We start from the raw sequence: 71343 nt of genomic DNA on the forward strand, positions 1-71343 counted from the left end.
CCAGTGGGAAAACTTGACATCACATAACAGAGGGCAGAAATGTGTAACTCAGGTTTGTGTTGGGACAGATCTGGCTGGAGGGATCTGGCCTGCCACACTGTCTCAGAGGTCCACTGGGGTGAAACAAGCTGAGAGGTGGGCTGGGAGAGGCGTTGACCGTCCATGCAAGTGACAGCTCTTACCTGTCAGCGATGTGTGCTTGGTACAGTGAGGATCTGAGATCTTTGTTCTAGGAGGATTCTGTAAAAGCGGTACCACCCTCTACTTATACACCGGGCTGTACCGCACTGTGGCTTTGTCGCCAATTGTGAAGTCAGGAAACGGACATCCTCCAATGTTGTTTCTCTTCTCCAAGATGGTTTGGCTCTCCTGAATCCAGCACATCTCCATATGGAATTTAGGATAAGCTTGTCCATTCCCCACCTAATTAAATGGCTTAAGTTCAAGAAGATTCAGTCAATTACCATGAACATCTAGGGTTGAGGGAAGAGTGTTTATTACTTATCCAACAAATGTTTATTAATGTCCTTTTGCCAGGTATTGTGTGAGCAAACAAAACAAATAGTCTTTGTACTCAAATAGTTAATCATCAAGCCAGATCAATAAATATTAATCAGTCTTCATGTTAAAGAATACATAGATAGTCCCTGACTTACTGTGACTTTATAATGTTGAAAAAATGTACCCATACAACTGTTCTGTTTTTATTAAATAAATTTCATGAGATATTTAACATGTTTTTATAAAATAGACTTTGGGTTAGGAGATTTTGTCCAACTGTGGGTTAATGTGAGTGTTCTGAATTTGTGTAAACTAGGCAGGCTAACCCGTGATGTTCAGCATTAGGTGTATTCAAAATGCATTTGACTTAGGATATTTTATCTTAATTGCATTTATTGGGAAATAATCCCACTGAAGTCAAGGAGCATCTGTAACATTAAAATCTGAGGAAAATGCCATAATCTGATCTGGAAGGGCAGAGACAGTTTCTCTGAGGATATCACATTTAAGAAAGTGCAGGTGTTAGCTAGACGAAGAGGCAAAGAGGGTGGGAGAGGAAGCCCTCGAGGCAGAGGGAACAGCATGGGTGAGGAACCCGTGACACAGGAAGACCTGCAACATGTTCCAGGATCTAAAAAAAAATGTCCTGTGGCTGCAGCCTGAGCCTGGTGGTCAAAATGAGAACAGAGAGGGGCACAAAAGTTCAGGCACGTGAAATGATTTACATTTTTATCCTAAAGCACAGAGAAGCCACTGGAGGATGTTCAGCGTGGGGAGGAGAGCCGGGAAGTGACACCATCGGATTTATGTTTTAAACATTTCATTCTGCATGTCAATCAGTTGTAAGATGTGGGTCTTAATTGGATATGGGTTTTGAAAAACAAATGCCATTTTTTGACATTTATGAAACTAGTAGGAATGTGAATATTGTGTGAAAAATTGATGATATCAAGGAATCATCTAATCATCTTTTTTTTTTTTTTTTTTAGTTTGGTAATGGTATTGCAGTTGGCTTTTTATGGAAGACCTTATCTTAGAGATGCACACTGTGAAATTGATGTCTGAAATGATGTCCAGAATTTCCTTCAGAATTACAATGGGCCAGGGGAAAGGCTGAGGTGTGGTGAGGGTAGGATTGACTAAGGGCTGCTGGAGGTCAGGGTGCTGTCATGATGGCTGATGGTGATTGGGGCGGGGTGGTGGGATTTTGTGGTGCTCTTCTCTGTTTTTGTGTTAGTAGAAACTTTTCATTGGAGAACTGGTTGAGGGGGAGCAATGGCTGAGGGAGATCAGGTGGGAGGCAGTTGTAGTGGCCCAGGTAAGAATTACGGTGGCTTGGTCCAGGCTGTGGGTGGAAATGGAGAGAGTGAGCTTGAGAGATCTTTAGGAAGCAAAGCAGAGAGGTGACTTGGATGGATCGGATACAGGGATGCGGGAGAAGGTGGACCAAGAGCTTCTGGCCTCAAATGGAGATGCTATTCTGAGCACAGGATCTTGGATTTAAGCAGGTCCCTGGGCTCCTGATTTCTCATTGCCACCTCTCTTTCCCCTTCATTCCTCAACTACTGAAGCTCTTTGCTTATGTAACAGCTTTTATCCCAGACTTCATGCACTCTGTACGCTCAGCAATTAATTAAGCTTTGGTGTGCCTGCATTAATTACAGTCCTCTCCCGGGTTCAGAGGGGCTGTCCTGAGCCACACACGTTCTCCCGTATCTACTTCCTTCCTGGGGCTGGTTCTCTTTGCCGCGGGGGGGCGGGGAGCCCGTCTGCCTTCCCGTAGGCACACCGCTGCAGGTGTCTGTCTGTGGCATATGCCAGCACACTTTAATTTCATGTTAGGAGCCTAGGTCTAGAGAAGTTAATGACTTGTAAATTGCTCTCCAACGTAGAGCTAGAAATAGAATCCAGGAAGGATCCCTGAGCACTTCCTTGCACAGAGACAGCCATGGAGCTACCAGCCTCAAAGTTCTCCCTCCTGCGCCCGGACAGCCACCCAATGTGCAAGGCCGTTCCCAGCAAGGGCACTGGCTCCAGGTGAAATCAAGGGCGGGCTGAGACAGTGTCTTCTGCACAGGCCGCTGGATGACCCTTGTTGCCTTTTCTTCCTGCCCCCTCCAGGTGATTTCTGATGTGACGGCTGAGACATGAGATCTTCAGCCTCCAGGCTCTCCAGTTTTTCGTCGAGAGATTCACTATGGAATCGGTGAGTGCTCTCCAGCCCGTCCCACCCAGGAAACCCAGACTGGGACACGCAGAGGGAGTCCTTTTGGGGGTTGAAATGCAGAACTGAAACACTGGGACCTGACAGGAGATCTCTGGTGGGTAGGGCTGTGGGCTTCTCAGTGTTTTCGGTCATGTCAGTGTTGCCTCCTTTATTTGGAAGGAAAGGTGGGGCAGGGCAGAAAGGGTCAGGAAGGGCAACAGTCTCGCCAAGCTCTGGGTGCCATCCCTTCCTGGGAAACATTGTTTCATTCATTTGCAGCCATCCTGCCACCTTAGAATTGCTACATTCATTTCCCAGATAAAGAATGGGCTCCGTCGCTGTATATGTATATAGTATGTATATAGACGAGCATACTTATGGCTTTCTGTGGTGTCTGGTTCCCCACTCTGGTACCACTACAACTTAAAGAAGACTAGAGGGTGAAGTGAATTAATCTTTACATCCATGATTCTTCTGAAATTAGAAGCTCATTTTCAAATTTAAGTGGATTTTTGGACAGAGTTATGATCATTGGTGTGACCAGCAAAATGTCATCTGTCAGCCAAGTGCTGGCTTCATGTACTGTAGATTTAACATGACCTGCTTCTTTTTTCCCTGGTACCCCCTCCCCACCCTTCCCTCCTCACTGAAAGATTTTTTCCATAGAATCCCAAATTATACATAAGGATTTTTCCCAATCCTTATTTTGTACAACCTAATGATAAGTGGCTAAATGATTAAAATATGCTGTTGGGATGTAAAAATAGCACAAGTTTAAAATAACTTTTGTCTAATTTTCATGCATGCCCACAAAGACTCATTATATACTTTAATTGTCTTGAAATAATTCTAAATCTCATAATCTATGAATAACTCGGAAAAGCCTCAGTTCTTCCAGCTTTCTGCTGCTATTTCCATCATGAAGTGCTTTACAAACCACAAGAAAAGGTAAAATATCTGAAATTCCCCCTGCCAGCCAAAATGTAAGAGAATTTTTATGGACCCATCACGTGTAAAGTTAAATTTAAAATATAAAGTTTCCTAGATGAAAACCCACACAAGGTGTCAGTGCTTTTTAAATTTAGATTTTTATCAAGGATTGATTCTGATGATTTAAAAGTTCTTGCCTCCTGATGTTTAGTCATTAAGAAATAATAGGGGCTCTCATTAAAGAGGAGACATCAGTGTGTTGGTTTTTTAAGAGTTTCTTTGGGGGAGGGGAGTGTGGCTGATAGCAGGGTGCTCCGTGGTAGGTGCTTGCCCAGCATGCATGAGGCCTCAGGATGAACCATTCTACCACTGAGTTATATCCTCAGCCCAAAAGGCTTCCTTTCTGAGCAGATAGTACCGAGAGTTCCAATATATTCTCTGCCCCACTCCACACACACAGCCACCCCTGTTATCGCCAACTCCCATCAGACTGGTACATTTGATAGAATTAATAAACCAGAAGGATTCACTCTTGGTTTTGTGCATGAATGTGTTTGGAAAAAAATTATATCTGCTTTTATTATAGTACAAAAATTGAAAAGGAAAAAAGAGAGCATGCAAAACAGCACGTGATGATCCGCACCGAGATAACAGGAGCCGAGATTGCCGAAGAAATGGAGAAGGAAAGGCGCCTGTTTCAGCTCCAAATGTGTGAGGTAGGAACGGACTTTTCCATCTCTGGCCTGGAGCTTGGTAACTAGCATCCTGCCAGTCAGCAGGCTGTTGGGGCGTTAAAGGAGGGTACTCTTTCCTAAGGATTCTAATCTCCGTTTTTCTCCAAGCCTTTTGGGATCCATCATTGCCCTGTTGTCTCATATTTTGAGCCTTGGTCCTATGGGTCTCTTTAAGCTAAAACAGGATTCTTTGGTGAGAATCTTAATGTTGCTTGTGAGTGAGTGATTGGGGGGATAAATTTTGGTGAGAGGTAACACTGATGACATTAAAAATTTAGAGCATGCTTTTCTTAACCATGAATTCATTTGGAATGAAGGAAAGACTGAAATGAAGGAGTCATTGAGGAAGTCTGAGTTTATGAAAAACATGCAGTCAAGAGCATGCTGCCTAAACTTAGAGCAGTGATTCTCCAACTGAGTCCCCACCAGACATTAGCTCCGCTTGACCTCAGCCTGTTCTAACCTGTTCTAATGCTGGCTGCTTCGGGGTAATAGAGATGCTTTTGCAGTTTTTGGAAAATATTTAAAATGGAAAAATTTCTCATTTCAAGTTTTTCTCTCCTGAATTTTCTTTTGTGTTTTCTTCCTTGTAAACATTTGACTCCTTAAATTTGTTTGATCATGAAATCTTTTCTATGATAAAACAAAGTGAGCAAGAAACAATGTCAATAGAAAAATCTTGGCTGGTAATGAAAATCAGAACCAGTGCTGTTTAGTTAACTACATGAGTTAATAACAGATTATTATTATTTTTATTTTTTTCATTTTTAAGTTACAAGAATTCTTTTTGATTCGTGTCTTTGGATTATAAGTTTTGGTATCTTATGGCATGTTTCTTTTCTCTCTCTTTTTTTTTAAGCAGGTGTCAGGGGTAATATTAGGGATTGAACACAGGGCCTCGCACATCCTGGGCAAGTACTCTAGCACTGAACAAGACTCCAGCTTTTTAAAATTTTTATTATTTATTTTGAGACAGGATCTCACTAAGTTTCCCAGTCTGGCCTTGAACTTGTGATCCTCCTGCCTCAACTTCCCAGGTAGCTAGGATTACAGGTGTGCGCCACTGTACCCAGTGTCACTTTTCTTGAAGGGACTCCTGTTTTCTGCACAGAGCTGTCTTTCAGGAGCACGTGAACTATAAGTCTGAAATGCTCAGCTGTTCTAGAATGTTTTGCTGTGTTTTATTTCTGCTTGTCTAGTAAACTAATTGTGAAAATTTATAAAATGCTAATGCTCTAATCTGTTTTACACTCTCTGTGACTGTGCCAAATTCGCATTCCCCAAATCAAGCTCACCTTGTCTGAAGCCACTGAGGCTCTTTGACTTGTGTAGCCCAGTGTGGTGGTGTGCCACCTGAACCCATGATTTAAGAACCCTGCCTGAAATTAGCAACATAAAGTTCTGTTTTGTCTCCACAGTATCTCATTAAAGTCAACGAAATCAAGACCAGAAAGGGTGTAGATCTGCTGCAAAACCTTATAAAGTATTATCACGCACAGTGCAAGTAATTAGATCATTGCAGTCATAGCCTTAGCCCATAGCCTAGGGAAGGCCCCTTTGCTTCATTGGTTTTCTTGGCTTTTTTTCCTTTCATTTAGGGATGTATATAACCATATAATGATATTCCACAGCTCAGTGGACAAGAAATGGTGTTGTGTTCTATCTTTAGAGTTTTATATAAATTAATAGCTCAAAATGGAACAACTGACTGGTCACTTGACATGCTGTCTTCCATTGACATGCTGACCTTGCAGGTCAGCCTTTGCAGCCTGTGTCAGAGACACACGAGTCCTGTCCCAATGGGGGCTTTTCGATGGCCCCTTTTCCTCCCGTACTTGCCATTTTACTGTCAGTGGGTCATTTACACCATGTATTCCCACCTGGATTTGTTTTGGGTGTTTTCTCATCATCTAAATAAGTGAAATTGAGTGCTTTGGGCATGAAGAATACTTTTCATTTGAACATGGATTTCTATGAAATGGTGTTATGTTCTGAGAGACATCCACTGTTGTATGCTGGCTCTACTTTTGTTTGTCTGCATTGTAGGGCTGCCTTTTTATTCTTCTCATGATTCTCTGGCAGCACATCTATTTACTTCCTCTTTACTTGTTGGGTTAACTTGCATGAGTTTTCAGGAAGAGTGTTATATGAAAATGTGCCAGTTACTATTAAAGTCTGGTATTAATTGGTAAAAATTATAGATAGGGCAAGGACCTTTCCAAAGTGGTCCAGATGGCTCTGATATAAATTTATGAGTAAAATAATGTCAAGGTCATTTGGACTAGGTTACAATGCCTACTCTCCAAAACATTAAATACATAATTCGCTTTGATCTCTTATTCCTTTTAATAGTAGCATTATCTAGACAGATATTTATATACAATTGAAACATTTAGGGAGGTCAGCATTAATCTTATGATAACAGCATAAGGCTCAAGTCATGTAGTAGATTAGATCAAGTTCTGACCCTGGGGCCGGGGACACGTGATCAGGTTCTTCACCAAACCTCAGTGTCCTCATCTGTTAAGTTGGGGTAAGGTTAAGTTTGTAGTACCACTCAGGGTTCTTTTGACGATGTGCAATATATTTGTTTTTGGGATGTCTCTCTTTTGGAAAAGTTTTTTAATGATCACATTGTTATTTACATAAATTTAACTTGATAACTTTTTTTCTCTTTTCAAAAAATTCTACCCTCATATAAATGTGTATCAAAAATAAAAAGCATATATTTAAGTGGAAATAGCTTCCACATTTATAGGATAGTGTTTGACTTGACCGAATAAGGCTCGTACTAAAGACTAGGAACTTCCTTTTGACTTAGTAGTGGAGTAGGACAATTATGAAACTTGGAAGGATATTGTGGTGATCCCTGATTTTAGTTTTGGGTGGAATTTTTCATCTCTCATCAATTTTGATTTTATTAAGAAACATTGCTTTGAAACTTTTGCCAAAATAAGCGAATCTCTCGATCTTCTGAATTGCAACCTTTTGGTAGCAAATCTGATTTAACCTGATTTTAGAAATCTTTTTGATCTCAGATTTTCTAAGCCTGAATGAGAGTTTGAGCTTCACAAACATGAGTTTTCCAAATATAAGAGGCTTTGTAAAATACACGCATTATAGCCTTGTTAGCAAAGATGAGAAGAGCAACCCTAACTTGTATTAGCTAACGTGTCCTCCCTTTACTCTTTTATTCTTTGCTTCTCCCTGCTCAGAAATATTAATTAATCTCCTAACAAAGGCCAGCTACTTTGCTGGGTTCTGGGGAAGAAATTAAATAAGGGTTCTCTTCTTGGGACTTAATTGTCTGGTACAGGAATTAGGTCATGCACATCAGAAATAGCAGTGATTCCAAACAGTAAATGGTGACATAGACATAAAAGAAGACAAAAAGGAGACATTTTTGGCCAGGAAGGCTGAGAAGGTGGGTCACTGTACCCTGGAGGAGGTAGTGGTACTCACTATTGGACTAGGATGGCTGACTTTTTCTGGTGAGAAAGTCTCCCCCTAGGACAGAGAAGTATGAGCAGAAGAAGAACTCTGCACGTGAAGAACCTTGTGTGCAGTTCTAAGACCTCATGGTAGAACTGGGTTATACTGAAATTCAACTATAAGTTATCCCATGATTGGACCTAGAGTTCCATCATAGCAGGATGCCGGGGTGGGGGTTCTCTTTCAAGGAGCATTTTATTTTTTTCCTACTTTAGCCAGTCCCTCAGAACTCCTAATAGCCATGTTGTGAATCTATAAAGCATTCTCTACTCAGATTTTTATTTTAAAACTTTCTTCTTCTGAGCATTTATTCCAGTTCCCAAATCATTCTCAATACAGCATCAGCTGGTACTCAAGAGTGAATTTGCAAGACGATACCTCATGTGTCATGACACCGTAATGTGGATGCAGCTACAACAATGAAGAAATAAAGGGAGCAGGAAAGAGCTCTTGACTTTTTCTTACCCATTTCAGCTCACCCACTCTAATTACTCCTTACTTCCAACACGAGCATGGTTGGTAATGTGCTGCTCTCAAAACAAACACATCCTCTTGCTCATCTATTCCCTTTACCACCTGTGTTATCACTACAATCTGCACAGTCAAGAGCTTTTACAAACATTGCTCTATTATCCTTCATCTTACAAACAGTAATAAAACCTGACATTTGCCAAGAGCTTATTTTGTAGGCCAGGGTGTATAGCCTTTCCAGAATTCTTTACATGCATTTTCTCATTTCCTATTCAGAGCAGTCAGAAAATATAGCTCAAAAAGGATAAAGAACTTGCTGGAAGTCTTGTTCATTCATTTAATAGATATCCAAAAATTGTGTCAAAATAGACATAGCAAGCACAGAAAACCAAAGAAAGAACTGGACTCCCAAATTTATAACTTTGGCTTATGAAAGGATGTTATCAAGAAAATGAGAAGACAGCTTAGAGAATTGGAGAAGATATTTGCAAACCACTATCTGATAAGGATCCAGTATACAGAATGTAGAAAGAATTCAAGAAGACAACTCAATTTTTTAAATGTGCAAAAATTATGAATAGCCATTTTTCTAAAAGAGATACACAGATACCTGGAGCAAGCCGGCTGCCCACTGCTGGGCTCCAGTGGTCCTGCCCATCACAAGCACTCAAAGGCATCTGGAGAGCAAGAGTCTGCTCTGAAGGAAGCCCTTGAGCCCATCCATGGGACAAGGGTAGGAGACACTCCCCACCAGGCCTGGAGGACCTGCTGCTCCCAGGGGGCAGAGCGAGGCCAAGGCAGCAGAAGGCTTGGAATTCTGCTTTGCCCATTTCTCTCACCAGACGCTATCCCTGCACACTCTGGTTCAGAACTCAGTGCCCCAGCTAGGAGGTGAGCAGGAGGCCCATAATAGGCTGGGGGCTGCCTCCTCAGGCAGTGTGTGACCTGCCTCTGCCTCTAGTCTTTGATGGGGCCTATGACTGGAGTGTGTGTGTCGTGGGCAGGAGGATGTGTTGGCCCAAAGATGGGTCAACACCTGGGAAACCATAAGGACTCGGCACTCTTCTAGAGAGCCCCAGCAGACATTTGGGGGTGCCAAAAGAATGTGACTTGTGATCTTACCATGGACACGTTATGGGGCTTGTTTGATCTTAGAATCTTGTGCCTGGAAAAATAGCCCAATGTGGTTCAGGAAACAGAGAAAGGGTGCCAGATCATCTTAAGGCAAAGACCAGGGCCAAAGGCCCCAGGAGTGGGAGGAGACCAAGGAGGCAGCTTTCCTGAAGGACACCAGTGCTAACTGTTTGACCCATTTTCCCCTGTGCCATCCATGTTTTCCCACCAGCCTCTGTGGCCAGAGTTGCTGCTCCAGCTATCAGTATCGACTTCTTCCAGAGAAATAAAGTTAATTTCTTTTTTATGTTTAAAAAGAGAGAGAGAAAAACAGCCCAAAAGTACATGAAAAGATGCTTGACATCGTTGGTCATTAGGGAAATGCAGATCAAAATCACAGTGAGGGGCTGGGGCTATAGATCAGTGGCAGAGCACTTGCCTAGCATGTGTGAGGCACTGGGTTTGATCCTCTGCACCATAAATAAAAAATGAATAAATAAATAAGGAGGTTCATTCACAACTAACATAAATAATATATTTTAAAAACCACAGTGAGACACCACACCCACTAAAGCCCTGTAATTAAAGTAATAAACAAAAATATCAAGATATATATATATATATTCATCAGCTGATGAATGGTTCAACAAATTTGGTGTCACCACACAAGGGAGTTGTATTCAGCCGTACAAAAGAATGAAGTACCAATGCATGCTACAACAGAGATGGATCTTTGAAACGTGCTTAAGACACACAAGACCACATATTGTATGATTCTGTGTAAAATGTCTAGAAAAGGTAGATCCATAGAGACAAACAGCAGATTTCATGGTTTCAAGGGCAGAGGAGAAGGGAGGAAGTTGTGGACACTGCTGTACGCAGGACATTGGAGGGTGATGGAAGTCCTGGAATTTGTGGCGATGGTTACATAACATTGCACATATACTAAAAACTACTGAATAGGGCACTTTAAAACTGAAATTTATTATATGAATTTTATCTCGAGGGGAAAAATGAAATAAAAAAAAACTATAAAACAAATCACCCTCACAAAACTTATAGCTAGAAAGTAATGGAACCAAATATTGAACCCAGGTCTCCAGCTTCAGAGTACATGCTCCTAGACAGCATGCCAGAAAACCTTGATTTGGTAAGCCTGGGATTGGGCCTAGACATCCACGTTTTTAAGGCTTGATTTCCAGGAGTGGGTTCAGGAGTGCTACTTGGATCTGAATTGTTGAATTAGTGCTGTATGTTCAAGCTCATTGGTGCCAAAGATGTGCAGAGTATGTCTGGAAGGAAGTCACCCTGTTACCTGGAAGGCAGGGAATTAGTTCTTGACTCAGAGCCTGAGGCTGGGAGACCAGGCTTTCAGAAGGTGTGAGGGTTAGTCGCTTCATTGTTTAATTTGTTTGGTAGGTTGGAAAATAGGTGTTCTCAGCCTTTAGTCAAACAGCATCTCTTTCTAGGCCAACTCAAACAGAATCTGACCAGGAGGATCAGGGAGACACTCTTGTTTTGCTTGGTTTTCCTTCCCCATTGCTGTTTGGACACAATTAAGTAGGCTAAAAATGAAGGACATAGGGACTCTGGATGCTAAGGCTCTGATGTTTTCTGGAGATTGTTCTACCAGTGGACAGATATCCCTATTAGATGAACATGGCTTTGCACTTTGGGCTGTGGGTGTGTTATAGCCTGTCAGTGTAAATATGAGGTCCCTCTGCTCATCAGCTGGCAACTTAAATTTTCTTAGCATCCTGTATCATTAAAGTGTGGTGACATGTATCTCAAGCTGCTTGATTAAGTTGTGAAGCCAGTCTTGCCTTCTCTAAGGTCAGAAAACTAATGAGGCTCATTTTGGCCTGGGACTGTCACGTGTTGATCTACATGCCTGTGCCTGTTATGATAAGCACATTATCTCCAGGGCTCTCCAGAACTCTCCCAGGCCAAGTGATCATCTCCTTTTCCTATATAAGGACTAGTGATGATTACCTATTGTGTTGAGTTGCAGTGAAATTTTGTTTTTTTTAAATTACTGACTTATTATAAAAGACACAAGTGACCAGGGTACATGAGAGGCACGTAGGGTGAGATCCAAAAGGGTCCTCAGTTTCTGTCCCCATGGAATTGGGTATGCTGCTCTCCTACACTAACCCAGAAGTTCTCTGAATACATCTATTTAGGGAATTTTTTGGAAGCCCCAATAAGTGACATGCTTGATTAAATTATCGGCCACTGGTACTAAACTCAATCTCCAGCCCCACTCCCCTCCCCATAGGTGGGAGGAGAAGGAGGATTGAAGGTTCCTCTGCTCTAATCACATGGTTGGTTCTATAATAAAACTTTTAAAAAGAGATATTCCCTGCATGGTGCAAAATAGTGACAGACAGAGAAAATCTCAGTTCATGCCAGCTGCTGTTGTGATTGTTGTCATCATTCTCAATTTTCTGAAGATCTCATCATATTTCAGTAAATAAGGAAAGAGAACATGACTGAGACAAGTGCCAGACAGGTGATTTCCTTCCATTTGGAGGATTTGCACGTCAAATTCCATGATAGGTAATCAGAGCTCACACTTGTGCTTCACTTCGCAGTTGATAGAACACTTTTCATCTGTAGTAAGTAGCTTGTCTAGTGCTCCTCAAAGTTAATGTGCACTTGCGGAGGTAAGCATGCCGCTCTTCATGTAGAGCCACTACCCTGCCCCAGGACTCACATCTAGCAAGGTTTAGAGCTAGGACATCATGCTTCTGATTTCCCAAGCCCATGCATTTCCTTGGAACTGCAGCCAACTGCAGTGGAGAGGAAGAGGGGAAGAGAGAAGCTGCTGCCCTCTGAAATTTGACAGGTAGTGGCTCTGTGTATTCTCAAGGAGAGAGAATCAAGCATGCAAAGAAAGGAATCACCAGAGGGACAGTGCTGTTGGCAGCATGTTGGCATTTGCTCTTTATGGCTTTACTCATGACTCTCTTGGTCATTTTGTTCTCTCTGCAACCCATCCTTCATTTTTGCTCCTGTTTCCAAAACTAGAAATTGGCGCTAAGATGACTTTTTCCAAGGAACTTGCTTCAACATGTCCTCCTAGACTAAACATCAATTATTTAATCTTTTTTGCTTCAGTAATATGCCATGTTTTAGGGGAAAGTTTTTAGAAAATGAAGCTGAAGGAGAAAAAACACACATTTTTCTCACTCAAAAGATGACTGAACTTAGGTATCCCTGGTATGCACATCAGTGGGATCACACTGTAGATATAGCACTTTCTTTGCATTAGGCTCAGATCTGTTTGCTTGTTCATAGAGCAGCACCATCCAGTGGAGCTTCCTGCAGTGATGGACATGTTCGTATTCCTCGCCATCAGCCATGGGTTGAGAAGGAACAAGCAACTGGAAATAGTGTGGCATGGCTGCAGGCCAACAATTTCTGTTGTTAATTTTGTTTTTTATTTTATTGCTTTTTGGTTTTTTTGGTGGTGCTTTTCTTTTGTTTTGCAATAGGGATGAAACTCAGGGGTGCTTTATCCAACTGAGCTGCATTCCCAGTCCTTTAGGGTTTTGTTTTGAGACAAAATCTCACTAAGTTGCCGAGACAGGCCTCGGAGTCACAGTTCTCCTGCCTCAACCTCTCAAGTCTCTGGAATCACAGATGTGTGCCCCTGCACCTGGCTTGGAGCCTAAAGTTTTTAAGGGAAAATATTAGAAGTTAAAATCAGAAAAGTATTCAAGGGACATAACATAGAAGTTCTTTAATTCTGTATGAATAAGTGTCACTTGCATCCCTGTAGAATTTGGTGAAAACCTGAAAATGAGGACTTGAATATGTTTTCCAGTTAAATAGTTGACCAAAAAGGTATCATTCCCTCTGTCCCTTTTGCTGGAAGACTTTATAAAATAGTGTTTCTCTTAATTTGGTAAAATTTTCCACCAAAAGATTTCAGCCTTAAAAAATGCTGGCACTTGTAGAACTTGAGAAACCACTGTGAAGGCCAGTTCTGATAGGTCGTCTTATTGGCAATGAAAGTAGAGAAGAAGTGTAAAATGTACCCTAAAATATTTTGCTGTTGCTTCATTTGTAGGCACTTGTGGAGTATCTGCATTGTGTAGGGCTGGCTGTGATATGGAGATAAGATAGTCTGTAGGGAGACAGAAAAACAGATACAGTCCACGGAGAAATAATGGACAGCAGGGGCATGATCAGAGAAGCTTCCAGTAGAGCAGTGGAATTCGTAAATACCAGTGTCCTGCAGCTTATTGTACTAAGCTGATGTTCCACACTGGGCCCCTGAGGGGAGTGTGCTCTGCCTGCAGTAGGAAGTCTCCCTCTGGTAGTTGACAGGCAAGGGTGCCGAATCAGGGGGGCCTGAGTCTCAGTCGTCTGTCTCTTTGTGAACAACCTGAGCAAGTCCTGTGCTCTCTCTCCTCCATGTACGCTTCTTAACAACAGGGATGAGATTGAAGTGCTTCATTCATTCTGCTGGTGTTAGCTCTTGTTAGGATTCAGGCCTTTCTACCTATGTGCTGACATTCTGTTTTCCAGGTCCATTATACTGTTGCTTTGAAGTCCTCTGTTTTAAGCATGTGTTGGAATACAGATCCCTCTGGGGGACTGAAAGAACTCTGACCTCCCTCCTGCCTGTCCCTCTAGTCCAGTCACATCTCTGTTCGTGGTGGCCACTTTGACTTCATGGATGCCAGTAGTGAAGATGTTTTTCTTTCTTGTATTTAAATGTGGCTCAACCAGGAGGAATTGTTCTACATGTAGATGGGTGGACACATTATGAAATCATCACGTGAGGACTGCAACAGTAATTTGCAGTGACTATGATATCAAATGTGAAATACTAGCCATAATTTGTTGGTGGTGTGCATCTTTACAAAATACTGAAATTTGTTTTATACTTGTTTTGTGAAGGTAAATAAAAGGGTCTGAGTTTTCAGATTTTTCAAGTAATTATAGTTCTTTTTTTTTACATTGCTGATAAACTGCCAATGTTTTGTATTATAGTTTCTTCCAAGATGGCTTGAAAACAGCTGATAAATTGAAACAGTACATTGAAAAACTGGCTGCTGATTTATATAATGTAAGTTCTCCCTGCAATACATGCATTTCAACTGGTGGCAAACATCAGTAAATTTGAAATCTGTTCGAGAATGGTATCAAAAGCATAAGTGATCCTTCTGTTTAGCTCAGAGCAATTACCACTGGTCAGATACTCCTCCTATGCATCTTTGGGATGCATAGGAGGAGCAGGAAGGGGAGTATATAACCTTTGGTTCTAGATGGTTCTCCGTTCAGGACTACGTAGCTTCAAATTTCAATGCTGGTTCGTCAGGAACAATTTTTGGCCATGGAAGGGATATAAATTACATAACTGAATAAGCAGAGTCATGGATTTATTTTCCTTTTTTTTCCTTCAAAATATCAGTGTTTCACTTTTTTAAACCAAAAGGAAAACTTTTCTGGGGAAAAAAGCTAAATATAAACATATAAATGGCAAATTCATTACAAGCTCTTTGTAAGCAGTATTAAAAGAATGTATTTTCCGAATCTGAGGAAATATCTTCAGATAAGATTTTGGCATTGTAAATAACGCCTTAAATAGGTTGACCATCCCTCATCCAGACATCCAGAATCCAAAATCTGAAACTTTTGGGGTATTGACTGACATGACCCTGTGACAGGTCACAGTCAAAATGTAGGTGTGCTAAAAATACTGTAGAAAATTACCTTCAGCCTATGTTTATAAGGTATATGTGAAATAAAAGTGAATTTCATGTTTAGATTTGTGTCCCATCTTCAAGGTATCTCATTATATTGTGCATATATTCCAAAATTCTAAAAACAAACAAAAAAACACTCTGGTCTTATATAAGGAATTTTCTACCTATGTTTTTAATATAACTTTGAAAGCACATAGTATTTATTTTGTAATTTTCTTTTAATAGTTTATGTGGTTCAGATTACAGTTAAATTCCAAGTGAGTTTTTAAAAAGCAGGAGTCTCTTGTCCTCACATGGTATGGCGTGAACCTTCGTTGTGCACTGGCCCATGGGATTCCTGGCTGTCCGTGTGCTTCTCTTCCGGCCCATCTAATCCCAACGTGGTATTCCTACCTCCACGCTTTGAAAAGCTAGAAGCAATGATCTCAGTATTATATCAGTTTACTTTCCTGCTTCAGGGTTTTGCCTCGCCTGGGTGTATTATTTAATAAGACAGCATGGTTCATTGTTCATGAATTCCAGAACTCACTGGTACTGCCTTAGGATGAGAAGACCATGCCTCTCATATCAAAAATAAGACTTTAGGAAGGACTAAAAAGAAAATCTACTGTGTCATTGAATTGTTTGATGAGTGCTATATTTGGATAAAATAAAACTCTGCTCATAAAAGTATAGATGATAAGTAACAGAAGGTGATTTTTTTCTTTCATAGATATAACAGACCCAGGATGAAGAAAAGAAACAGCTCACTGCACTTCGAGATTTAATAAAATCCTCTCTTCAGCTTGATCAGAAAGAAGTAGGTGGTTTATATGTTCCCAGCAGGGCTAACTGTGTAAATGAGGCTGCTTATGCTACCGATACCCTTTCTGTTTCTTGCTCTGCAAAACAGGCACATTTATGGCTTCCTTCCAGGGTGGTTGTGGGGACAAAGAGATGTGAGGGACCAGTGTGCACCTACAGTGATCCCCAGTGTAGAAACTCTAATTTTCTTTCCATTATTAAAAAAGATACCCTGATCTATAATTCTGTGACTCTATAGAGTTCTAATTCTGCCCTTGAAGGAAAGGCAGTACACCCCATGTTGCTAAACCTTATATCCAGCCAAAGGGGCATGTCTCATTTTGCCAGGGAAATAAGGAAATATTGTGAGGCAGAATCCTACAGAAGCTTTGCTCCATAAATAGAAAAATTTGGGTAAAATGTTCCTTGGATATTGAAACAAAGTATACAGTGCATGGTAAATGTTAGATGACTGCAGTAACCTTAATTATAAAGGTCATTTGTTCAACCATTCAGTTAATACCTACTGTGGGCCAAGCACTGTTTGAGGTATTAAGCTGCAGTCCCTTCCATCAAGGAACTCATTATCTAAATCAGTATCAGTGCTATTCAGGATTTATTGGGAGATAGGTTGCAGCCATAGAGAAACTCAGAGGTAGGAGACTCCAAACAGTTTGAGGCAGGGTAGGTGGAAGAATAAGCAGTGGGTTTCTGAGATAAAAACTCAGTTCTGATTATGAAGGACCTTGAATGTTGGATTTCATAATAAGGGAAAATTGAAAAATAAGTACCATTTGTTACATGGAAGAAAGTCAAATGTGCCTGTTTATGTTATGAGATTATTATGGATTGAATTTAAGTATTCAAATGCAATATTAATAGTCATTTTTTTAAATTGTCAATTTCTCATGCTATCTCACAACAGTAGCATTCTCACACTTTCTAATTCCTAAAATTTCTGAAAGGAATTTCTGAGTCCAGAACAAAGATGAAGCAACCATCCTTAAAATGTGGGAAGCCCTGCGCCAGCCGCACGGGGCCTATGCAGCAACCCTGGAGGTTTTCTTCACTGAGTGAATGTAACTTGCTGTTCTTCTGCTTTTCCAATGCAGTTTTTATATGCTTTGGGGTTTTCTCAGGTGAAAATACCTGCTCACCTGTGGAGAAGGCATGGTGGCCAGGAAGATCTGTGTGTTCTGAGGCAATATCTATACTCAGCAGTCTCAGGCGCTTCCTGGCACCTGTGATCTGAGGCCTTCCTGAGAATCAGATTGAAAATCATTCCCACCACACACTTTCTTAGAGAAGATGTCTCCTCCCTGAGTGATTTCTCAGTATAAAATCTGTTGAAGGACTCAAGTGGAAGGAGGCCTTGGGTAGATTGTATCTTTGAGAAAAGTGAGAATTCTTACTGGTATGCACTTAACCACTTGCTATCTTTGTTTTGTCAACAGGATTACCTCTTCCTATATATGGATACTTTGTTGAAAAAAAAAGTCCCTTTTTTGTTTTGCATAGAGACTAATGTATTCTGCTTAAGCTAACTAAAGAAAAAGTTTTCTCCAAACAAAAGGAATATGTACATGATGCAAAGCAGATGTTTTGATTTGTTTTAATTCTACCCTAAATTAATAAGTAAGCTTCCATTAGCAGCATATCCAGAGTGTTTTACAAGAAAAATTGATCTTTCTAAACTATGTTTAGAAGCTAATGATTTTTAACAACTTAGATTAAATGTGAGAGGAGAGTATCCACCAGAGAGTTCTCATCATTGCACTACTTTCTGAACAGTGTAAAGTAATATAAAATGTTACCTGAGAAATTAAAAACACCCAACAAATCTTTTAGCCTGTCTCCCCTACCATGTTCTAACATGGCTCCATTGAAGGAAACTTTAAAATTTTTAATTGTGAATAATATTCCCAGATTTTTGGAAGGCTTTTTTTTTCCTTGTCAAAATCAAATTAAGTCTTTATTGTCTTTTGGCAGGTGTTCTATGAAATTAATTATCTTAACCTCTTACAATAGAATAGCCTAACCTCCCAAAAGAACTATTTGTTCTCTAACTATCTTTAGGGTTATGAATATTCTATTTTCAGTGGTGATGTCTGTCAGTCATATTCAGAGTGTACTGAAACATTTCAAAAATTCCAGCCTTTTGTTTGAGTCACCGATAGGCGCTGAATCGCCATCACAGTTCGATTTCCAAATTTGGGGGATTCCATGCATTGCTCTTCTCTGTCTACTTTGCAGTATCTGGCACATTGCTGGGCACCCCAGAACTGCTTAATGAGCATTTAGTAAGACAAAACAGAAGGGATCTTTGTCCACCCATCCACACACCTAATTGAAAATTGAAGCAGTAGAAGTTTGGTTTTGAATTGAATACCAGAAACATTTATAACCCCCCATTAAATCAGTGAGTATGGTGTAATTGCTTGCAGTTTAAAGAGATTGAGATTTTAGTCCTTAATAATAGATTTTATGTTAATACAGTTTCAGATAAGAAAGTGATTTGTCTGCACTACTAATAAGAGGATAGGAAATTGAGCTAAAAATAATAGGGCAGTTTCATTCTATAGTTTACATTTCCTGCCTCACATCATGAAATTTCCCCAAGGATTTAAGTTCATTTTTTATTTTTAATATTACATATATTTGCCCAAATGAGTTTTCCATTTGCACTTCTCTTTTCTGAATACGTACTTAACTTCTGTTATGCTATGAATGAATTCGGGATCTATTTCTTCATTTGTGTTTTTATATGATTGTGTTGATGATTTTCCAATACCTACTTTCTCAGAAGAGAAAATCCTTTTCATTTATTTACAGTACTCTGCTAAGCCACCTGAAAGGCCATCATTTCTCCACGTGCACAAATGATAATTGATAGAACTTTGTTAAGCCATGAAACTCACTAATAGTCATTTTGGTATTACTGATGCTTGACTTTTACCACATATTGCTTCTTTCTGTTCAGTTCAGTTTAATAAAATCAAAGCCTAGAATAAGGCATTTTGTTTACCCTTAGAAATATGTTTGCCTGATGTACAGCAAACCCATTCAACTCAAGCACTTGTTATTTAGAATTTAAAGTTTATGTGGGCAAATAATAAATTATATGTAAGGAATATTTTCACACCAAGTTTAAAGATTATAATAATTTTCGTACATCATTCATCTGAATCCATGTTTAGAAAAATGTATGAGTACTTTTATTTTTAAAACTTAGACTTGTATTTTAAAGGCTATCAAATGAGTCAAGTTTAGAGACGGTTTTAGGAAGATATCCAAGGAGATTTTAGATTTTGTTTTAATGTTTCTGGGAGACAGGGGAGGTCCCTGACTTTAAATCAGTAGTTTTAATTCTCATGTGATTTCACTGGAGTAAAGCAGAGAGTTTTGTGGATTTCACTAATCCCTGCCCTTATTTTGTCCTGGGCCTCAGTTCCCTGCTACCTGAGCTGATTTTCAGTCCTAATTTTTCTTTGTCAGGTTATAATGCCTCCCTCAAGAAAATTGTCCCAGGGCTGGGGTTGTGGCTCAGTGGTAGTGCACTCACCTAGCATGTGTGAGGTATTGGGTTTGATCCTCAGCACCACATAAAAATAAATGAATAAAATGAAGGTCCATCAACGCTAAAAAAATATATTTTTAAAAAAGAAGAGAAAATTTCCCCAACTGTTCCTAGGGACTGTAGCCGGAGGCACTGGGAGGGCAGGGTCTCTCCTCTGCCTGTCTGGCATGTAGTCCAGTCCCTCAGTCCTGTCTCCATCCAGAAAGCATGGGAATGCCTACCAGGGAGGAGTCCATAAGCTCAATTACTATGCAGTTCAAGGCTCTGACCCTGTTTAAAGGTAAACATTTAGGAGAGGTTCACAATAGATTGCCAGATTTCACTCCATGCCCCACCCTTGCCCATGTTAAAATTGTCTAGTTACATGAAAGGAATCTGGATTGTTAGAGAAATTACTCAAGAGTAAGAAAGTGACTTGAATCTGTGACCTCTTTAACATCAGTCAGCTTGCCTGGTGTATATAGTTGGCTCTAACTACTTGACGAGAGAGCAGGACAGCAATGTGGTCAGAGTGTGAGCGTCCACCTGCACGTCAGGCTGCATCTTCTGTTGGACCTCAAGACCTCTGTCCAGGCTTTTAGTTTTGAACACAGAATTTATCACAACTGGAATAGCCTCACAAAGGCGCACTGTCATAGAAATTTTCCTCCCACTGATTTGCCTCACTGATCACACACTGTTTGACCCAGAGGACTGAATGTCTGAAAGAAGCCACCCTGGCCTAGAGGTGTGTTGTGCACATCCATCAAGAGATAACCAGTGTGGCTGGTTGAGCTTCCCGCAGCACCACCACATTTTAGGTGTCTCTTATAAACTGGATGTATGCACTCAGCTCTCTTTATTTGAACTCTTACAATCTATGTCTCTTCTGAAGTTTACTAAGTAAATAATTTTGAGTTTCACTGAGTTATTGATTCCCTGACCAGACGCATTGAAGCTTGTCAACACTGCATCTTGGTAACCTGTACCTCATGTTCTTCCATTCTGCTATGTTCCTGCTGTCACTCAACATGGCCCAGCAGAACCCTATAGGTATAAGATATTTACTGTCCCATCACCCAAGGGTTATCATGATTCCAAAGGTACACGTTCATGTTTTCTGGTATTATTCTTACAGCAATGTTCTCTTTGTGCATTATATGAAATGTTATGAGTGTCAACATTTTCAACAAAATTAACTGTATTTTCCAACATTCTGCCTTTTCTCTCTCTGCTTTTGCCCTTCCTGATCGAAGTCTAGGAGAGTAAGTCCATACTTCCTGTGAGAATGTATTGTCCTACTTCCATGTCTAGACACCCATGTTGTCATGCTACAGTCCAATATGGTTCACTTGTTTCTTAGGCTTTCACAACGTAGTGGCCACTTGGCCACATAGTCCTTAGAAACTGGGGTGAGGCACCAAGGGCATGCCCCCATGGGTTGCACGGGTTTGTTTTGTGGTCCACCTGTCTTTCCATTGCTTCCTGTGCTTGCTTCTGCTGTTTGTGTAAACTGGGTTGAGTCGTCTGGTAGCCCACCAACACCCTGTGTGTGTTTGAACTCACTTCAGAGTAGAGCTGGCCTCTGAACTAGAAACAGGAGACCCAGGCCCAGCCCTTCCTCGCACTGGCTTTGTGACTGGCAAATGTTTTCCTACCCTTTTCCTCCTCTAAAACCAAGGCAAAGACTTCACAACTCTCAAAGCTTCATAATTCTTAGACCAGTGGGCAAAGACTCAATGGCAGGATAGAGTCGAGGATTTGAAAATTGTCTCCAGATTTAGCTTAATTAGTGGCTTCTATTTTTCTAGGATTCCCAGAGCCGGCAAGGAGGGTACAGCATGCATCAGCTCCAGGGCAATAAGGAATACGGCAGTGAGAAGAAGGGTTACCTGCTGAAGAAGAGCGACGGGTGTGTATGGGCCTGGTGTCCCAGGGTGTGATTGGCATATTTACTAAAGGCTGTTAGCTAGCAATTTTTTCTAGCCTCTCAAATTGGAAAACACACTTAAATGTTTTCTAATGCACTGACTTTCTTCACATAAGTCTGAGATTTAATCTGCTGTCTTTAAAAAAAAAAAGCAGTAGTAGTTTTGTGGCCCCTCCAAATGGCATCTGTAACCTGTACTTTTAGGAAGGCAAGAAGTGAGAGGCCCTCCTCTCTACTTTTAGTTATTGCATTGTTCTCTGCCTGGGAGGTGAACCTGGGCATTCAAATCCCAACCTGGGGGGTCACCTTGACCTTTTCTGTTACAGCCAATCTGACAAAAGCCCTTCCATTCTAACTCTAAATATAATGCACCTCTAGCCGTCTCTGCTGCCCAGAGATGGTCCACTAACATCTCTCCTGGACTGTTGGTGCCACCTTCTAACTGGACTCTGTCACTGTCTTCTCCCTCGCCAACTCCCCTCTAACAGCTCTCAGAGTGGTCTGGTCTTTTTTTTTTTTTTGGTTGGTTGGTTTTGGTACAGGGAATTTATCCCAGGGCCAGTTTATCACTGAGCTATGTCCCCAGTCCTTCTTATTTTTGAGACAGGGTCTCACTAAGTTGCTGAGGCTGACCTCAAATGTGTCACCCTCCTGCCTCAGCCTTCCAGGTCACTGATATTAGAGTTGTGCACCACCACACCTAGCCCAGAATGGTCTTTTACACATCCAGCACACCATGTCATTCATTCGCTTACATTGCTCCAGTGACTTCCCTTTGCATACAGACTGTCTTGCCTGGTCTTTCTCATCAGCCTCCTTGTTCCACTTTGCCCCTGGTCCTGCCACACTGGCCTTTGTTGCTTGAACAAATGATCCTATTTAGCAGTAAGTGCTTAACTAGACTCTTAAATCATTTCCTTTACTAATTGGCATCCATTTTTAAAAGAAAGCTCCTTGTTTTCTGACTGTTTGTGGGTATATGTTCTTGGCCTTATCTAAGATATAGGTGTTTTATTGGTTTTTGTTTATTGAAATTGCAGCCATTTCTCTTACAAATTTCTGGTGTTATCTTTATGCTCATTCTATTCAAGCTTTCAACAAGTATCTTTTGAGAATCCTCTGTGTCTAGGACACAAGGAACCTGAAATATATAGCATTGAGCAAAAGAAAGTCCTTACATTCTAAAGAAAGAAAAAGGCAACAATATACTATTACATTTCTTTCAAAGCAGACGTATAAAATAATCAAATTTTTAAGCACTGTCACCTGAAATCACCATGATTTTCTGGAAATTAGAGTTGCCTATTTCTGAGTGGTTAACATCTGCATGTCCCAGGAAGATCAGTCTTTTCATAAGCATTGTTTAGTCTAGACCCTAAAATGCTCTTTTGTGAGCATCTGCTGGGTGCCTACCCTACTGCCAGAGACCCGCAGTCATCTCTGTGATTGAGATCATACAGACAGCAATTACAAGGGCCAGATTTGAACCTGCTATCTGACTTCACATCAGGAGTCTCCCCTTCATATTTCAAAGTGGTCATTACTGCTGTCAACCACTCTTGGCACACCCAAAACAAACTAGCCTACTCACCCTTCCACGTACCTTCATACATTTCGTAGGCATACAGAAAGCACTCTAGTGTGTGAGGCAGTCTGCTGGTGCTGGGGGGTAAAAGGTAGGTGAGAAATGGCTTTCACTCTCACCCTGCTACAGTCTGTTGGCAAGAGATAAGGGAAGAGCTGTTGCATCTTAGAGTTGGGAGGTTGGAAGTCAAGTGGTCCGAACCCCTAATAATTGCTCCAACAGCCCAGGTGAATCGCAATAACCCAGAGTTCCTGGTGGTTACTTCTGTGGAAGAAGATACTGCAGTGCCTATACCTGAAGACAAATACATTTGCTAATAGTAACCACTGATATGTTGTGATTTTCTCCTAAGGGTCGTTTGCATTAGTAATTTCTGACCCCAATTTCAAAATGTTTCTTGTTTCTTAAGGATTGTTACACAATTTGAAAAACAATCTAAAATGTCTAATAATTTAAAACTTTATGGTCTTGAGGCATTTATTAAGAGGCATGGGAGCAATTATTTTACATATATTTTCTCAACATAATCCCAAAAGGAGGGCATTATTATCTTCATGATACAGGCAAGGAAAATGAGTCCCTAAGAGGTGAAGTAACATGAGTTAGGTGACCGCTTTGCTGGGATTATGCTAGCCAATGACATGGGATCCAAAGCCCAAATGATCCAGCACCAACATTGATACACAGTGAGTCGTGCAAGGCTACTTTTTAATAGAAAAGAGCTGTAGAAGATTTACAAAGATCAGGAGCTGCTGTTCTCAGTTGTGCAGGGGCATATCTTAATACTCTCCTCCTGGCGATCTGCAGTGCCTCATTAGCAGTCTCTCGGCCAGAAAGGTCAGTGCTTTTGTGTTACTTTCCTCAGCTTCATTAGCTGTGCAAGAGAATATGGATGTTTATTTTATGATTCCTTAATACACATAAGAAAAACTGATGTATAAAAGCTTAACTAAATAAAATGAGTAAACTGAGCAGGGAGAGTTTACCCAAGGTTGAGTAGTTTGACGAGTTGGTGGTTTGGTATTTTGAAATGTGTTCCTAGGAAGGATGGTGCTGGCTTTGGCTTAATGTATAAGGACTGCCTCTCCCATCTTCACAAGCTTCTGTGAGAGTAAAACAAGATCAGAACCACTTATAGATAGCTGGAACCATAAACCAAATTCAGGCATTTTCATTTGATAGATATTAGCGCTAATATCCTAGTTAGTACTTGCAAAAGAAAGTTTGTGATTTAGCTGTGATTTGAGGATAGTTCTCAATTGGTGGTTCTAAACTATCTCCTGAAGAGACTAGCATTTTGAGCATTGTGTTCAGTTTACATCTAGTCAAATAGAGTCAAATTCTTATCAAGCTCTGGAACAAACTATACTTCTGGTAGTTACATATATAAGACGACAGTGTTATCTGTTTTGGTTTTCAATTTATGTTTTGTAAATTTCCTTAGAGTATTAATTTATGATGGAAAAGAAAATGCAAGTTACAATTTTAAAGACCTGGGAAAGTTAGAATGGTCCTCTCTGGTGTCATTTGTTTCCATGGCAACAGAGGCCTGCACAACCCTCTCCCAGGCCAGGGAATCCTATTCCCTGCCCATTTCTGCCTCCCCTGGGGAAGTGGTCCCAAGCAGCAAAGCTGCACCTGCTGCACGTGCACAGATCTGCCCGACACTCAGCCTCTTAATCTCACCTGGAGCTTCACAGGAAACTCCAAGTTGAAATTAGTTCTCTTTGGAGGTTTCCATCTTCAGCATCATCATTTTTTTTCAAAATGTGTATCACAACTCCTTCAGATGGTTTGACCACAGTTGACTCCTATATGAATCAGGAACAGTTCTCTTTCCAGGGGATCTGGCATCATTTTAGCACTGGAAGACCCCTGATGGGGAGGTGTACGAGTCACCAAAACTAGATCATCTTGTGCCTTGGACCCTCAGCTCATTTTCCTACATCTAAGGCAGCCTCACCCCCGTTCTTCTCCTGCATGACAGACTTCATAACTTTTTTAAAATTCATCTAATTGTAGAATTAATCAATTAATAGAGCCTTTTGGTAAAAGATTGACAGATATAGTTATAAGCATTACTAACATAATTCCTAATATAGGTCTGGGCCCCCTTTCCAGAGAATAGTATTTTTACCTATATTGTAACTATAATTAATTTTTCATTCTCCTGCTATTAAATTTCTGTAATTTCTATTTCTCATTTCACCATCAAAAACAGTGTTGTAATGAGCATCTTTGTTATGCCTACCTGTCTGAATTACCCTCTAGCTGGGGTATAAAAGGCAATCAGAATTTTCTGATTTATGTAACTTAAGGGAGGTCAGGATTTTTTAATATTGGAGTGGGTTTTTTTGTAATTCTTGTTCATCATACCATATGACTGTATGTCCCAGATGACTCAGACACTATTTACAGTTCTGTTGGGCTTGCTTCCTAGGATCCGGAAAGTGTGGCAAAGGAGGAAGTGCACCGTCAAGAATGGAATTCTGAACATCTCACACGCAACTGTAAGTGTGTCTGTGGTTTTTCTGCCTGTTTGTTACACTTTCAGCCTCCTGAACCAGAAAGCTCCTGAGGTGATGTAACCACACTGAGGTTTTGCCCACATGTCGTTATGTGTGGATTTGGGTCAGATCATTTAGGATATTCTCTTATTATCTTGTCCTGTGGTAGCCTGTGTCCTTCTGTGTCACCCCCAGAAACCTTTTTTTTTTTTTTTTTTGGTTTCCTCAACCTGAATTGGGTATTGTTTGATCTTATAATTTTATCTTTGGAAATACCATCAGCTGCTCTAAAAAGCCTAGTTCCTGCATTATAAAGTTGATAGTGGATGTTCTTTGCATAGAAAAGTAATGTAGGAATGATGTGTTTAGAGATGTTCAGTCATGCTGGCCGCAAGAGTGCACAGTGAAACAAGTTCTGTTTTGCCTTTTTAAACTAGCAAAAAAAAAATGGGGTGGAGGGTTGTACCTGGGATTGAACTCAGGGACACTCAGCCACTGAGCCACTTCACCAGCCCTTTTTTGTATTTTATTTAGTGACAGGGTCTCACTGAGTTGCTTGGTGCCTTGCCATTGCTGAGGCTGGCTTTGAACTCACGATCCTCCTGTCTCAGCTTCCCGAGTCACTGGTATTACAGTTGTGTGCCACCATGCCCGGCTGCAAAAACTTATTTTCAATTCTCAAAGATGCAAGTGTCCTAATGGAAAATGTATCACTCCGTGGATGGCAAAGTTCATTCCAGGTGTGTTTAAAAATGTGTGTGGCATTTAACCCAGTAACGTCAGTTTGGGGGACAAATTCATGATTGAACTGCAGTAGCCTGTGCTGAGTGGGGCCCTTGAGTTAGGATAAGCAGTCTGTTGCTGACAGAATAGTAGAAACAAGGATGGGCATGTATGGCATTGGCAATTTTTCATTACAGCTGAGTTTATATTTCTCTATCAAGGAAAGGAAGTAACACTTACCTTCAGCCCTTGTGGTATCAGAACCTTCCTTTTACAGATAAAGAAACCAGACCCTAGATCTGAACAATGCTAGTAACTGGTAGAATTAGAAATTCAAGCTTGGGTCTATCCAGCATTAGTCCATGTGGTCCTGCTATTGTCTCTCTTCCTGTAGAACCCAGCTGTTCTGCACTCTGAGCTCTCTACAGCTCTCTGTCCATCTTTAGCCAGGTACTCAGACCTAAACACACAGAAAATTCTTGGTACCTCTTGTGGCCTAGTACTTGATGGATGGCATGCTTCCTAAAGATTGTAGTTCTCTATGAAACTTGAACAGTTCCCCTCCTCTCTGTCCCTTGACCCCTGAAGAACCCTGTGGTGAGTTCTGGCCGACAGCCCAGCTGAGATTTTTAACCATCATGCCCATTCTAGCCAGCCACCCATCCGATAGCAGAAATCCCGCCTGCAGAGTTGGACCCATTAGGGGTTGCCATTGAGACTGTCTAGCAGTTGTTCATATATTTAGCATTTGTTAACTAAGTTCCATTCACCCATGTGCTGGCCTAAGCATCAAGTTACATGGGTGGAAAATAGATAATTTGGACCTTCTCATCTTTAATTCCATATAGTTTTTACTAGAGTGAAAGTTTCTGATCTATTTTGACTATTTAGATTGTGAGTTTTTTTTTTTTTTTTGTCAGATTTACAATGTGTCCCCTAATTTCCATGACCTTCTGCTGGAGAACTCTTCCCATGGATTTGCCTGGCTATGGCCCTCTCAGCAAGCATTTGAGAGCGACATGTGGCCTTACCTTGTTCTGTCCATTTACTTTTCTTGTGAACTTGCTGTTGAAAACAGAGCAGTGTGGCAGGAGATGGCCCAGTGATGAAGTGCATCAGCAGCACTGCTTGACAGTTATACGACCTTGGGCACATTGCTAAATATAGGAAATAAATGAGTTCTCTCTCACTCCCTTATTCTTTTCTGCCAAAAGACGTTATTGTGGCTAAGCCAACAGTTTATGTGCTTTCTTTCTAATTAACAACAGGTATCGCACTGACCACATTGTTTGATGGCTGAGAGAATGGACTGTGGCATCCATCAGATGGGAGTCTGAATCCCAGCTCTGCCATTGACTGTGTGACCTTGAGAAAAGTGTTTAACTCAAAGACGATGTGGGTATCGAGTGAGAAAGCCTGCTGTGTGTGCACAGAGTGGCCAGTCTCGCTGTTCTGTTAGCTCCTCACAGGTCACTGGCGAGTCTGAGCTCTGTTGATAATCCCCTCCTGATACAAACTGGGAGCTCTCCTGCCCCAGAGCAGCCCAGGGCAAACAGGCTCCTCCCCAACTGCTGATTCCCTCCCTGTTCCCCACTTTCCATTGGCTTTAAGCCACTTTTTTAGCTGCCAGTTACATCACTTGTAATCATTCCTGCCTCCATGGGAAGATCTCTAGTCAGTTTTCCCCACTTTGCAGACACCATTGCTTACTTAGGATTAACTTGAAAATCAGGGCCAGTAGTTCCTGGGATAGCAAAAAGATGTAGTGACTTTGAAACAAGTGAGGGAAAGAGCCTTTGGTTCTTTATAATCATCAATACTTCCTAATTGTGCAGATTACTGGGATTCGCTGTGCTGTCTCCACACATGCAGGCATCGTGTGCTGATCACCCCTCCCCACTGCTACACCTGCTCTCTTGCCTCCCTGCTCTCCTCACTGTCCACTCCCCAGACCCTTTTCCAGTTCCTCACATTCCCTCTGCTGCTAGAGAAGAGTTTTTATTGTAAGAAAACCTGAGGCCTTAATTCAGGAGCCCTTAACCCCTGAAAATTCCTCCAGCTTGCAGGCCACACCCACCCCCACCCCGCCAGTGAATGTCACCTTTGCAGATTGTTCTACAAACAATGTGACTCGGGAGAGGACCAGGCTACCTTCAGATTAATGGCACACAGTGTCTTTTGACTTAACCACTTGAGTAATACCTGCTCCCGGAGACATTCATCTCCCCAACTCACTATTCCATGGAGAAATACTTTCTTATGTATACCTGAAAGAATTGCATACAGCCCATCCCTAGATTTCACCAACAGATACATTGTTTTTCATGTATTTATTCAAAGATGTGTTTTTATTTACTATTCAACGTAACAGCACTGTAGGAATCAAATTTAGTGGGAATCTCTGCATTTGCTTTCATCATCATCATCATCATCATCATCTCAGCTTATTTGTGAATATCCAGTACATTTTTCTACTCTTAACTGTTATTGTTTTCCTTTTTGGTACTGAAGACTGAACCCAGAGGTGTTCTGCCACCTAGCTGCATCCCTATCCCTGTTTTACTTTTAATTTAAGACAGGGTTTCACTAAGTTACCCAGGCTGGCTTTGAACTTGCAATACTTTTGCCTCAGCCTCCCAGGTAGCTGGGATTAAGGCTTACAGTAGCATACCTGGTTGATATTAATATTTAATCATTTTTTCCCTTGCTCAAATCCAGGGTCTTATCCATGCTGTACAAGGGCTTTATCTCTGAGCTACACCCCGACCCCATCCAGTACTTTCTAAACATAATATAAAATGCTTTTGTTTCAGAATTCCAACTATTAACAAATCTATGGAAAAAACTTAAGAATAAAGAAGCTTGTGTCAAGTCATTAAACCATTCTTAATAGATTTCTGTACTTTGGATTTCACTGTGGTGGGCCTCATACTAGGTTTGAAGTCTAAAGTTGTAATCCCCTGTTCATCCCCCAAGCAGGAGACCTGGGGCTGCTGCATGGAGTTGAGAGGAGGTGACTCTGCCAGTTCTTTCCTTTCTGGCTTCAGTGATCTTTTCTTTTTGTTATACTAAAGCCAGGTGCTGGGTCTCACTTGGCTCCCTTGGCCCTGGTGAAGGTGGTTGGTGTGAACTGCCGTTCCCACTGGGGTTGACAAGCCCCAAAGCAGCTTCAGCTGCCATCTTACTCCAGTCTGTACCTTTGAGTTATTTGCATTTCCTTTTTTTAACTAAAAGCAATATACACATAAACAGTATAAATATAATAAATCATCAAAGAAATGAAGTATTAGAATTATGACTTCATTGTAGTAATCCTATATAAAAGCCTAGGCAGCTGTGCTTTTCAACACCCTCACTCCCTGAATTAATTGACTTCAATACAACATGCTTTTCAGATAATGGGTTGAAAAAGGAAAGAGAACTGCCTTTTATTGAGCACTTAGTGTTCCCTGTACGTGGTCTTCAAGAGAGTCCTCAGGATAGGCGCTCCTGCCTTCATTTCTCATTAGGCTGAAATTCCTTAGTGGGAACCTGGTCTTGCTCATATAGAATTCCTAATTCTAGCACATTGCCCAATATGTAGTTAGTGCTCAGTGAAGATTTTTTAAATGAAACTGCATTTTATGGATGCGTCTCAGAAATACCACACTTGGGGCCATGTAATTTGTAAACTGCTGGACAAGTTCCAAAGCCCATGCTCTTTCTACTAAACTGTAGACCTCTCCTCAGATGCCAGATTGTTGTTAGGTCTTTGAAACTTTCAAGAATAACAGCACTTTGGAACAAAGTCACTTCCCATGTCATTGAATCAGTCAGCGTCTTCAGATAGAGAAGGCTGCAAGGACTTTTAGGAGGGGAGGGGAGTGCTGGTCCTGGGGATATTGCGAGGGCTCTAGGAGTTTACTCTTGAATCTGAAGACTGCCTAAGTGATATCTTACATTTTTAAATGCCTATATGTGCCCTGAGGATTAACAGCATAACAGCCATTAAATTCCTAGTCCCTTGGGACTGGGGTTATAGCTCAGCAGTACAGCACTTGCCTCGGATGTATGAACCACATAAAAATAAACAAACAAAATACAGGTATTCTGTTCAACGACAACTGAAAAAAATTCTTAGTCACTTGTTTCTCAATATGATGATATTAAAAGTACTTCAATGTCACATAGAAGTACAACAAAAAAGTTTGGTGATTTAGTCAAAAAGTCTAGGCATCCCACTGGCCTAGACCAGGTCGAGCACCTGCAGATGATGTGAGGGGCCACCTGCCAGGAGGCCCATTGTCCTCAACAGTGAGATTCAAAGCACAGCCCTGGAATCCACCTGTGAGTAGTGTGTGCTCAGCTTCTTACAGGGCATGCTTCATTACTGAGCTTGTGCCCCGCTCTGTAAAACAGACTAACAGTAGTCCCTGGCTCTCAGTGTCTTGAGTATTAAATAAAATAATGGATTGAAAGGCTTTAGAGAGCTTGGACCACAAAAAGTGTTTCCTGAGCTCAATGGTTGTCATCACCTCAGTGAGCTGAGCTGGGGCCGCTGCTTCCAGAACCTGGGAGACAGGCTACTGAAGCTTGAGCTCCGTCTCTGATGCTGAACCCAGGGGAGGATTCCCCACCTAGATAAAAGGGAGCCCTTGACAGTGCCTGATTGATGGGCATTTGTAAAGGTGAAATGAGTTCATTGATTATGAGTAATGGTAGCAGAGGAGGGTCAGGACTATGCTCAGTGCATGTTCCCTATCTGAACTGTTCGTCGTCTTCCCTAATGTGTTACTATCTCCATTTTAAATTGTGCTTTTTTGGAATTCTTTTGTACCCTTACTCCCTTTACTCCTTGACACGTTACAAAGCCAGTTCAGGGTAAGTATTCTCTCATAGAAATTTAATTTCTGCCTGTTAGGCTTAACTGCAGTTCCGTCACCTCCCAGGGCATTTCGCTAAGGCAGGGATTCGATGTGTCTCTGCTTGTCCTTGGGCTCTTCAAATCAGTGGACATCTCCCCAGGACTATTGCTTTTGGACCTATGCAGAGCTCTGGAGATAACAGTCAGCTGCTGGGGCGTTGAAGAATGCACTGAAAACGCTCCGGAAGCACAGGGGAGCCTGGCAAAGGACTGCTCCTGTCCCTGAGTGGATCAGAACTCACTCCTGCCCATGGCTGGCCTTTACAGCTCTGAGGCTGTTCTAGACTCTCTCTGAGCCCACCTCTTTGTCCCCATTGTCACTAGGAGAAGAGAATCTTTTCATCAGTGGATTAGAAAGCAACATTGTGACTTCAAAGAGGGCAAATTGTGGAGCCAGTTAGACCCAGGCTCCACCCTTGACAAGCTGTAGAGCCTTGGGTGAGCTCTTCAAGCTTTTGGAGGCTTTGGTTTGCTCAAATATAAAGAAGACACACTTTGTTCATTGAAATGTTTTTGTTCGTAGCTGTCTAAGCCAGGCACTGGGCTAGATCCTGTAAGCAGTGATGAATCCATAGCCCTGACCTCCCGGAGCTTGGAGTAAACAAAGGGTGGGGACTGTAGGGGCAGAATGCAGGAGGCCATGATAGAAGATGGCGCAGCCGCTGCGATAGTGTGGGTAGAGAGGCTTTCTGGGCATTTAATGCCAAAGCTCGGGAGCAGCCAGCCTTGCCAAGGGGAGAGAGGAGCCTCTGCTCCTGAGCTGAACAGCATGTTCAAGGAACTCAAGGGAAAGTAGGACTCTGGAAGCTGTTACCGTCTATCTGCTGGATAACAAAAAAGAAGAAGTCGAGGATAAACTTGAACTAATATTATTTCTTGAACCAGTATTATTTTAATCTCTATTTGAACTGTCTTTTCCCCTATTTTAATAATCATTTTCTGTTCTGTGTCTCTTCCACCAGCTTGAGGTAGTGCCAATTTTCTGTCACAGTATCAACCACCTCACCCTGCTGCCCTTGGGACCTGGGAACTCTCCCTTCTTTCTTTTAGACAAAATACCAGAATCGACTTTCATGAATGAAGTTCAAATGCAGCTGGGCTGAGCTGTAGAGCACTTGCCTAGTAAATGCTAAGCCAAGGGTTCCATCCACAGCATGGTGGGGTGGGGTGGGGTGGGGGTAGCTGCAGGTGCAAAGGCACAGTGCTGAACGTTCTCCACAGCTGTGTTCACTAGCAGGTGGAAAAGGCTGTGTCAGTACCAGTAGAAGTATTTGGACATACGAAAAATGCAAGTGTTTCCAAACTCAGGGTCACTGTGGAATATCCCTGTAGGCTTCTATTGCAAATGAAGACATTAACATTTACAAGAGAACTTCACAAATTCAAGTTCTATAAAATGAAAGTTTAAAAATGCATCTGCTTACACCTTATAGGTTATCTAAATAATAGGTTATTTAAATAATACACCGAGTAGAGGTTTTCACTATTATGCATTCGGATGAAGGGTCTTCTCCTTTTCACTGTTTGAATCCCAAGATTATATATTAGCAGCATCAATATAGTTTATTTCTGTGGAAAACCCATATCACTTGCATCTCAATAAACTAATACAAGTGGTTGGAAGAGGCTACCCCTGGCTAAGTGAGCCTAGTAAGTCTCTACCCTGATAGCATATTAGACTGATCTGGAAATGGAGCCACCTTCCAAGACCCTGACTCAAAAGAAAATATTTAAAAGGACTGGATATATAACTTAATGGCACAGCATCCCTAGATTCAATCCCCTACCCGCTGTGCTGCTCTGTGGCTTCCTGTCTGTCCATGAGATCCCCCTCTCACACACTGCCACCGCAATGGAATCTACCAGGAGGCAGTGTAGCCAGAAGCAGGGGATTCACCAGAGCTGGCACCATGCAGTTTGAATTTTGGCCTCCAAAACTGTCAGCTGAATAAACCTTTTTTCTTCATAAGACACCTAGCTTCCAATATTTCAGTGTAGTAATAAAACAGTCTGAGACATTCCCTGCGTGCCAGCCCTTTACATACGCTTTCCATTTGCCTTTTGTTACACTTTCACAAGGAGGTGGGTCATCTCTATTTTAATGGGAAGAAGTCTGAACATCCCATAACCAATAAGTGCTGGAGCCAGATTTGAATTCCAGATCCTGGGCCACCTTTCACAAGGAAGCAGAGCATTGGACACTTGTCCTGCATCCCTGAGTTCATTGCCACAGCAAAAACAACTTTATTTTCTCTCTCCATGCTAAAGAGCGCAGAGGGGCTAAGGTGCTTGCTCCTGGCTCCATTTGTAACACCAGGTCTGATTGCCTCCATGTGAGGTTTTTTCCCTCCATTCTCCTTGGTACCTTGATATATGAATAAATTGCTTTTTTAAATTAACAGAACATTGCTTTGTTTCAGACATACCAAACTTTCAGGAGCTCAGTTCCAAAAGTGTGACTCCATTAAAGCTAGGTATTGTGTAGTAGTCTCTCATGTGGGCATCAGAGAAGATCAAGCATTGCAGCCTTGATTTCTTCTTTTGGCAAATCCTCTGGAATAACAAGGGTGTCAGAGAGTTAATGCTTCCTAGGATTTAAGGACCTGCCAGATAAGTCTCTCCTGCTTTCATGTTGAATAGAGATTAGAGGAAACTCCAGCAAGAAACTTGTTTCATAAATGAAGAAGGGGGGATGAAATTGAAGATTTAAATTTAAAAAGAGCCTTCAGATCAAAACCTCAGGCCTCCAGCTTGTGAGGGTTGTGGTCTCAAAACCCTGCCTTGGAGGTCCCACACACAGCGTATCATTCTTAGTGCTTCCTGTGCAGCTCTGTAATTCTAGTAGAAAAGTCAGTAGAGAAGAACCTCATTAATGTAGAGCCCACAAATTAAGAAAGCATATCCATTTGGTTACAGTAGATGCAGTTGGTTGTTCAGGGATAAGAAGAAGAAAGAAAATCCTGATTTTACAATTTTGAAGGTAGAAAACAAAAGCCTTGCCGTCTGAAATCAGCCTGCTTTCATGCTGCCCTGCACCCACCCTCCCTGGTACAGAAAAGTAAGGTTATTTTAAAACGCTCGGCCTTCATCAAATGCTCTGCTAGAGCTAGCTGTGACCTTAACATGAAGTTAGTTAACTCTCTGTGCTTGGTTTCTCATCTGTTAAATGTGGGGCAATTTGATGGGGCTGTTGTGATAATTAAACGAACACGTGAAACCCTTGGCACAGTAAACGCCACACACCTGTCAAGAGACTGTGCCCTTGCTCTGAAGGACAGACCCCGTGTGAGAATGAGATGAGTCTGGTAGACATTCTCAGCCACTCACTGCCTGCTCTGTGGACAGTGTATCTGGGATCTGGAATGTCTCCCCAAGCTTGTGTATTGAAAGCCGGGTTCTCACATGCAGCGAGGCTCAGAGGTGGGGCTTTTAGGCAGTGATTGGAAGGCTCTGCCCTCATTAGTGGCTGGATGGACTCCTTGGAGGCAAGAGCTGGTTGGAGGAGCTAGGCTGTTGGGAGTGTGATGCAGGACTCATGCTCTCCCCAGCCCCTTACTCTCTCTGCTTCCTGGCTGCCAGATTGAGCAGCTCTTCTCTGCCAAGCCCTTTCACCCTGATGTTTCCCTTGGAGCCAGCTGAATATGGACCAAGTCCTCTGAAAATATGAGCCAGAAAAATCTTTCAAGTTCTTATTGTCAGGCATTTGCATCACAGAAACATTAATCTAACACAATTAACAAAATTTAATGAGAATATGTTCCTTAAAAAAACAGACCAGGGCTCAGATGTTTTATCATTGCACTTTTTTATACATATGGTAGGTCAGGAGGTTTTTGGTGTCCAACTCCTATTAAAGAACAAGTCAAGGATCAAAGAGGCTACCACAGTTAGGAAATGTGAATTTCACAGTTTGGAAATGTGAATTTCAAAATTCTTCTTTTACTGACCCAAACTCTATACTGGCAAATAAGCCCTCAATAAATGTTTGTGGAAATGCTTTAAAGGATGAAGAGCACAGTTTTCAGATGCAATAACAGCATCAGCCCCACAAGAGCTTCTTACCTAGAGCCCTGATCCACTCTTTCCCCCTATTTATAATATAGCACTGTTTAATGCTGATCCTGAGAGGAACTACATTCTCTCAAAGGTAGAGTAACCCAGCTACACCACTCCTAAAGAATTAAAGACAGGATATTATAGTGATATTCACATACCATGTTTATAGCAGCACCATTCACAATAGCCAGACTATAGAACCAGCCGAGGTGTCCACCAATAGATGAATGGATATAGAAAATGTGGTGCCTGTACCCAGTGGAGTTTTATTCAGCCATTAAGAAGAATGAAGTAATGTCATTTGCAGGAAAATGGATGGAATTGAGAGCATTATGTTACGTGAAATAAGCCAAACTTAGCAGGTCAAGGGTCACGTGATTTCTCTAATATGTGGAAGCTAGAGAGGAAAAAGAAAAAGATGGAGAGTGATCTCATAAAAAGCAAAGGAAGATCAATAGGCTAGAGGAAGGGGACCAGAGAGTGGGATAAGGTGAGGGAGAAAAGAAGTGCTGGGGAGTGATACTGGCCAAATTGTGTTGTTATATTGTGAGCAGGTACAAATACATAACAAATCCTATCATAGGTACCGCTATAACACACCAATTGAAAAGGGGTGGTAAAAAGGTAACAGTTCCTTACTGAAATAATAGAGAGTTTCTTGAAAACTGGAAATTAGTCCCATGGTTAAAGTGATTGGAAGGTTAGGAGGTTAGGGCCTTCATTATCTTCCATAGTGTAGAGAAGTACGTTGGTTAGATCATCACCTGCTTCTCTCCTTAGCTGCAGGAAGGATCACTAAAGGGATAGGGAACTTTGGTTTGGCCACAAGAGTAGTAATTTTGGAATGTGGAGCTTGTCAGGAACAGGTTTCTGGCAGGCCTGTTATGTGATCCAGAGGGAAATGAAAGAACTGGCCAGTTAAGAGCAGGAAGAAGCAGGAAAGGAGGAACAAAATATTTTCTACTTGGCAAATTTTCCACGTCTTACCTGGACAGAGAAACAGTGTGATGAGTGTCTAGAGACTTGTTCCACCCCAGCTTTGCCTCTTTTGTACATATGTCAGTTTACCCCACCTTCCTGACCTTGATTGCTTTTTAGTCCACTCATGTATGTGAAAAGAATACATCTGTGCGTGTTAAGAAAACAAGCATTTATAAAACAGTAAATACAGGTTTAATCAATGGATGCAAAAAGGGCGGGCACCTGGCATGCACCTTGTTAACATCAGGGTAATAACTGTGAGGATCATTGGGTGTAAAAGTGGGGTTAACAAGTGATGTTGAGTTTCCTCTTTCCTCCATCTGTCTCTTCATTTTTCTCCAGTGTCTATGCATTATTTTAATGAAAACTAAAATCTGTCAAAGGACAGGCTCAGAAGAGAGCCTGGAACAGAGCCATAAAATCTTCAACTGACAGGTGTGACACTTGTGTTTAGAGAAGAAGTTCTCAGAACCTTGGAAAGAGTTGCTACCTAGGAGCACCTGCAGGTGCACCTGCCCTTCCCCTGCTTGCTGTCAGGTCTGGGTAATTCGCACACCCTGACGCGGTTACTCTTGAGTCACTCATTTGAAATAGTGTTTAGCCATCCCCAGCCTCGGGCACCACTGCTCTAGCTCTGATTCAGACTCTTCTTGCCACTCTTCTGTCCTCCTCTCTGAGTTGCTATTGGCCTTCTCCACAGCCACGTCCTGCAAGGCAGGTCTGATTGGTCACTGCCTGCTCAGCTTCCTTCCGCAGGTTGCCACAGCTCTAGGAATGGAATCCCTCAGCACCCTGTGCAGTGCCTCACCTGCTTCTCTGCTCAGCATCACCTGGGGCCGCTTGTCCCTCCTTGCACTCCTGGCCTTTCTACCTGCACCTCCAAACTCTTCCCACACATCTGGCTTGGTCCTACTCCCTCCTCCTCGAGGTCCTCACTGGAAGGTCCAGGATGCCTCTAGCATGCACCCAAGAGCTGGGGTTCCAGGACTCCCTGGGCACCAGGCATGTTCTGGAACACATTCAGGTCTGTTTCTCAGAGCCGCTTGAGGATACAGACCTCATGTTTTTCAGATGTGCTAAGTATGTGGTAGAAACTTAACATCTGTCATATGAATGAGTAGTTATTTCATGTTCTAAAATTTATCAATTATGAAAGTAAATCCTTTGGTGAGAATCAAATAACCTGAGAAAATATTAAGATACAAGTTAATCTTGGAACTTCTGCTCTGTTGACTTGTCAGCTTTACTCTTCTCAGGAGCTCTAGTGCGGGGACATCCGGCATTTCTAGGTCTGGGAAGGCCATACTGCTGAGTCTCCAGGTGTGCTCCACAGAGGGAGCAGAAGAGCATCAGGGCCTCTGATCCACTCAAACCACTTCCTTTCTGAGAGATCTTAGGAATGTTGCTTCTGTGTGCCTTAATTTCTTCGTCTAGTAAAAGATACCTATAAGACTTCCCTCCCAGGGAAAATGTACTAAGGCACCTGAATTAGTCTTTTCATTTGATAACTTTGAATACCTGCTGTATGCCCGGCACATTTTAGTAGGGGGTGGGGGGAGTGTACCCTTGATGGGAAGAAAGACAAGAAGCAAAAAGGGGAGATAAGAGCCAGGAAGAAATACCGTAGGGTAAGAAGGACTGCCATGGGAAGAGGGGCCCAGGAACAGTCCCCTGTGGACATGGTGATTAGTGAACCCTGAAGGGAGGGAGGCAGAGTTGAGGGCATGTGGGCTGGCTTGGACAGCAGGAAGGGCCAGGCCCTCCACCATGGTAGGAGCTGAAGTCAGTCGAAGGGGCCTCTTGTGGCACCTGGAAGTCAGGGTACAGATTGGTTTGTATTCAGAGTGGGGCAAGAATGCTCAACAGCACTGAACTGTCTGTGAGATTTTCTTTTTTTTTCCTGCCTATACTTAAACAATATGAAAGCATTTCCTAAACCTTCCCACCCTGAAGTAGCCCAGAGAAAGTCATTTAGTTTTTCTTTGATTTTACTCTATGCTGAAACCCCAGAGAAGATTACATCTTCTTTAATCAGTACACCTATAATTTAGTACTAAATGTCAAGAAAGTTCTCTGGAATTTTGGGAAGTTGGACAAACATCTGGAATGACTATTTTTACCACAGTGGTCTCCAAGCCTGACGCCTTGTCCCTGGGCTTTGGTTGATCCTCCACTTCCCTTGCTGGCATTGTTGGGCTCAGCACTGCTGGGTCAGCTGCTGAAGACAGTCAAACATTGTGTTCTTTGCTCCTGAAAAATCACATTTGAGGTGATAGGTCGCTTGTCTGATTCTTCCCTGGCAGCCCAGCTTGGGAAACACCCTGGATACAGGCTATGTCCATGTCAAATAAGGTTCTGATAATGGGCAAATGTCAGTCCTGTAGCCTTGAAGGGCTTCTGAGGGAAGAGAGATACTCCGTTGCCACTGAAGTTATAGCTCAATCATGAATGACTCCAACCGTAGCAGACCCTTTCATCCAAAGCTTTCCAGAAAACTAGTGCCGAGGAGTGAGAGGTGGGTGGTACTCTTTAACCTGCTTGAATGCAATTAATATTGAGCTGAAGGGTTTTTCCTTTAAAAAAGATATTGTATCTGTTGTTTGGTATATGGGGGGAAAACACACACACACACACACACACTCACACCAGAGAACTCTAGATTTGGGAAGAATAAGAAATCACTGTGTTAACCCTCTGCACATTCAGATGTGAAGAGTGTCAAAATTCTTAAAATTTTCCAAGACAAATTTCTCTACTTAAGAATCCTAAAACCTCTTGTTGTACTTTGTCACTTAAAGCTTGAGAAGTTCTTCTGCATGCCTGGCTCAAATTTTCTACGATTTTTTTAAGTACATTTATTTTCATTTCTGCAAATGGAAAACAGCTGCCCAGCCTTCCAGTAACAACCTTTATGAACTTGTAGGTGGTTATTAAGTCACCCCCAGCCACCTTCCTTTGGACTAAGCAGTGCCTTCAACCTATCTTCAGAGTTTCCACTTCCTATTCCTTTAATCATCTCTCCATCTCCCTAAGCTTTTCTACATCCTTCTTTAAATGTGGGTTTCAAAGTGGAACAAGATTTGCACCATTAACTGGGTCACTTCCTTTTCAGATCATTGTACATCGCTGTCATTCATATGGGAAACCTGGCAATTTTATCAACATCCAGAGATGAGATGTAGGACTAGCAGTTTCTTTTGCCTTGGGCTGGGCTTGGTCTGTGGCTACAGATACCAGCTTTGGAGTCTGAGACCCTTAGCAAGCTAAACTCCAGTTCTCTTCTAAGACAGGGTGCAGGCCCGTGTCCCCTCCCCTCCTGCCTGAGTTCAGCAGCCAGTTCTGGAGCACAGGAACCATTTCCCAAGCACTGTGCCCTCCTAGGGAGGAATCACCCATACTGCACTCCAAGTTCCATTTCTAAATCAAGGGTACATGCAGTGATCATGAAATTCCGTGGGATCTCTCTCACCTCCTCTTCTGAGATGGTTTGCTTTGGAACCAATAGGGGATAAGGACATGGTTTTCTGTGTCTAGTGTCATTGAAATCACAGAGGGGGAGGATCTTGAATTTGGTCCGAGAGTACAGGAAGGTCAACACAATCGTTGAGGGCTGTTGTTTAGGAGAGATGCGGAATATCGCTGATTGTCTTGACTTTGTTCCATCTCTGTTGTTTGGGGTTTTTTGGACCTCTCTGTCCCTCTTCCCCTCTGTCTGCCTGAATACTTGGCATTCCTTGGGTGGAAACATGGGGATTTTTGGCTCTCAGCCAGAGCAGGCAGCAAGTCAGAGCAGACAGCTCCATTGCTTGCTCCCACAAGCTTCTGTATCCAAGCATAGCCCAACTCAGGCACTCAGGTGACTTGTTCTTCAGCCCCTGCAGGAAGCAGCGTCCTTAAGTCAGCATTGGCCAGCAGGTGACCATGCACAATTGTAAGCAGGAGAGCTGGAATGTCTGTGTGGTGAGACTCCTAGGTAGCATGTTGGCTAATGTCAGGTCTGTTTTATATGTGTGGCCGAGAGGTGTGCTCATGAGTGAAGAGAAATCCTCAGAGTTCTCTCTGCAGATATGGGACTGATTAAGCAGTGACTCCCAGGTGGGACTCACTCCCATACTTTTGAGAGAAGTAATGTAATGTGGATTCCTGGGACATCAGGTTCGGGATGTTTGATTACTGAGGTCATTCTGAATCAGTAAATGCACTGCGGCTCCCCTACATGTCACTGTAAGGTACCATCTTGATACTGCCAGCTGTGGGTTTTGAATATGTATAGGTTCTAGAAGGTACATTTCTAGAAACTCTGCCCAGTCTTCACTGGAAGTGAAGTGAATCAATCATTCCTGGTTCCCGTAAGATGAATCACCAGGATCCCTGTGTGTAGTTAACAGACATTTATTTGGGCACCTAAATATTTTCCTTCTCAATGAGATTCAGAGCTCTAATGCAGTAAATCAAGACTTTACCTACCCACTTATATTTGAGGACAGAAACTTGCAGATCTGGTGTTGCCTTGCAGTACACTCAGCAGTACACAGGTTTCTATTCTTCCTTGCTAAAAATGTGTCTTGCATCACTGAACAGGCCCTGTGAACTGCATGCTGTGCTGTGGGCATGGTCCGCAGGTGAGAGGGCAGTGCTGCACATAACATCTCTGCTTTCTTTTCTCCAGTCCAATAGACAGCCAGCCAAGTTGAACCTTCTTACCTGCCAGGTGAAACCAAACGCTGAGGACAAGAAGTCTTTTGACCTGATTTCACGTGAGTCCTTTAGAACACTTTTGGTAGGTTGTTGTGGGTTCTGACACCTGCAGATGTCCATCATCTGGATCCTGAAGCAGCTTTTCGAAGCAGGGATCCAAGGTCACCATGGGGGAGCTTCTTGTCATTCCTGCACCTGCAGCTTTAGATGGAGTCTTGCTCTGTTACCCAAGCTGGCCTTGAATTCCTAGGCTCCAGCAGTCCTCCTGCCTCAGCCCCCAATTAGCTGGCCTACAGAACATGTGCCACTGTACCTGGCTTTCTCAGGTCACTTAATTTGCACTTACAGTTGGGAAGGCATAGCAGTGTCAGATGTGACCGTGTTTAGGAATATGAAGAGTATGCATTTATATGTTGTCCTGGTGCAGTGAGTCCACAGCTGGATCTCCTCAGAGCGTTGTTTCCAAGTATGTTCCCATTTCTCTGGATTTCAAAGATTCTTTGGTGTGAGGTCCAGACATAGGGGTTTTAAAGCCCTTCTGTGATTTTTAAAGTGCACCTGGGGGTCAAGAATCTCTGATGTAGACTTGGGAATACATGTGTAGCACTATACCATACAGCTAATTTGCCTGGAGTTATATCGCTGCAAAATCAGACTCTTTCAGGAAAAGTCGTCTTGCTTCCAAGCAGGATGGCCTTCAAACTTCATGAATTACTGTCACTGTATCCCCTCACTTCCTTATGCCATATGGTTCAGAGTTTACTTTTCCCTTGAGGTGACAGCATAATAACCTCCCCCCCACACACCCTGTAGCCTGTGCTGTCACGGTGAGAAGCAGCTGGGGAGTGCTGTTCTGCTAAGTTAGCTCCTGTGGGAGCACCTGCTGGCCACATTGCAGCTGAGCGGACACCTCCTTCTGCAGGGGGAGAGGCCAGCAAGGCCAATGAAGTGACTCACCACTGTCCCGAAATCCTGCAGGGCCAGCCTTATGTTTTGTCCCTCCTCTGTCAGAGCCCAACAGAGCAGGCCAGGAGCTGAAGTGCATGATTGTGTGGAAGCACAAACATACCTTCCTGCCCTGCAATTCCATGAATGCAGACTCAAAAACAGTCCGATCTAGGAGTTTGTCTGTCATGAGGCTCTTCAAGTGTAGTGTGAGCTGGGTTCTACAGCATCATGTGAAGTTTAGATTCCCATAATTTTCATGACTTGTAGATTTCTTGGGTTATTAATGAGAAGGAAATAGGAAAAGTTGAAATTATATGGTTTCAAAAAGCCAAGAACCCCTAGATATGAGAACCTATAGATTATTAATAATAGTTGTCAGTTATTGAGCATCTAAATGTGCCAGATACTTTTAATACATTATGGCTAACTCTCACAGAAGCCCTATCAGTTTTCCATTTTACAGAAGAGAAAAAACTAAGCTTAGGAGAGGTTCAGAGAATCGGATGAGGTCACACAGCAATAAGGTGGGGTATTTGGCCAGGGCCGTGAAGCGCTCCTACCCATGTGTGTACTTGAACATACACATTGTCTTTTTCGTGAAGGACAAGGGCGCCCAGCCCGGAGCAGTCATGTAAGAAAGTGCTCAGTAAATGTTATTTCACCTTGAGTGTCTTAAAGCATCTTGCAAATCTTGGGTTTTAAGAAAGCACTTCTCTCATGGACATCTGTCCCAAATAGCCAATTTACACCTCATCCTCCCTTTCCTGAGTGGAAAAGTTGAGCCTTTCTTCCTGGAGAAGAAAGCAGGAGGCAGCCCAACACCTGGGGCAAAGTGGGCAGCAGCCGCCCTGCTTTTAAGCCATGGAGAAGTGGCTGGTGAATCCTTGCTGCAAAGAAGATGCCACACTCTGAGCTTTGTCCCCAAATCCCATCTGGCCAGATGGGACCTCTTCCCTTCTCAGTTTTGTTTCAGAAGAGGTGGCTAATGTTTGCATGGTATTTGTGTTATTATATTCCTCTGGTACTTGAGAACAATAATATTGACAGAGCAAACTGTGCATCTGGCAAAGCATGGTGTAAAAAATAATCTTAGATTCCGACTCTTGCTGGATGGGGTTTTTTTTCCCTAGAACTTTAAAGAGCTGCGTTACACCTGAATAATGGTGCTTTCTGAGGTTTCACTTTCTTTTTCTTTTCTTTTAGATAATAGGGCATATCATTTTCAGGCAGAAGATGAGCAGGATTATGTGGCATAAGTAATTTGTAGAGTTAGTAGGAACCGCTCCTGGCTCTCCAAGCTCCTTTCCCACACTTTTCTCCTTCTTGCATCTGGAGTTCTCAGTCCTATCTACTCAGTAAACGTTGGCACCTCCCGCCATTTTGGGCCCAGGCTCTCTGCCTCTGGGGTCATTGCTCCCTCCTCTGTGCCCTTGTCTGCTTCCCCCCACTGTTGTCCTCTGGTGCTCACCCATGGCCCTCTGGAGACCAAGAGCTTCCTGAGGACAAGGGCTGCACCTCACTTGTCTTTTAATTATTTCACCCATACTTAGAAAGGCCTTGCTCAGTGTTTGGTGGCCAAATGCATGAGCCAGTGTGCCTGGATGCTTGACTGTGCCTACAAGAGGGCAGGAGAGTCTGTCCTTGAGGAAGAACACTGGCAGGCGCCCTTTCCCTGGGTCACTGCATTGGGAAGAGCCAGGTTTGTGGTCACATGCTACTGGGAGCAGTCCCGAGCCACCTTCCTGTGGCTGCCCTGGGCTGCGGAAGGTGGTCTACGGCTATGATGTTCTCAGCTGCTCACAGCCCTGGTGCTAACGAGGGCAGTTGACCTTTATGCTGTTCAGATTTCTCTCATTTCTGGCAAGTCCCAGGGTAATGTGGGCTGAGTTTCACAAACTCTCAAAGTTCTGTCCCATCCATGGCAATCAGTATTGTCATTTTCCTTTTCTGATTTCTCCTTTTCTGATTACACCCAGTGTGCCTCACACACCTCTTTTCTTTCATTCACTCTCACACGTGCTTCTCTGCAGCATTATTCTCATTATTCTCATTTATTTATGTGTATAATGGATATAATTAATAGGAAATACAAATTGACATCTTGGTTACCAAAACATTTTTGGGAAGTTTTTGCCGTTTTCTGTCCACTCTGAGGCATCTTGTGCAGGGCTGCCTACCTCCCAAAAATCTGTCTCTGACATTGTTTAGTGAACTGGGTGCAACATTTTTCTCTTTCCCTGTGACAGAGGGGAAATGGTAAATGGATCAGAAAGAGACTAAGAATGGGTAAAAGGCATGTGGAGTTGGGAAATACAGCCAAAGAGAATAAAGTGGAAAGGCAGGTTAGGGAGACAGAGAAGGAAGAGCCATCTCTGTGTACCCACTCCTCCACCTGAATACTTATTAAATGCCACTGAGATACCAAGAACAGTGCAAAGCACTGAGAACACAACAAGAAATGTAGCGGAGCCCTGCCCCGAAGGAGATGAGCCATGTGACGTTGGAGCAGGCGCTAAGCACAAGGGCTACTGGGGGGAAGCAGACTCAGGGTGCTCACCTTCTGAGGTTCTTGCGGAAGTGACATTCTAGAGGAAGATAAGCTGTGCTGGCTCTGGCAGGCATGGAAGGGTGTAAGCACTCTGCCCTGCAGGCATGGTCCTGGCGGCAAGAAGCAACAGGCAGAGCAGTGAGAGGCCCCTGGGCTTGATGTTCTGAGCACAGAGTTGGCAGAGGAGAAGTGTGACTCAGGAACCAGATTAGAAGGGGCCCTGTCAGGAGGGCTGCCTTCCACCCACAGATTCAGAAGCTGGTGTTTATTGAGGTTATTGTGCTTGGTAGGCCACAACTCCAGGAAGGAGGAACTTTGATCCCTAGTTTGCAGATGAGGAAACAGGCACAGCGTGCCTGTGGCCAGGGTCCTGGTAAACCAGGATTTCAATCCAGACAGAATTCCAAACCCACAGGGGAATATTGCTTCCTGAACTTCTCTAATTCCTCTCTTCCCTCTCTCCCCCTCCTCAGAGCTCTAACTGGAAAACAAATGAGAAATTCACGTGAGGTCAGGAGGGGTCCACCTTATCTTTGTGGCCTTCTGTCTAAACCCAGGCCTCCAGTGTCTTACTGATTCTCAGAGCTTAGAGGCAGTTCAGCCCCATTTTGTTAGATGACTGGTTTCCTGCCCGTGGGACTCAGCACTCTTCAGTAAAAATGTTGCTTTGTCCATTGTGAAATTGCCACACATTTTGCACTTCAGCCTTTTCAGGTAGAGGTGGGAGGCTTCATTTTGAGTGATGTAGGAGGTAACTGCACAAAGAAATCACATGCCCAGAGGGAAGCCTCAGTTCTTTTTTACCTCCAGGTTCACATAGAGGCAGTTTCATTAAATCATTGGGTTCTGAGCCAGTGCAAAAAAAGTGTCCAGTGGAACTAAATGAAAAAAATTCTTTCTGACCAAGGAAGGGGGTGGTGTCAAGCAGCAGTGGCCTTTGCTCCAGGTTCTGCTCACCAGCGCCTTTCCCCTAAGGTATGGGGCCACGGCCATCTCTTCAGTAAGCTGAGGAGAATGAGGATTTTGTGAGTGAGGATGAAATGTGTGAAGCTCCTCACAGGGTGGCAATTTATTTTTTTATCTTGTAAAACTCAAAGTTATTTTTAAGCTATTAAAAATACAATTATGTATTGCTGCTTAGACTTTTTATGTCTGTTACTTTAAAATAATTTAAAAGTTACATATTGTTAGAAGTAGTTACTTTGACTCTTGACCCTTTTGAAATATAGCCACTCCAATTCCATCAAATCTGAATTACTTCCCTGGAGACTTAATTGTCCTTTAAATGTATTTTTTTCTGATTATCCTGACAATCTTTTTCTTTTTTTTTATCCTGAGCCTTGGGGTGAAGAGACAAATGTGGCAGGCATAATGGGAGAAATTCTGAAAGGGGGCCAACAAAATGGCTTTCCTCCCAGCCTTCCCAGTCCAGCTGCAGGGCCCTGGGAGAGTCACATAACTGTTCTGGCTTCTGTTGCCTCATTTTCAAGGTTTTTTAAAGCCCAGCCTACAGGCTCTCGGGGAATTTTGTTTCAAAATTATAAGTCCTTGGCCCATGGTAGAGACTGGTCCATATTAAGGAGCCGAATGTCATGGTGCCTGAGGAAAGCAAACTGGAAATGTCTGCGATCAGCAGGGAGACCAGTAACAGGAGTCCAGCCAGCCAGTGGCACAGTAGCTAGTCATGTCATACCAGTTTCTTGAATTTTTTTTTAAGAAAACAGTTTGTTTTCTAACTTGAGACTAAATAATTAAAGATACTGTTTAATTTAAAATGTATCGAGTGCCCTGCCCATTCCTAGACATTGGTTCTGAAGTGGTGTTTTCTGCATCGCAGTAGAAAAGGGAAGCTATTCAGGTGTGTCATGATGGCCTGAAGGTGAGCGCCACCTAGAGTCAACGGTGTGAGGTGCAAGCCAGTGCTCAAGCAGATAGTTTTAATTCTCAAATTTCACTATTACTTAGTCAAACATTTTGTAGACGGTGCTTTGCTTTATATCAGCTTCATCCTACAATATATAGAACAAAATAACAGAAAAAATATCCAACATACTCAGTTCTAAACCTCCATATGACGTTTTGAAGATAAGCTTTCATTTTGAAGCCAGTGGCTAGCATTGTTTTTCATTATCTTTTTTAAACTTTGGCTTTTTCTTCCTCATTTATTAAAGTAATACAAACTTATTTTAGATTAGGAAAATTACATAAAAGCAGAGACAAGCAATTTCTCATCAGTTTTTTTCCTAAAGAAAATCACTCAGAGACAACCAGTGTTAGCATTTTGGTGAAATCCGTCCTTTTTAGTCATTACAATACCTGGCTTCAAATTATACAGCAAAGCTGTAGTAGCAGAAACTGGCATAATAACAGACACATATAAATGGTACAGAATAGAAGACACAGAGACAAGCCCATGCATGTACAGTCATCTGATTCTTGACAGGGATGCCAAAAACATAGACTGGGGGGAAAAGAGCCTTTTTAACAAATGGTGCTGGAAAAACTGGTTATCCACACACACAAGAATGAGACTAGACCCCTATCTTTCACCCTGTACAAAACTCAACTTCAACTCAAAATGAATCAAAGACTTGGAAATTAAGCCAGAAACTATGCAACTCCTAGAAGAAAACATAGGGTCAACACTCCAGCATGTAGGCACAGCTAGGACCCCTAAAGCTCAGGAAATAATGCCAAGAGTTAATAAATGGGATGGCCTCAAGTTAAAAATCACAGCACAGGAAGCAAGAATGTGAAGAGAGAACCTATAGAACGGGAGAAAATCTTTGCTAACTATTCTATGACAGGATTAATAACCAGAATATATAAAGAATTCAAAGAAAATAATAAATGGACACATGAACTAAACAGACTCTTCTCAAAAGAAGAAATACAATCAATTGACAAATACATGAAAAAAATGTTCAACATCATTAGCAGTTAGGGAATCAAAACTGAGAAGATTTCATCTCACACAAGTTATGGCAGCCATCAAGAACACAAATAATAATGCTAGAGAGGATGTGGAGGAAAAAATACATACCCAACGTACTCAGTTCTAAACCTCCATATGACATTTTGAAGACAGTGGCTGGCAATGTTTTTCATTATAACTTTTACATCATTGGTGGGATTGTAATTAGCAAAACCCCCATGGAAATCAGTATGGAGGTTCCTCAGGAGACTAGGAAGGGAACCACCATTTGACCCAGCTGTACCACTCCCTTGTATTTATTGTATTTAAAGAATTAAAGTTATACTGTACCATTCTATGCATACGCATGTTTATAGCAGCCCAGTTCACAATAGCCAAACTGTGGAACCAGCCTAGGTGTCCATCAACAGATGAATAGATACAGAAGATATAGTGTATATGCACAATGGAGTATTATTCAGCCATAAAAAAATAATGAAATTGTCATTTTCAGGAAAATGGATGGAGCTTGAGACCATTATGTTAAGTGAAATGAGCCAGACTTAAAACATAGGGTTGTATGTTTTCTCTTATGTGGGAGCTGGAGAGGAAGAAGGGGAGGGGTCTCATAAAAATCAAAAGGAGGGGGCTGGGGTCGTAGCTTGCAGGAGAGTGCTTGCCTCACACATATTGGGCATTGGGTTTGAAGGCACCACATAAAAATAATAAAAAGTAAAGATATTTTGTCCATCTTTAAAAAAATCAAAGGGAGATCAGTAAAGTAGAGCACAGGGACCCAGGGAGGGAAGAGGAGAAATGCTGGGCACTAAATATTGGCCAAGTTATGTTTTATATTGTGTGCATGTATAAATGTGGAACAAATTCCACTATGTACAATTATGATACACCGATAAAAGGAAGAAAATAAATTGATAAATGCAATCATATATATTTATTATCACGTGATATTTTGTTGCCACCATTTAAAAAATCGAAGTTTTTAGGTAATTACATAGTTATGTTTTTACAAGTTCTCTGAACTGCCTGGGGTGGGTAAGAAGGTCCCGGGGTGTCCTGCCAAGTGCTGACTGCTCCCCTGTGCCAACTGCTCACAGCTCCGTGGGGAATGGAGTGGGGAGGAACCTTCCCATCCACCAAACCACACAGCATGCAGGACAATGACCAGCGCCACACTGAAGACCTGCCACAGGACGTTGGGGCAGAGATTACTGCCAGCAGGAGTCAGGGTCATCTGATGGATCTGGTGGCACTGGAGCTGGGCTTTGAAGGATAGAAAGGATCCCAGATGAGGAGCAGAGGCTGGGGAGGCCTTGCTCACCCTCCTCAGGACCACTCCCCTCACTGCCTGTGGCCTGTGGTCTGCAACAGCAGTTTTATATTTCTTGATTTGTTGTTCATTTTCAGTTGCTTAAGACTGGAGGACAAATCAGTTCCTGCTTACCCCATCTTGGCTGGAAGTGCCCCCAAATCAACTTATCCTGGTAAAATTTCTTCTTACCGCTAGTCCCTGCTGTCTCATGGATGGGGATCTGCACTACCCTGGTTCCTGAGTGCTGTGGTTTGCTGTGCCCCCCAAGGTCCACAGGCTGGAAGCTCAATTCCCCCATGCAACAGTGCCTAGAGGAGAGACCAGCGGCCATCGGGTCAGGAGGGTTCTGCCTTACAACAGGTTGGTGTGGGTCGGTTATCAAAGGAGTAAAGACCTCAAAGAAGCCAGTTGGACCCTGTCTTGTCACTCAGGCCCTCTTGCCCTTCACAGCACAAGGGCCCTCGCCAGGTGTAGACTCCTTGGCCTTGGACTTGCCGACCTTCAGCAATACAGAAATATATTTCCTTCCTTTTTCCACTCCCCATCTGTTCTGTTCCAACAACACAGAATGGACTGAGGCGCCAAGTGGCCAAGTGTAGAATTAGAATTCGAGAATCACTTCTTGTCAGGAGACTGATTCCAGAGACAGTTTAAGCTTAACTTCTGCCACTAAGTGGCTGGCTTTGGGTGGGTCACGGCAACTCTCTGGGCCTCCATTGTGTGTTCCATCAGATTGTGTCCATCTGCAACCTCTCCTGGAGAAGGCCCTGGGTTCAGGAGGCCCTGGGTTCAATCCCCAGCACTGAAAAAAAAGATGGTAGTTAATAGCATTTGCCTTATCTTGAAGTGTAGTTGAGGATTAAAGAAGATGTGTGTAAAACCCCTACAGACTCCAGAGCCCTGTGATGGTGAGGGATTTTATCCAGCATTTTAATACCCCTTCCATCTAATCATCAAGTAAAGCTGCCACTCAAAAGGTAGTTAGAGGGACTGGGTTTGTGGCTCAGTGGTAGAGCCCTTGTCTTGCATGTGTGAGGCACTGGGTTCGATCCTCAGCACCACATAAAAATAAATAAAGGTATTGTGTCCATCTGCAACTTAGTTTGATAGCAACTTAAGCAATCTATAATCACAGGTTGAAATGAAAAGCAGTTACAATATTTTGAAAAACTCACAGTGTGCGTCAAGGAGGAATGTAAATTGTACAAATCTATGTGGGATTAATCTCTGGGCAGTTAATGTACCCTTTGCAACCTCTGGAACTTCATTTGTGTTCATAACCACGGCTTCATCTGTACTTATATTTTTCATACACTCATCAGAGGGCTTTTCTTTTGCATGAGTGTGACAGAAGAATATTTCTCACAAGCACCAAAAGTGATAATAAGAGTGACAATCACTGACGTGATTGGGGATTTCTCGTGTACTGTGCATGCACTAAGCACATGAGGTGCCTCGTCTGGTTGAATCATCATTACAGTCCAAAGATGGGGGGCTATGATCACTCCTGTTTTACTTATGAGTAACTTGTGGCTTGGAGAATTTGCAGCATAAAGTGGCAGGTCATATTTTTAAAACCGTTAACCACTAAAGCAAATCAAATAAAGATCCCAAATAGTGACTGGGGTTGTGGCTCAGTGGTAGAGCACTCGCTTGACATGTGTGATGTCCTGGGTTCAATCCTCAGCACCACATAAAAATAAATAAAGGTGTTACATTCAACAACAACTAAAAAATACATATTTTTTAAAAAAGATTCCAAATAGCCAGATTGCTTCCAACTCCAGCCTGCCATCAATTACCTCTGTGTGTGTGTGTGTTTCCAATCCCAATAGACTTCAATAAAAAGGAGGTAAATGACAATACTCACAACTTTCTTTCCTTTTTGTTTAACATTGTTTGACAAATTATGCTCCAGTATACAGCTGTCGCCTGCAAAATTTGTTTCGGTTGGTTCATTCAACTCATTTATTTAGCATCTACTGAGTTCCAGGTACTATGATTGGTATATTAAAAAATAACATTTAAAAAAATGACTTTTAGAAGAAGGTAGCACTAGATTATGGCTAAGAGCACAGATTTAGACTTCTGTTTGCCTGCTGTGTCTCTTGGGTAAGTCATTAGACTCTAGATCTCAATTTCTTCATTTATAAGGTAAGATAACAATAGCACTGACTATGAAATGAGATCATGAGTATGATGCCCAGCCAGGTGTGTGGCTCTTGGTAAGTGCTCTATAAATGTTACCTGTTTGCACCTGGCTAAGGCATAATCAGTAGACCAGGAACCTCTGATCTCCAGGAAGTCAATGCCTGAAGCACATGGTCCTGGGATTCCGTCTGGATCACTCCCAATGGCCCAGGGCACCTCATCAGAGTCACTGCAGCTCTATCGGCTTAGAGCTGGGTTTTCCCAGGTGCGTGATTTGGCAAGGCGGTTGCAAGTCATGTGCAGCTTTTTCATTTCTGCCAACATTTAGCCTCTTCCACTGCAACCTTCACAGTAATGTGCCACCTTGTAGTTGGCAGGCACAGTGGGTGACCTTGCCCAGCTATGTGGGAGCTGCCTGCCACAGTGAATATTGGCCCACGAGAAGGGCAGAACTCTAGAGCCAAGTTCCTCGTGCTTGAGTGCATGTAAGAATCACTCCATGCTCTAGGCTTCCTAGTTGCCATGTCCTGAGCTGCTTTCCTCCACCACACATTTCACCCTTGATGTTCTGTCTCACCTAAGATGCAGAGCAATGGAGTTGGTCCTCCATGGACTGACACCTGAGCACCAAAGAAGCTTTTCCTATTCTGTGTTGTTCTTTTCCAGATCTTTTTGTCATAGCAGTGAATAAAAGCAACTTAAACAGAAATTGGTACCAAGAAGTGAGGTTGCTTCTGTGACTAACCTGACCATATAGTTCAGAAGCCTTTGAAGCTTGGTTGTAGAAGGAGAAATTTGGAAAAGTTTAGAGATTAAAGCTGGAAATTATTTAGAATATTGTAAGCAGAGCTCAATGGGCAATTCTTGTGGAGTTCAAGAGACCAGAATCCCAGCAGGACTCTGGATAGTAAAGACTGGGCTCAGGAGGTTTCAGAGGGGAAAGCAAACTTTATTGGAAATTGGACTAGAGGCCTTTCACGTTACATTCTGGTAAATAAATTGTCTAAATTTTGTCCATGTCCTGAGACTTTCTGTGAGGCTGAATTTAAAGGTGATGGATTTATTAATCTGGCAGAGGAAATTTCAAGACAGGACCATATTCAGGGGGTGGCATGGATACTGTTGGCAGTTTTAGCCAGGTTTACTGTGATAATCGGGAACAGAAATATTTGAAAATCTTGCAGTTTGCCCAGAAAACTGTGAGTAAAACTGGGACTAAGGAAGTGTGCTTATTGAAGACATTAGAGCCACTAACAAGATGTTAAGTATTTTACCCAAAACCATCAGAATAGATAGCTTGAGGTTATCTTAGGAATTGGCAAGACCACACCTATCCCAGGCTCAATGATATAAAAAGTAAAAATTCTTATCAGAAAAGACCAATAGGGCACCCTGCTTGCACAGGTGTCCTACGAAGTTGTTTCCCCATCCTCAGCTGCCCAGGCACTCAGAGACTGCTGTCACCTTGATCCCAGGAGGTTTGGCCATTGCTTGAGATGGTAGCCAAATTTGGTGGTAACCATGTGGTTCTGGTTCTGCAGGAATGAAGGATTCTGGAGTTAGGGAGTCACAGAGGCTTCTACTGAGATTTCAAAAAAGGCCTGGAGGCTGAGATTGTAGCTCAGCGATAGAGTGCTCGCCTAACATGTGTGGGGCACTGGGTTTGATCCTCAGCACCACATAAAAATAAATAAATAAAATAAAGGTATTGTGTCCACCTACAACTAAAAATCTTTAAAAAAAAAAAAAAGGAAGGCCTAGGAGGACAGGCAAAGTGTGCCCCAGGGTCAGAGTCCCAGCCAAGATGGATTTTGGTCTTGTTTTCTATGCCCCTATTTCTCCCTTCTGGAATGAAAATATTTACTTTGTGTGTGTATATACACACACACACTTCCTTTTGATTTTTATAGGGGCTCACACTGAGAGTTTATCTTGAGTCTTAAAGAAGACTTAGGACTTACACTTTGGGATAATGCTAGAACTGTTAAGACTATGGGGACTTTTGAAAGCAAACTAAATGTATCTTGCCTTGTGAGGTGGTTATGAGCTATTGGGGGCCAAGAGCAGAATGTTATGGTTTAGATATAAGCCATCCCCCAAAAGCTCATGAGTGAGAGGATGCAAGAAAGTTTTGAGATGAAATGATCAGGTTAGGAGAGTCTTAACGTAATCAGTGCATTCATCTACTGGATTACTGGGTGGTGACTGTAGGTAGGTGGGTGTGGCTGGAAGAAATGGGTCACTTGGACATGTCTTTGGGGTTTACATTCTGTCCCTGGTGAGTAGATCTCTCTCTGCCTCTTTGTTGGCATGTTTTGAGCTTCTTCCCTCCTCAATGCCCTTCTGCCTTGATGTTCTGCCTCAGGTCAAGAGCAATGGAGTCAGCCATCTATGGACTGAGGTCTCTGAAACCAGGAGTGCCAAATAAACTTTTTCTCCCCTAAAAAAAAAAACACTCATTAAAATGCAGATCCCTGGGCCCACCTAGACCCAGTGAACAAGAATGTCAGGGGAACGAGGACTACAAATTTTTTAAAAAACAATTACTCTGGGAGGTTTTGATTTAAGGAGCTCTGGGATCACGTCATTGGCAAACTTAGTGTTCACAAAATGGAAATAACATTAAAACTACAAAGTGGTGTTATTAGAATTAAATGCAATCATTTTCATAATACAGTTTTCAAAAGAACATAGGATAATAAAGAGTATGGAGAGCTGAGCATTAGTCCTAAATTTGTCTCTAACACACTCTGTGACCTTCCACAAGTCACTCAACCTTTCTGTGATTCAATTTCCTTATGTGCAAATGCAAGAGAATAGTTCTGCTTTATCTCCATCAAGGGGTTGTTCAGGTGAACTCACCAGAGACAATGGCCATGGAAATCTGCTGAAATGTAGGAAGTGCTGAGCTTATGAAACACAATCCCGTGGCAAGTGAACACAGAGCAGGCACCGAGCAGAAGATCAGGAAAGCCATGCACAGGTAGCCAGCTGTCGGAGACAGCTGGATGCCAGCAGCTCCTTGGCGCTGCCAAGCAGAGAATCCCTGGGGCGGCAGAATATTCTTCCAAGGGTACAAGAAAATAGAAACTGACCAGTAAGGCTTCCCTCCAGCAGCAAGAGGAGGAATAGGGGAAGAGAGACTGGGAACAGGGTGCAGCTCTCCAGGATGGGCAGAGAACACCACATCACAGCTGGAGCAGAGGGACCATAGCAGCAAAAGCCTGGAGAGACTCCACAGTAGTTAAGTAGTAAACACAAGGAGCATCAGGCACTGCAAAACATGTCCTCGGAACCAGCAGACCCCAAGTTACAGAATACACCCAAGGAGACCATTTTTGTAAAGGTTTTCCTTTTTTCCCAGTATCAGGGATTAAACCTAGGGTATCGTGCATACTAGGTAAGTGCTCAACCACTGAGCTACATCCCAGCCTTTAAAAAAATATACATATTTTTAGTTGTAGATGGACACAGCACCTTTATTTTATTTATTTATTTTTACGTGGTGCTGAGACTCCCACAGATACCAAAGTCTGAGGATACTCATATCCCTAATACAAAATACTGTAGCATTTGCATAGAAATTATGAATATAATTTTTAAAGCCTCAAATACTTATACAATGTGAATGCTATGTACATGGCTGCTATACTATATCATTTGGGAACAATGACAAGAAATTTTCAGTATGTATTTGATATTTCTTCTGGATATTTCCAATATGTGGTTGATGGAATTTGCAGTTGCAGAACCCAAGGATATGGAAGATATAAAGGGGGAGATATGAAGAACCCAAGAGGAGTACAATGGGCACATACAGCCTCTCCACATGGCCACCTGCAGGGGTTCTCAGCCTTGGCTGCACATGAAAACCACTTGAACCTTGAGATTTTCTGAAGGCTGAGCCTCACCCACGTCCAAATAACTCAGAATCCTGGGCTGGGGCTCAGGTACTGGGGATGTAGCAAGTTCCCTGGTGCTTTTGAGATGCATTCAGGGCTGAGAACCTCTGCTCAAAGTCAGTGGTGCTCAAATGGTGCTCAAAATCATGGGGGGCTTGTTACTACACAGGTTTGGTAGATGAGGAAGATTCCATACCGGCTGCACCCGGAGAGGTTCTGAGTAAGTAGGTTTTGCTTTCCTAAGCAGTTTCCGGGTGATGCTGGTGCAGTTGATTCTGGGTCACTGCTCTGATTGGTTGTAAATGTGGAGCCTGAAGGCAGAAACCTGTCCTTTGTGTGAAGGTTTGAATGTGAAGGTCCAAGTGTTTCTCCTCAGGTCCCGCTGCTCCCTATTGCTGAATTTGGGGTGGCCTCTCTGGTTTGTGTTCCTTGTCCATCTTGATAGTGCTTGAGTTTGTAGTCCTCAAAGAATGTTGGAAATCTTTCAACCCCACCCTCTTCTTGCCTATGGGGAAACTGAGAATTGCAGTCGCAGGCTCTGAGACGGTATTAACAGTGTCCATGAAGGAAGCTATGTCAACAGAGCCAGCTCCTTACAAGGACCAACTTCCTTTGCCATTTGATGGCACTGATGCTCATCATTTCCCATCTGTGGTATCAGGACTTACTTCAATTATGAAAATGATGAAGATAGTTCACATTTGGGAGGGGGCTAATTTTGCCCCTTCATAGCCGTGTGGCCTTGAGCAGAGGCCAAGGAAGACGTCTCTCTCAGAAGCATAAATGATCCACATGAAGTACCCAGGGTCTGGTGTAGACAGAACAAATTAAAGGGGGTCGGCTTTGGGGGTTATTTTTATATTTGATTTTAGGGGGTATATTTTAACTTTTCCCAGCCTGGAATCTTCCCCATCTTCCAAACCTTATTTGCACCTTGATTTCTTTTGCACCTTATTTCCTCTTTTCAAGAAACAACAAAGGCAAAGCTGAAAGAAACACAAATAGAACTGAGTTCAAATTCTGAATCCAGGGTCCTGGAGTGTAGCTCAGTGGTAGGGCCCTTGCCCAGCAAATATGAGGCCCTGAGTTTCCTCCCCAGTGCCACAAATGCATGCATACATAAGTAAATTTGGAGGGTAGATTTATTTCAACATGACCAAGGTGAGGGACCTCTGTCCTTTATCATGTATCCCTTACCATTTGATATCTCACAGAATCTCAGCAATACCTGAGCAGGGGTGAAGTACTCCCCCCAAAGTGAGGTTTTCCTGACAAGGAAAGTCACCCATTTGTGCAGTTCCTCCATGTCTCCAGAGCAATTTGTGCTTTCTGCTCTTCTTGGGGAATAAGGCCCTTGGTGGTGTGAGAAGGGCTGGCTGCTCTCCACGAACTCATCCCAGGGGAGTTGGCGGTACTTCTAGTTTTCTGTCTTGCTTTTAATTGTAGTCAGTGACATGCCAGGCAGCCTCTTCTCTCACCTCAGGTCCCTGGAGACCTATAAGGAGCCAAGGAAGGGGAGGAAGCTATGTCTGCTTTGACCACATCACCACCACCCACCATGCCCTATGTGCCAGGTACGTGTGACAGATGCCTTGCGCAGGTGTTCCCAGGGATCCCTTAGTGACTGTGGTATCTACAGCTCCAGGGCACTAGGCTAGTCAGTGCTTCCAAGGTTGTCCTGCAATGGACTGAATGTTTCTGTTTCCCCAAAACCATTCACTGAAATTCTAACCCCCCCTATGATGCTGCTGGGAGGTGGGGCCTGTGGGTGGGCGGGTGTACTGAGGGGGACTAGTGCCTCTACAAAAAAGTCTCAGAGGGCCCCCCTTTTCCCTCCCCTCCTAGCGAGGACACAGAAAAAAAGTTAGAAATCTGCAAACTTGAAGGGGGCCTTTGCCAAAATCCACCAATACTGGCACCCTGATCTCAGACTCCCTCCAGAATGGTGAGAAATAAATTTCCATTGTTGATAAGTCTCCAAGACTATGATACTCGTTACAGCCACCCCAGCGGGCTGACACACCCCAAGAACTTCTTTGGTCCATTTTCCTCATGGGTCCATGTTTTGAAAGATTTTGTATGCCAAAGTAACGCCAAATAAATGACAACAACAATAAGGACACCTTCCAGGTGGGATTTCACCCACACCGTTCCACTCTGCCCCTGTAACAATCTCTTGCTGTAGGAATGGTCGCCGGCCCATTTACAGGAAGAAACCTGAGGCACAGAGGGTCCAAATACTTCTTCCAAGATCCTGTGGCATAAGAACAAAAGCCAGTATCTGAATTCAGACCTAGTTCAACCTGAAGTATTTGCATGGTGTTACACATTCTGCCCCCACCCAAATGAATTAAGTTATATAAGAATGAAAATAATAATACTCACACTGCAGTATTTAATACAGAATTCTTTTACTTATTTATTTATTTATTTATTTTTAGTTTTCATCAGACACAAATCTTTGGTTGTATGTGGTGCTGAGGATCGAACCCGGGCCGCATGCATGCCAGGCGAGCGCGCTACTGCTTGAGCCACATCCCCAGCCCTCTTTTACTTTATTAAACACTTTATTTTTTAGTTGTGGGTGGATACAATACCTTTATTTTATTTTTATGTGGTGCTAGGAATTGAACCCAGTGCCTCACGCATGCTAGGCAAGCGTTTACCTCTGAGCCACAACCCTAGTCCCTGGATTTCTTTTACTTTTAATGGTTAAATGATCATTTGTAGAAACCAGCTGCTCCCAAGTCCTTACCACACCCAGTTGCTGTGATTCCCACACTGGTTCATTTCTGTAGCACGATTGTGGATATATCGCAATGAAGTGAAGCTCCTGCTCACTAGTGTTTTTCTTTCTTCTTAAAAGAATTCAGGTGAAATTCACATAGCTTACGGTTAACCATTTTAAAGTGAATGATTCAGTGACATTCATATACTATGTCTTGAAACTGCCTCCTTGGTTTAATTCTAAAACATTTCTTTTTTTTTTTCCCACGGAGGCAATACTAGGGATTGAGCTCAGGGGCACTCGACCACTGAGCCACATCCTCAGCCCTATTTTGTACTTTATTTAGAGACAGTGTCTCACTGAGTTGGTTAGTGCCTTGCTCTTTGCTGAGGCTGATTTTGAACTCAAGATCCTCCTGACTCTGACTCCCAAGCTGCTGGGATTATGGGCATGGGCCACTCTGCCCAGCCCAAAACATTTCTGTCACCCCAAAAGGAAACCCTATATCCAGTAAGCATTAATCCTGGCTTTCCCCTGCAGACCCTGGAAACACTCACCAGCTTTTGTAGGCCTGTTTCAGAGGCTCCAGTTTCAGCTTGAAAGGCAGCTCCCTGTTGTGACAAGTCCTTGCACCTCATTGAGGGGGTACCCAGCCTGAAGGGCTGGGGGGTATCAACAGGTGCCTTCTACCTGGCCATGCTGAGACTGTGGATCAGCATTTCTAGCAAGATTGGGCTAGGTTTGAGTCCCCTCCCTGATCCCTCTTGGTTCTGAGTGGCCCAAGAGGTGGGAAGCCCGACAAACAGGTAAGCAGAGCATTCCAAAATGTGCTTTTCTCATCACAGGATGAGGAATCGGCCTAATTGCAAAATAGTACCAGTAGGACAAAAGAAAGTCCCCGTCTCCTTCTACTTCCCCTACCCTCTACACTAAAAGCATTCAGCACCATAAATGCCCAGCAGGGAATCACATTTCTGAGGTGTGTGAGGAATTAAAATTGCTACTTTTTTTTACTTGAAAGATGTGATGACTGTGCTATGAGAGAAACAGTTTCTAATATGGAAACTTAAGCATGGCTTTACAGTTTATAAAGCATTAAAGATTCATCATCTCTTATAGTCCTCTCAATACAGAAGATAACATCATTATTTCCATTTTGAAGATGAAGAAATTAAAGTAGTCAGAGTTTAAATGCCTTATGGAGCATTGTGCAGCTCGAAATGGCAGACAGAACTTTCCATCTCCAGTCCAGCACCTCTCTCAGCATGTTGGACTTTTACCTTCTGACGACAGGGCTCATACCCCAGGGGAATGGAACAGATAACTGCAGAATTGCCAGCGGCCCGCTGAGAATTGCCCCCAGGACCCTATGTTTCAGTTTGTCAAATCTCTGAGAATCTGATTAAAAAGCTAAGGCCAGCCTTTTAGCCTCGCTGTAGCCAGTGAATGGAGACTTTCTTCTTTGAGAGGCACATACATATGAGTTGGACTCCTCATGGCAAGTATCTCTGAATTCAATGGAGAACAGGCTAAGCATGATCCAGCTCCTGCCCACACCCGCACTTTCACCTATGCTGTTTCCTGCCTTGCTCCAAATTTACACTCAATGTTATATTCAAACCACAGAGTCTAAGCTTGCCAGGAAATTCCTCATCCCTATGTCTTTAACAATTATTATGATAGCATTATCAAGAGTAGGCTAGCTCTCTCCTGCATCCTATGAGTGCTGGGTTCCACATATATTCTGTTCCATTTAATCCCCACCATCTAACCAAGTCATTATTGTCCATTCCATTTCACTTGCGGGGAGTATGCAAGTCCTTGACTTTGGAGTTAAATAATCTGAGTTCATGCCCAGCTCCATCTCTGTCTACAATCAGTATGACCCCAGGCAAATTCCATCTCTTTCCCAGCTTCAGGATCTTCATGCATAACACTGAGCATGTTGGTTCTCGGGGCTGTTGTGAGAATTCAATGAGGTGGGCAGGCATCTGGCTCCTGGTTAGCACTTCATAAACGTCCAGGAATATCAATGCTCTTTTTATTAGCGGCTCAGCTCAGCCTTTCCTGCTGCTCAAGGTCATAGTTCAAGATCCAGTAGTTTTACCCACTTCTCTCCTTCTCTCTCACCATTGCAGGATGGGCATCAGTTCCTCTCTTTTAGGGATGAGGGCACTGGTGCTCTGGCAGCCTTAGGGCCTGGCTCAGGGTCACACAGAGATAACTGGTGAGGAAGAATTTGAATTCATGGGCCTCAGCCTTCCAGGTTCTTTCCTCCCACACACTTTGCCTAAATGCCTCTTGAAACTTCTAGGGAAGGGTTTCCAATGTTCTCCTTCTGCCTTCTCTTTGGTTCTCTACACCCTAATTTGTGCACCTACCATTCCCTGCTCTGTTTCTGTACATGCCTCATTAATGTTGCTTTCCAGTACTGGTTAGGCACCCTGCTACTCCCTCAGGACCTGGAGCCCCTTGAGAGGCCCCTTGAAGTCTACCATAGCAGTGCCCCTAGCTCCTAACACTGGGCCTGGGCAAGAGAAAAGGCTCCAGATACCTTCTTTTTTTGGGAGGGCAGGGCGGGAACCAGGGATGGAACTCAGGGGCATCCAACCATTGGGCCACATCCCCAGCCTTAGTTTGTATTTTATTTAGAGATAGGGGTTTTACTGAGTTGCTTAGCACCTCACTTTTGCTAAGGCTGAACTTGCAATCCTCCTGCCTCAGCCTCTGGAGCCCCTGGGATTACAGGAATGTGCCACTGTATTGGGCTCCAGGTACCTTTTAAAGAAAGGAATAAACATAATCAGGCAAATTGGCACTCATTATTTGGGCACTCTGCCATAGCCCCAGGACAGCTGGAGGTGAAGGGCGGGACCATGAAAATGAGACAAAATGAAAGCTTTTGCTATAACCCTGCTTATGCCCTGTTAGAGGTCAGGGGCAAGATATTTTAGAGGACATTGTCTATATTCCTGAAAAATCTGGATGGATTTCAAAATAATGATGTGAAGGGCTTGAGGGCTGGGGAGCAAGTCAGAGGGAAGAAAATGCCTTTTAAGTATCTCCTGTTAAAAATGGGAGCTCATATCCCACTTGAATCAAAGTGTGAAATATGATATATCAAGAACTATGTAATGTTTTGAACAACCTACAATAAAAATTAATTAAAAAAAAAAAAGTATCTCCTGTTGTTTATATGGAGAGAAAAAATGCATTCTTCATCATTATAGGCAAGGGGAAATATGGAGTCCCCGACAGCCACCCGAACAGGGACTACAGTGAGGGACTTCTTATCTGGAAATTTCAAATTACAAATCCTTGGAGACCCATTTAGGGCAGCGCAGGCACCCTCTTCCCCCCCTGATCCTGTGTTATTCTTCCTCAGAGCTGCTCAGCACCACTGCACCCCTGGGCAGGTGTTTGTCCCCTGCTTGGCCCAGATTTTGTTTTTGTTCCCAGCTGTAGCCCCAGGACCTAGAACCGCCCTGACATTTAGTAGTAAGCGCTCAATAAATAATTTGATGGAGGACTGAATGTTTTGAATGCACATTGCTACTAGATGGGCAGAGTCTGTCATCATTCCCTAAGTCCAGGTGAGAGAGAAGTGAACCCTGGGAGAGAACCTGGCCGGCCTGAAAGTCCAGGGACTCCTCTGGACCTGGAGCCCTGCCTTAAGTGGGGTGACCTTGCGGGCCATCCCTACGCCTAGCGGAGCTGGCGTTTCCTTCTCCAAAAAGGGAGGGCAATGAACCCCCACCCCCAGCGCGCCCCACGCAGCCTCTGGCCGGCCTGCTGTGACTTGCCCAAGGTCACCCAGCTCCGGCCCACGGCGCCCTGGCCGGGGAGGGCACCGACCAGCTGGGCGCTGCAGCCCAGTGGCAGGTTTTGGGGTGGGGGCCAGCGCGGGGCGGTCCTGGGGCACGGCGCGCGCTGACGCCGGGCCCCCCGATGTGGCAGGGACGGGGCGCAGGGGGAGGCGCGTCGCCAGCGTCCTCCTTTTGTGGGAGGGTCGGCTGCTTGGCTTCTCGAAGGTAAACAGCGCTTCCTCTTCCTCCTCGCTGCCTCTCTTCCTTTTATAGTTATTTCTCGCCTGGCACTCGCCGGGGCCGCTGCTGCTGCTGCTGTTGCCGCCGCGGCGGGGCCGCTCGCGAACCTGTGGCGGTGTCGTGAGACCCGCCAACCCGGAAACGGTGGCAGCGGCACCGGAGGATCCGAGGCTGCTGCGCTCCCGCGGTCCCCTCTCCCGCCCGCAGGGGCCTCCAGGTACGTGCCGGGGCTCCGCCGGCCTATGCGCGCCCTTGGAGCCGCCCTGCACCGGGCGAGGGCGCGGGAGCGGGGCGCGCGTGACGGGGGCGGGCAGGGTGGGGTGCGCTTCGGGCCGCGCGGGAGTAGGGCTCGCGCTGCGGCGGAGGGGGCGTCAGGCCGGGATGGCTGGCGTGGGGGCACGCGGAGGGGGCGCTCAGGTCGGCTGGGGCCGCGTGGGCCGCGTGGGGAGCACGCCGCGGGACCGCCGACCCGTCCACCCAGCTGCTGGGAGCGCGCAGCGGCGTCCTGTGCAGCCGAGCCATCGTGCGCCCCAAGGCTGGGGGCGCCCGGGTCGCAGTGGCAGTCCTCCCGTCGCCCCAGGCGGACCCTCCTGTGAGCCAGGTGAGGGCGCAGGGCTGCCCTCTGGCTAACTTCATTGGGGGGCTGAAGGCCAGTCGTTTGGAACTGAGGAACTAGAGGGCTGAACAAAATCTCCATTGGTCTCAAGACTTCCTTCTGGGGTGGTCCCCTGCCCGTGTTTAACGAGCACTTCATCTTTGCCCTTTATCTTTTCATCTTTTTTTTAAAAAAAATGGAAGTTCAGTGTCAATGGGTGGATGCCCTTGCAGTATGCAGAGCCTTGGGGCTTGTATGCGGTGGGTCTGGAAGGAACCTGTGTGTCCTTTGAACGTATGCCCTGTGTTGGGGTGGGAAGAAAGAGGAACCCAGGAGAGGACTTCCTTTGCCGGAACCCTGGTGGGGTGTCTTTGATCCCCACCTTGCAGCAAAAAATGGAGGGTTGGGGAGGAATTGAGTGGGAAGGAGGCACCTCTTGGACTTTGCACCTATGTTTAAATCCTGGCTCTGCCACCTATTAGTTTTGCGACCTTGGGTAAGTCGCTTACCCTGAGTCTTAGGCTCCTGGCTGTTAAACGAGCTAGAGAAAATGAGCAAATCTGGCCTGCAGGGGCCGCAGTGATGGAAAGTGTTAGTCACCTTTCATTTCTGCAATCTTAAGGTCTAAGAGGGGGACCTGGAGCACAGGTCAGGCACTCTACAGAGAGTAGTGAAATGAATGGGTGGATAGTGAATTTTGAGAAGTGAGCTGGTATGGTTCCTCATTTTGGCTTCCTTGGCCTGCAACATCCATCCCACAGTCCCCCAGAGAGCCATATTTTGCCACCTGGGCTCTGGAATCCATCCTTTCTTTGAGAAGGATTGGGGAGATATTGAGTCCTTGTGAAAAAAGAGCTTCAACTCTGACTTTGAGACGCTCCCATTCTTGGAAGATTGCATTTGGTGGTAATAAAGAGGAGGCATCGTTTTGATTGCCACTGCCAGATGACTGGCCGAGGTGGCTGCCAGGGCTGCCAGCTGGGATGATTTCCCAGGCCTGGGGCTTTCTGTAACTGTGGAGGAAGCTGGGGAAGAGGTGGGTTTTCTCCTGTGGTTGGGCATGCAGAAGTGGTCATATGGCTTGTGCTTTCTTCTGGGGAGGCACATTGTAATTTGCATTTTCTGGATCCTTGTTGGTCTTTGAGCAAGGGTCAGGCAGAGTCTTTGTGTGTGTGTCTGTGTGTGAGAGAGCGGGGGGTGGGGTGGGGAAGAGAGCAATATGGAGTGAGTGAGGGATGCTTGGAAATGCCTTAAGGCCTAGGATGCGATATGTCTCTGCACTTAGCTTTGGGACATTTTCAAGACATTTTGCTTTCTCTGCAGCCATTCCTTCTTCTTTCTCAGTTTCCAAAGGCTTCTGTTTCCCTCTTAGGATTCTTAGCCATGTCCTCCCTCTGCCTGTCCTCCCTCTGCCCCAGGAGGACAGGAGATGAGTCTGAGTGGTACTGTTATTTTAAGGGGCAAGAGCAGGTTACTCCATGCAGCCACAAGCTGCAGTCTGAGCATGTGCAGACTTGTTATGAGGTCATGTGTGGCCAAGGTTACCTGTGTTGGTAGAAGTCTTATCCTCATTTTGCCCAGGCTTGGAGAGAGTATAGGACTTACCCAGGACCCTGGGCCAGTGAGGAGTGGATTCCCTATACCCACTAAGTCTTGAGCTGCAAAGTCAAGGTTCTTTCTTGTAGGCCCTGCTGTGTTCTGAATGTTCTTTGTGTCTCTTGGCACCTTGCTGGTCACCTAGCAAATGCCGGAGACTCCGTTCATGCTTTTTTGACAGAATGAATAGAGAGCAATGCTTTCCCCTTTGTTCTTTGTGAGGTACATTCTGTCTGCATTTCAGGGTCAGCTTAGTGGCCTGTCGGTTACCTTGAACTTGTTCTCTGGTGGTTCCTCCCAATGTGCCAGTCCCTGACAACTCTTCCATCAGCATCCAGACACTGATGCAAAGGAAGGACTCCTAAGGGACACTGGTGCAGGAGGTTGTGGGCTCATGCTCAGCATTCCTGGATGCTGGCCATGCAGCCTGAAAACCTTCTTTTTCTACCAGAGTAAGAAAGTAAGATCCAAATTCACTCTTCTTTTCCTCTCACTGATGATGATGATGACGATGATGATGATGATGATGATGATGATGATTTGTGTGTGTCTGTCTGTCTTTCTGCCTAGAGCTCTGGAAATTCAGTTTCCCATTTGTAAAGTGGAGTAGAGGGCATGGGGTTGCTTGCAGTAGCAGAAGCAGAGCACTGAGCACAGCTCTCTCCCATGTCTAGTGAATGGGGACATGCAGGATTACCACCATCAACCACAACAATAATGTCTGTTCCCTCAATAGGAGCACAGTTGTCTCTAAGGCAGGAGGTCTGTCTTCACTTGATTTGGAGCTTCCTGAGGGAAGTCCCTTGGGGTGGAGATGGGGCCCTTCTCTGGGGACACCTGAGAAAGGCCTGTTGAAGAGAAAATCAGCTTGATCTTGTTTTTCATCCTTATCTCGGGGTAGAGGGTCTTTCCCTCTCTCTCTTTGTGTCTGTCTCTTGTACAGTTGGCTCTTTATGCCTGTGATATTTCCTTTTGTGTTTTTGGCAACCCTCCTTCCTGCTTTCAGCCCAGACTGGATTTCCCAGATTCTCACATGGACAGAGCTCCTGTTGCTTTGGTGAAACTTAGGAATTGAGTCTTTGAAAGTCTTAAAAGAGTGATGGCCTCTGGGGTTGAAAGATAACTTTGTAGCCAAGGATGCAGGAGGCTAGCAATGACTTTTTTTTCTCCCACTCTTTTGTAGTTCTGGAGACAGCAAGGGTATGGGTTTGGGGCCCAGACTGCTGGGGTTCCCACCCTGGCTCTGCTTCTTATGAGCTCTGTGACCCTGGCCAAGGTCCTTCCTCTTTCTTTAGGCCTTCATCTTTCAAATGAGGAGCTGTCAGGGCCACCTGAAGTGTCCTTGGACTCAACTCTCAGGTCGTGTGGAAAGCCTCCAAGGAAAGTGCAAGGCATACAGTAGGTGCTCAGCACATGTTTGCTCCTCTCATGCCCCTGGCTCTTTCTGTCCCTACCCCAGTCCCATCGTCTTGCGGTTCTCCTTGGGAACGGCGCCCATGGCTGGCAGGTTATTCCTAGATTTAAGTTGGATCCTCCACGCTTTCTGAAGTCCAAGTGTGCTATTTAAAACCGATTGTTGACCGGCTGTTGTATGGTGCTGCCACTGAATGGAAGATGATTGCACTGTGCTTGTCAGGAAGGGTAAATGCGGGAGTCATCAAGTTTACATTCTGTCCCATTGATTTGTTTTTCCTCCCTTTCGAAGACTTACTAGCTGCCATCTGCTCCTTGAACATCATGTTCATAAATATATAAATAATCGAAGTGACGAGGAGGTTTGCTTAATGGAGTGTTGATGAGAGTGGGTTTTATAAATATTTAAGATAATCTGAAACCATTAAAGGAATTGCAGGGCTTATTAAAAAAAAAGACTGAAAATGTGTTTTGGAAAATTTCCTTTTCTTCCCAATTTGAATAAATGGCATGAGTGAAAAATGAGAGGAAGGGGATAGAGATTTCACTCAGGGAGAGAGTGCTCATCTACCATGTGTGAGGCCCTGGGTTCAGTCCCCAGCACAACCATAAAAACAAAAAGACCAAAAAAAGAAAAAAGAAAGAAAAGAAAACGAGGCTGGGGGAGCATTTTCTTTTCTTTTTTAAAATTGTTGCTGGACCTTTATTTTATTCATTTATTCATATGCGATGCTGAGAATCGAACCCAGGGCCTCACACATGCTATGCAAGTGCTCCACCCCTGAGCCACAACCCCAGTCAACAGGGGAGCATTTTCTGAGTACAAATACAGCAGGCAGCTGGTCTCATCATCTCTCCTGTTGGATGATGGCAAGCATGCAAGTCACCCATTTTATTTGTGGGGTGGAGAGGGCGGGGTAGTCAAATCCAGGGGACCAGAACAGGCCTCACTGGTTTCTAGAGCTTCCTGAGCTTCCTTGAGATTCTGAGAGGGCCACTGAGTAACATGTGCCTGGCACCCCTCTGGGACCTGCACATTTCAGATCTTGCCGTGATAGTCATGGCCGTCTTCTAGAAAGTTCCTCAGATGAATCTCTTTTGGGTAATGATTGACTCTGTTTTAGTGAGTCCTGCTAAGGTCCACAATTTGGGAGGCTTCTAGGTGGTATATAGGGAGGAATGTTGTCCAGACTGGAGTGTTCTAACAGATCACTTGGGGCTTCCCCAGCAGATTCTGAGTCAGAGGTCTGGGACAGGCTGAGATTCCTCATTCGTAACCCTTTCCCAGGGGTGTGATGCCTCTGGGTTGTGGGTTGCACTTGGAGATAGCTAGTCTGACCTCTCCTCCTCATTCACTCTAGATCTGGAATATGCAGAGGATGCAGATCCGAGTATAACCCTGGAGGTTCCCAAGGCAGCTCGGAGCTAAGTTAGTGGAAGAGACAGACGCAGAAAACATATACAGTAAAAGCACGGAGGCCCAGGATGGACTTCTGTGCAGACCAGGGTGGGAACACAAGTGCCAGTGGGAAAGAGAGATCTCCTCATCTGCCAGCAGGCGAAGGAAGGCCCAGGGGCTGTGCACCAAGGAATGGAGATGGTACAGGGAGAGGAGGCAGGAGATAGCTATGGAAGGTTTGAGCAGGATTCTCATGCCCAGAGTTTCGGGCCTTGACTGTGCTCTACTCTCATACACATGATGAGGAAACTGGAACCCACTGGGGGAAGTGTCTTGCTCAAGAGGAAGAGTCAGGGCTGGGACTCAGACCTTCTGGCTGCCCAGCCCAGCTTTTCCCACCACCCTACAGCATCTGCCTGTCTGCGCCTTGAGGATGCCCCTGTGCTGCTGTGCTTTAGTGAGGAGGGTGTGCTGAGTGCTGCCACCCTTCCCAGCTCACAGTGTACCTCTGCCCTTGATGATCTGTGGGCAAGGGTCCAAGCCTCTAAGTCCACAGTGAAAAGGAAGGCCCAGCATGGAGGAGCGGTGGTTTGGAAATCAACACATACCACAATAGAAGCGAAGGGCTGGCTCCCAGCGCCAGCATCGTGTGATTGGGAAGGGGAAGGTTTTAGCAGCAAAAGGAAGAAAAGAACCATCTCTGCTCATCTCCTAGGAGTCTTCTGTGATCTGCTCTGTTGGCCCCCACCCCTCAGTGCTGTGTGACCTTCGGCAAATCACATCTCCTTGCTGAACCAGAACTGTTCTTCCTAAAGGTGGCCTAATACCTCTTAGGGATGTTTGGAGGACTAAGTGGGGTGGTGTGCATAAAAGCATCTAGCACAGCCCTTAGCAGAAGTGCTCCCTAGACACCTCCTCCCCAAAGGACATGGTCCTTAGTGGCCTAGAGCCATGATTTGTCCAGTGGTCATTTCAGGCCCAGGTTATGCTCCCAGCAGAGACAGGGTATGAATTGGATGGAAGGAGGTATTTCTTCAAGGTGTTTTTATACTGCCAAGGGAGAAAACCAAAATATGCAAAACAATTCTCTACCGAGGCAGTTGGCACCTTTGAAAGGGGATAGTGGTGGGGTGAGAAGTGTGACCCTTGGAGCCGGGGTCTCAGTTCAGACCTGATTCCTTCACTGTGAAGTCTCGTGCACATTCATGCCCTGCCTGGCATTGCGGTGCTTGCCTTCCAGCTTGCTGTGGCTCTTCAGTCAGAAAATGCCTGCCTGTGCCTGGCGTGGGGTCTGGCATCTGACAGGTGCTCAGTGGTGGGAGTCTGGTTCACACAGCCCCAGGTCTGGGACTCAGGGAGACAAGCGTAGGCCAGGGGAGGTCTTTACTGCCAGTCTCTATGGCAGTCTCAGCTTTGCTCAAAACCAGAGTTGAAAAAGAATGTCAAAGACAATGTGGAAGTGAAACTTGGGCAATCACATCCTCAAATGTCTGATTTGCTCCCCTGAACTCTGGGTTTGGGTAGTGCCCTGTGTGCCCGGGGCACCCAAGACCCATGGTGTGCATACAGATCAAACAGGCCTGCGGGAAGGGTGGCAGTGGAGGTTTCTGGGTATTCTGCAGGGTGGTATTTCATCATCATCCCTGAACACACCTTCACAGCTCTCAGGTTTTCAGTTCATCATGGAGATGTGAGCTCCGTCCTGCTGTTCAACAATGATAATCAATTGTGAAGCTACTTGTGTGCTCGCCCTGTGATGCACATGTGTGGGGAGTAAATACCATATGTCCCATGGCCAGCCACGCCATGTCCAATGGGCCTGAGCAGCGCAGAGAAGGACGAAGGGGCCGTAGGACTTGTTTCTTCTGGCTGACCCAAGCTCAGCCCTGCTAGGCCTGTTCCCCACTCAGGGCTGGACGGGCTGGTGGGGAGGGGCACCGTGAAGGATAGACCAGAGGCTGACTGAAGGGGAGCAGGAGCTGGGGAGTGCGGCGACACTGCAGAGCCTTTGTGGAGGTACTCATAGCCCAGGAAAAGGCCACTCAAAACAAGGCTGCCATAAACACGTTGTGGGGTTTGTGATTGTGGTTTTGCTTGTTCTTGTCTGTGTTTTGTAGGAGTCAGTTTGCCACGGAGGTGGGATGGTGTGCCTTGCACTTTGTCTCCTCCCTTCCAGTAACTGGGCAGCAGGGCTCTCATCCCATTTCACATGTGAGGATGCTTAGGAAACTTGGTGGCTAACTGGAGTTCAATGTTTCATGCCACCGTCGATGCCCACCTGCTGTTTTTACTGTCTCCTTTGGGTGACCTTAAACATAATTCAGAAAGTCCCTCAAATGGAGCCATCTATCAGGAATAGACACTACTTCTATCTGTGGACCTTGCTAAGGGACGGTGGCATCTCACAGGACAGGCTTCACAGTAGCCATAGACATAATGAACTTGCCAGTCCAGGGCTCAGAATTGAAATGAGGCTGTTGCCAGTAGATCACTGGGCTCATTTGCCCAGTGAGGTTCTGGTAAGTTCAGTGTGAAACCGACTCATACCGATACTGCACATCTTGAGGTGTGTGGTGTTGGGATCATGGTGTTTTGCGTGGCCTGCATTAGCCTGCCTGTGTGCAGCCCTCAGAAGGAAGATGGATGAAAAAAGGAGAGTCCTGAGCCCTTGTGCTTTGGGAGGTTGAATTTGAGAGGAAAATCTCAGGGTTTGGGCACCAGTCACTGTAGACTGAAGAACGTGGATCTGGGATGGGTATCTCTGCTTTCAATGTTTCCCCCACCTATATTCTGTATGTGAACTTGTCAGGATGTTCTGTGTGTGTGATTCTTCTTCCCCAGTATTTCCTTCATGTCATCATAACTGGAAGTTTTTAAGCTTGTGGGGAGGGTCAAGAATCCATATTTTTAAGGAGCACTCATGTTCATGAGCACTCTTGAGTGATTTCTGAGGTAGTGGTCACCATCACTCAATTAGAGAAACACCTGTTTAGAATAACCCTTGGTCCATGTGATGGCTTTTCCTAACTCTGAGTGTGTGTGTGTGTGTGTGTGTGTGTGTGTGTGTGTGTGTGTGTGTGTCACAGGTGGTGGCTAGTTGACAAGAGACAGAACATAGCGAGGTATGTTCTACTCCCCAGCCTTTCCCTGGCCGTGGCCCACATAGGAAGTAGAATTTGTCAGGCATGGGGTGGCGACCAGGCACTGAAAGAGGAAGCAACTCATTGCAGGCAGTAACTGACTGGGGGCCCCACTGCCCGAGTGCTGAGGCCCACATCTCAGGACAGTGCCACCTCTTCTTAGACTCTCTGGTGGGCTCCCATTCTCCTTCAAGGTGGGCACCTGTTCAGATAGGCAACAGGGCCCAAGAGGCCATGTGAGTGGCCCAGGGTTGTGTAGCAGTTTGAAAACCCTCCTCTCTGCTCCTCATTTAAAGATTGGATGACCAGGCCATGAGGTGCCAACCCTGCCAGGACCACACAGCCAGCGCGTGGCCCCAGGGGGAGCGAGACCCTGGGCCAGATGGCCTGTCTTTGGAGGGGGGTTCTAAAGCCACAGGGCCATGCCTGGTACCTACCAGCCACTGAATCCTGGCTTTCTGTTCTGATCTGAGGCGGCCTGTTTTTCTGCTGGTCCCCGAGTTTCAGACATCCCCCACGAGCTGAAAGCACCCAAGTGGAACCCTGAGCAGCCACAGTCACGTCCATATCTTCATTGTGACTTGGGAAGCCAGCCCGGCAGGCAGAATTCATGGTGAAAATGAGTCCTGACAGGCCCTCAGCTGCCTGAAGGGTAGTTTTTCATTCACATGGTTGTGTGTAGGCAATGTCTCGTCAGCGCACAGATGCATAGCATTAACGGCGGGGACAACGTATGAGAAGGTACAGTGCTCACTATAAAGAAGAAACATGAATATAATGCACAGGGTGAAATGCACATTCATGTTATTTAAAGTTTTTAAATTATTTAATTTTGTTTAAAGTTCACCCTCTGGGCCTAGTTGAATGAGACTCAGAAAGGAGGGCCTGCTGCAAGCCCACCGTAGGCTGTGACACACTGAGGACATCTTCAAAATCTGTGTGCAGTGGGCTGCGTGTGTTTGACCCACACCTGTGCAGGTATTCCAGATGTGCTCTGCTCCAGGTGTTACCTTGGAGATATCCTGTGGGCATCTGTCCGTCAGGTATGGGAAACTCCATGGATGCCTCTCTTGACCTGGCAAGGCCCAAGTTTATTTTTCTGAATGAAATGGAGCCTCTGGTCAGAGCAGCACCTCGATTTAGGCCTTTTAGGTCTTTGTCACATCTGTGTGTCTTGCCTCTGTGTTGATGCCCCAATCTGGGGTTGATCTGAAAGGGCCTCTGCCTCCTGGGTCCAGGGGAACCCCAGCTTTTGGGCCCGAGGCTCTGCCTCCCACTGGACCTGTATATCCCTTGTGGAGTTTCTCGAAGTTTCAATGGTGAAATGCAGGGGGAGTGAGGGAACATGCATCCATGTGCTTCTAGGGTTACCTCAGACCTGCCATTCTCAGAAGTGAAGGAGGAATGCACCAGATATGACCCTCAAGTATCCCCTCACCCTGCTGGGTGCCGTGGTGCATGCATGGAATCCCAGTGTCTGGGGAGACCGAGGCAGGAGGATTGTGAGTTCAAAGCCAGCTTCAGCAACTTAGTGAGACCCTGTCTCCAAAAAAAGGGGGGGGGGGCTGGTGATGTTGTGACTCAGTGGTCGAATGTCCCAGGGTTCAATGCCAGGTATCAAAAAAAGTCCCCTCCCTGCAGCTGCCGTGATGGTTGTGGTTAGACAAGGCCTCTCTCCAGGCGAACATGACTTCATGGCTTTTAGCTCCAAACCTTGGTCACTTTAAAACGGAAAAGCAAGCAG

At 44.2% G+C, this 71343-nt stretch overlaps 1 protein-coding gene across 3 annotated transcripts; it reads left to right on the forward strand.

Moving 5' to 3' along the window:
• Nucleotides 1-2212: 2212 nt before the first annotated feature.
• Nucleotides 2213-49994, forward strand: LOC143386354 (arf-GAP with SH3 domain, ANK repeat and PH domain-containing protein 1-like). Of its 3 annotated transcripts, XR_013089570.1 has the most exons (9): nucleotides 2213-2538; nucleotides 2623-2707; nucleotides 4224-4353; nucleotides 14452-14527; nucleotides 15880-15966; nucleotides 21318-21418; nucleotides 25462-25531; nucleotides 40861-40948; nucleotides 48725-49994. XR_013089570.1 is itself a non-coding variant. In XM_076841512.1 (8 exons), exons 5-8 carry the CDS (start codon nucleotides 21348-21350, stop codon nucleotides 48730-48732), a joined length of 237 nt encoding a protein of 78 aa, XP_076697627.1. In that variant the 5' UTR covers nucleotides 2227-2707; nucleotides 4224-4353; nucleotides 14452-14527; nucleotides 15880-15966; nucleotides 21318-21347; the 3' UTR covers nucleotides 48733-49994. The 3 variants fall into 3 exon arrangements, 1 of the variants encoding a protein (XP_076697627.1); XM_076841512.1 differs by having other exon boundaries at nucleotides 2227-2707; XR_013089571.1 differs by lacking the exons at nucleotides 2213-2538; nucleotides 2623-2707; nucleotides 4224-4353 and adding an exon at nucleotides 5839-5875.
• Nucleotides 49995-71343: the final 21349 nt, after the last annotated feature.

Source organism: Callospermophilus lateralis, unplaced genomic scaffold, assembly GCF_048772815.1.
Source record: "Callospermophilus lateralis isolate mCalLat2 unplaced genomic scaffold, mCalLat2.hap1 Scaffold_109, whole genome shotgun sequence".
Lineage (NCBI taxonomy): Eukaryota > Metazoa > Chordata > Mammalia > Rodentia > Sciuridae > Callospermophilus > Callospermophilus lateralis.

Bases quoted from the DNA above. Each gene is read 5' to 3' on its own strand.
- LOC143386354 (XM_076841512.1), top strand. From the start codon at position 21,348: ATGCATCAGCTCCAGGGCAATAAGGAATACGGCAGTGAGAAGAAGGGT. The intron at 21,419-25,461 runs GTGTGTATGGGC...CTTGCTTCCTAG, and splicing joins CTGCTGAAGAAGAGCGACGG to GATCCGGAAAGTGTGGCAAA. The intron at 25,532-40,860 runs GTAAGTGTGTCT...TCTTTTCTCCAG, and splicing joins TGAACATCTCACACGCAACT to TCCAATAGACAGCCAGCCAA.